The sequence below is a fragment of the Mobula birostris genome, chromosome 6, assembly GCF_030028105.1.
Source record: "Mobula birostris isolate sMobBir1 chromosome 6, sMobBir1.hap1, whole genome shotgun sequence".
Classification (NCBI taxonomy): Eukaryota; Metazoa; Chordata; class Chondrichthyes; order Myliobatiformes; family Myliobatidae; genus Mobula; species Mobula birostris.
This window is the reverse complement of record NC_092375.1, coordinates 43,952,420-44,024,508: the sequence shown is the minus strand read 5'-3', so window position 1 is coordinate 44,024,508 and position 72,089 is coordinate 43,952,420. Positions and strand designations below refer to the sequence as shown.

Below are 72,089 nucleotides of genomic sequence, written 5' to 3'. Positions count from 1 at the left end.
ACAGGTGGGATAGATAAGTGAATAGTTCTCCACAGTGCTTGCTCAAGAGAAGGGGAAAAAAGTGGAGATGTTTTGGAAAAAGTTCGTAATGCCAGGAAGGATGTATTTGCAGCCTTACAGCACATTAAGGTGAATAAGTCCCCAGGGCCTGACTGAGTATGTCCTTGGACTTTGTAAGAGGATAGAGAGAAAATTGCAGATGCCCTTGCAAAGATAATTGTTTCATTGTTAGTCATTGGTGATGTTCCAGAAGACTGGAGGGTGGCTAATGTTCCATTGTTCAAGAAGGGTGGAAAGGACAGGCCAGGGAACTACAGGCCAATCAGCCAGTTATCAGTATTGGGGGAGTAGATGGAGGGAATTCTGAGTGACAGAATCTATCAGCATTTGGGTAGACAGAGGCTGATTCGGAGGAGTTAGAATAGCTTTGAACATGGGAGGTTGTGCTAGTTGAATCTTTTAGAGCTCTTTGAAGAGGTAGCCAAAAGGGTAGATGAAGGCAAAGCAGTGGATATTGTCTATCTGGGCTTTAGCAAGGCCTTCAACAAGGTCCCACATGGTGGCCTGGTCTGCAGGGTTAATTCTCCTGGAATCCAGGGAGAGCTATTTAGAACATAGGACATAGAAATCTACAGCACATTACAGGCCCTTCGGACCAAACTGTTGTGCCGACCATGTAACCTACTCTAGAAACTGCTTAGAATTTCCCTAGGGCATAGCCCTCTATATTTCTAAGCTCCATGTACCTATCTAAGAGGCTCTTAAAAAACCCTATTGTATCCGCTTTCATCACCACCGCCTGCAGTGCATTCCATGCACCCACCACTCTCTGTGTGAAAAACGTCCCCCTGGCATCCCCTCAGTACCTATTTCCAAGCACATTAAAACTATGCTCCTCTTGTTAGTCATTTCAGCCCTGGGAAAAAAGCCTCTGGCTATCCACACGATCAATGCCCCTCATCATCTTATACACTATCTCTATCAGGACACCTCTCATCTTCCATTGCTCCAAGGAGGAAAGGCCAAGTTCACTCAACCTATCCTCATAAGGTACGCCCTCCAATCCAGGCAACATCCTCGTAAATCTCCTCTGCAAACTTACTATAGTATCCACATGCTTCCTGTAGTGAGGTGACCAGAAATGAACACAGTACTCCAAGTGTGGACTGACCAAGGTCTTATAGGTAGGTTGTTTTGTGGGTAGGAAGCAGAAGGGTGGTGGTTGAAGGTTGTTTCTCAGAATGGTGGCCAGTGACTACCAATGTGCCACAGGGGCAGGAGCAGTCACAGGGACACTCATACTGGACCTTCGTTATTCATTATTTATAGAAGGATGTTAATGCACAAGGCTTGATCAGCAAGTTTGTGGATGACACAAAATAAGGGAGGTGGTGTTGTTAGTGAAGGAGGTTATCATCGATTACAGTGGATCTTGATCAGTTAGGGAAGTGGGCCAAGGAATAGCAAATTCATTTCAATACAGATAAGTACGAGGTGATGCATTTTGGAAAGTCATATCAGTTTAGGACCTATACTATGAATGGTAGGGCAATAGAGAGTGTAGAGGAATTATGGGGTTAGTGGTGGTAAGAAGTGCAAGTGATTCGTTTATTAAAATCTGCAACACAGGTAGACAGGATGGTGAAAAAGGTCTTTAGCATGCTGCCATTCATCAGTCAGGGCAAGTATGTATAGAATCAAAATGAGGTTTATTTTCACTAACCTAGGTCATGAAATCTGATGTTTTGTGGCAGTGCAATACAGGACATAAAAGTTACTACAAATTACAAAATAAACAAATAGTGCAAAAGGCAAATAATGAGGTAGTGTTCATGTATTTGCAAACTGTGCAGAAATCTGATGGCAGAGTGAAGAAGCTCTTCTTAAAGTGTCGAGTGTAGGTCTTCAGGCTCCTCTGAAGGTGGTAATGCAAAGAGGGCATGTTCCAGATGGATGCCGGCTTCTTGAGCTGCTGCCACTTGAAGGTGTCCACGATGGTGGGAAGTATTGTGCCTGTGATGGAAATGGCTGAATCTCCAAACCTCTGCAGCCTCATGCAATTCTGCACATTGAAAGCTCTGGACCAGGCTGTGATGCAACCAGTCAGAACGTTCTCCATGGTAGGGATTTACAGGTGACCTTGGTGACATACCAAATCTCCTGGAGCTGTTGATGTCCCTTCTTTGTGATTGCATCATTGTGTTGGGCTCAGGATAGACTTACTGAGACATTGATGCCCAAGAACTTGAAGTTGCTCACCCTTTCTACCACTGAGCTGACAATGAGGAGTGGGGTAGATGTCCTGACTTTCCCTTTCTGAAATCCACAGACAAATACTCACACTTGCTGCTGTTGAGTGCAAAGTTGTTGTTATGACACCACTCAATCAACAGATCTATTTCACTCTTGTATGCCTCCTTGTCTCCTGGGTTGGTATTGGGATATAGTGTTGTTGTATAAGTTGTTCGAGAGGCTGTATTTGGAGTTTGTGTCACAAGGGTGGCGTTAATGGCGGACACAAGTGCAAGACACAGACACTGAAGTACTAGGAACAGGACTAGGTGAGTCAAGCAAGCAAGGGAAGTGGGGAAGAAACGGCGCTGGACAAGTCACAGGCCCTGCACGAGGCCAGGATACAGGGCCTGGGCTAGGACTATGATGATATGATTATGAAGACATGCAGTCCTCTTTTATTATCATTTAGTAATGCATGCATTAAGAAATGATACAATATTTCCTCCGGTGTGATATCACAAAACACAGGACAGACCAAGACTGAAAAAACTAACAAAACCACATAATTATAACATATAGTTACAACAGTGCAACAATACCATAACTTGATGAAGAAGTCCATGAGCACAGTAAAAAGTTCAAAGTCTCTCAAATGTCCCACATCTCACGCAGACGGGAGAAGGAAGAAAAACTCTTCCTGCCATGCCTGACCACAATCCGTCTCTGAGTCATCCGAAAACTTCGAGCCTCCGAATCAGCTCTCTGACACCGAGTACTGAGCGCCATCTCTGTCCAAACGATTCAACCTCAAACTCGGTCGCCAACAGCAGGCAAGGCCGGGGATTTTGAGGCCTTCCCTCCGGAAGATTCCTGACCGTACAGTAACAACAGCAGCGAATGACTAGGGAAGCGGGACCTGGATGAGGAACAAGGAACTTGGAACCTGGACAAGGACTCAGAGCCAGAGACTGGACAGGGACCCGGAACCTGGGTCTTGACTCGGGCTCAGACCCTGGATCTAGGTGAGGACAAGATGTGGCTACAGGATGAGTACTGGCAACAGGACTGGACATGAGACTCCAGGACAGGACAAGGGAACCCCAGCATCGGGCTGAGCGAGGTACTCCTGGGCTGGGCAAAGCACATGGACAGGACGAGAACACGAAACCTTGACTTGGTTGAGGGAGAACAGGAACGCAGAGCCTTGGTCGAGGGAGAACAGGAACATGGAACACAGAGCTGGGACACCTCCTTGGGAACAGGACTTGGGGCCGGGGCTCTACACAGAGTCAGAACCCCTCCTAGGGAGCAGGACATAGGGCTGGGACTCATACACAGAATACTGAGAGACAGATCTCCACTCAAGGTAGCGGCAAACGGCCAGACCTACCTAGCAAAGGCGTGGACACAGACACGGTTCCCAACACAAGGTAGTGGCAAATGGCCAGACCTACCTAACGAAGGCGAGGACACAAAGAGACAGTTCCAAACAACAAAAGGCAGTTCCATATCTAGACACAGCAAGGCCCCGATCTTGCCCTGGCGGTTGAACCTGACAACATTATAGGCAAGGACACTGGCGAAGGTAGCAGGCGAGGCTTCAGAAGGAAGAGAAGGGAACAATCCAGCAACTGAAGCTGAACCAAGGAGCTGTGTATGTAGCCAGCCCAAAATGAGAATCATGTGCCTCAATTAAGGCACACAATAGGACAAGGGAAAACTAGAAAATCTGGAATAAGGAACTATGGACCGGACCATGAACTGGAAAGTGGGCTTCACAGACCCGACCATGACAGTTTGGTGTACAGTTTAGGTCACTTTATTATAGAAAAACTGCAGTTAAATTGGAAAGAGTACAAAAATGAGGGTATTGCTGGGTCTAGAGGGTCTGAGTTATGAAAAAAGTCTGGTCACTCTGGATCCTTATTACTTAGAGTGTAAGAGAATGGTAGACAATCTTATAGAAGCATTTTAAATTATGGGAGGCATGGATAATGGGGAATGGAAGCAGTCTTTTCCCTGGGAAGGGAAACCCAAATCAGAGGACAATGTCACGGTCCGGTCCGTAAAATCCACATTCCGGTTCATGGTCCGGTCCATCGATCTGTACTCCAGGTTTTCCGGTTTTCCCTGGTCCTGTTGTGTGCCTTAATTGAAGCATATGAATCTGATTTTGGGCTGGCTACATAAATAGCTCCTGGGGTCAGCTTCACTTGCTGGACTGTTCCCTTCCCCTCCCCTTCCTCCCGTGGACTCTCTCATGGTGGTTCTGAAAAGAGGATGCTGTCTAAGTTGCAGGCCATCTTGGTCAATGTCTCCCATCCACTACATAATGTACTGGGTGGGCACAGGAGTACATTCAGCCAGAGACTCATTCCTCCAAGATGCAGCACAGAGTGTCATAGGAAGTCATTCCTGCCTGTGGCCATCAAACTTTACAACTCCGCCCTTGGAGGGTCAGACACCCTGTGCCGATAGGCTGGTTGCGGACTTATTTCATAATTTACTGGCATAATTTACATATTACTATTTAACTATTTATGGTTCTATTACTATTTATTATTTATGGTGCAACTGTAACGAAAACCAATTTCCCCCTGGGATTAATAAAGTATGACTATGACTAAGCCCTGCCTGAAGCCTTACCAAACCTCGCCTGAAGCCTTCCTTCACCTGTAACCCTCGCCTGCACCACTGTCAGATTCAACCACCAGAGCAAAATAAGGAACTGTCTATCGTTGTTTTGAACTGTCTCTGTGTCCACACCTTCGCTAGGTAGGTCTGGCCGTTTGCGGCTACCTAGTGTTGAGAAACATCTCGTCATGTTCTGCATTCTGTGTATGAGTCCTGGCCCTACGTCCTGTTCCCAAGGAGGGGTCCCGGCTCTGTGTTCCATGTTCCACTCTCCCTCGACCAAGGCTCTGCGTTCCTGTCTCTCCCTCGACCAAGGCTCTGCGTTCCTGTCTTTCCGTCGACCAAATCAAGGTTTCGTGTTCTCGCCCAGCCCGGTGCTGGAGTTCCTTCATCCTGTGCTGGAGTCTCTCGTCCTGTCCAAGAACCTCGTCTAGTCCTGGCCACGTCCAAGAACCTCGTCTAGTCCAAGTCCTGTCCAAGTCAGGCTTTGTGTTCTCGTCCTGTCCATGTGTGTCGTCCAGTCCTGTAGCCACGTCATCTCCTTGCTTGGATCCGGGGTCCGAACCCGAGTCAAGACTCAGGTTTCGCGTCCTTGTCCAGTCTCTGGCTCGGAGCCCTTGTCCAGTTTCCAAGTTCCTAGTTCCTCGTCCAGGTCCCGCTTTCCTAGTCAAGTCCTAGCCCAAGTCTGTGTTCTTGTCCCAGCTCCTAGTCTGCATCCAGTCCCGTCCCTAACTCTAGTCCGGTTCCTAGTACTTCAGTGTCTGTGTCTTGCATTTGGGTCCGCTCCCAGCGCCCCCCTTATGACAGGCATAAATTTAGGACGAGGGGGAAGATTTAAAAGGGATCCCAGGGACAACTTTTCCCACGCAGAGGGTGATGAGTATAGGGAACAAGCTGCCAGAAGAAGTAGTTGAGGAAGAACCAGTATCAGAATGAGAATCAGGTTTATTAATATTGAAATATGTCGCAGAATTTGTGGCAGCGGTACAGTGATAAGACATAAAATTTCTAAATAGTGCAAAATTCATGTGCAATAGTATTATGTAAGAACCACTTGAGGGAAGGGGCCTGGAGGAATATGGGCTGAATGCAGGAAATTGGAACTGGCTAGAGATGGATAACGTGGTCTGCGTGGGCTGATTGAACCGACGGCGCTGCGTTCGGGCCCTATTGTTCCGTGACTCTAAGACTCAGCCGGTATTTCTCGATACCAACCATTCACAGCGGACAAGTCCTCACCTCGCTTGAGTGATCGATCTCTTAAAGCAGGTGATCATTTGCTGAAATGAGAACTTAAGATGCCCCTCTCAGCAAGTCCGGCAGCGACATATTTTCTGCTTTTCTGTTTCATGTCTAAATGAAATGATAACTCAGTACCGATGCAGCGTCTCCATGCGAACTTCCCTCCCACAGATGCTGCTCATTCACCTTGTTCTTCCAGCACATCATTACCCCTGAGTCTCTTGAATCACACTTTCTCTCAGAAATGATAAAAATTTTTTCTCTTATTTTTTTTTCTCTGGATGCTCTCTGACCTGCTGAACGTTGCCAACATTTTTTCCTTTTTATTTAAGTGCATCTGCTAGCTTTTCAGAAAATATTTTCAGTGGTTATTTACAAATTCCAGCTTCTCGTTTGCCTATTTCATCAGTTGTCAGTGCAAGACGGCCAATGTTTGGAATGATTGAAGAGTTTTTAAATTATACTTTCCGCCAGTCTGCCACACGTGACGCACTGAAGTGAAACCGCCACAAATTCTGCAGCGATTTTACACATTATAAAATGACCATCAGAGCTGGGTGATTCCTGTCCCGACGCTTCCTTCACCATGCAAGGACATCCTTTCTTATATAAGAGGTCCAAAATAAGTTGAAGCCATTAATGGACAAAGATTCTTTCTTTTGGCTTTGACTGATTCCTATGGCTTTGCTTCCAGCTTGGGGAACTGAAAGGGAATTAGTCCTCTATCCAAAAATGCTGTTCTTATAAATATAATATAAAGTAATAAATGAAGGGGGTTCACATAAAGGAAAATATGAACTTGGGTCTATTGTGCATATGAATCCATGAGTCCACTGGAGTGCAGAGATGACTTATCATGGGATTAGAGGACTGTGTGTGTACGTGGATGAGTGGGGAGGTGAATAGGAGGGAGAAATTCCCAGAATCATCCTCGTGAACCTCCTCTGGACTCTCTCCAATGACAAAACTTCCTTTCTGAGATATGGGGCCCAGAACAGTTGACAATACTCCATGTGCTGCCTGACTAGTGTCTCATAAATCCTCAGCGTTATCTCCTCGCTTTTATATTCTATTTCCCTTGAAATAAATGCTAACATTGCATTTGCCTTCTTTACCACAGAGCCAAGCTATAAATTCACCTTCCGGGGTGCTTGCAAGAGGACTCCTAAGTCCCTTTGCACCTTTGATGTTTGAACCTTCTCCCCATTTAGATGATAGTCCGCACTATTGTTCCTTTTACCAAAATGCATTTTCATACATTTCCCAACACTGTATTCCACCTGCCTCTATTTTGCCCATTCTTCCAATTTGTCTGTCCTGCTGCAATCGCATTGCTTCCTCAGCACTACCTACTCCTCCAGCTATCATCAGAAAACTTTGCCACAAAATCATCAATTCCATTATCCAAATCATTAACAAACAATGTGAAAAGTAGCAGTCCCTATACTGACCCCTGAGGAACACCACTGTTTACTGGTAGACATTCAGAAAAGGCCTCTTTTATTCCCACTCGCTGCCTCCTGCCTGCCAGCTATTCCTCTACCCATGCCAGTATCTTTTCTGTAACACAACAGCATTTTATCTTGTTAAGCAGCCTCATGTGTGTAATGAAGAAGTGTTTATGAGGTCAATGTCCACTTAGAAATCAGATGGCAGGGAAGAAGCTGTTCCTGAATCGGTGCGTGTGCGCGCCTTCAGGCTTCCGTACAGTGGCGGCGCCAGAGATTCTTTCTTGCTGGTGCTACAGTGGGGCTCAGTTATTCAGTGATGGTGCTGAGGAATGTACTGTATGGTAATATGTATTCGCAAGGCCAGACGCGTGGCGTTCAAAAGTCAGTTTCAAGCATTATGTGCCTGCTATAAATGCCTCTGTTGATTCACAAGCAACAGCATTTGATAAATATAATATAGAAGTGAACTGTGACAGTGTCAACAGCATCAGAGACAACCCGGGCTACATAGAGCACAAACAAACAAACCAACAGAGCATCCGATTCACAGCGCACAACGTGAATCACACACCAATCCCGCAATCAGCGTCAAATGCATGCTTTTCAACTGAAAAACACAACACTCACCCACAATGTCCACTGCTATTCGCATTACATAGACTGACAATGCCAAAAGATACACTGTTATTAAAGGCAAACTGTCAAACAACAGATGCAAGGCTTTACCAGGAGTTGGAGAAATCATACTCTGACCATGCAACACCTCAACTAATTCATAGAACATAGAATAGTACAGCACAGTACAGGCCCTTCGGCCCACAATGTTGTGCCGACCCTCAAACCCTGCCTCCCATATAAGCCTCACCTTAAATTCCTCCATATACCTGTCTAGTAGTCTCTTAAACTTCAGTAGTGTATTTGCCTCCACCACTGACTCAGGCAGTGCATTCCACGCACCAACCACACTCTGAGTAAAAAACCTTCCTTTAATATCCCCCTAGAACTTCCCACCCCTTACCTTAAATAGTCATAGTCATACTTTATTAATCCCGGGGGAAATTGGTTTTCGTTACAGTTGCTCCATAAATAATAAATAGTAATAGAACCATATATAGTTAAATAGTAATAAGTAAATTATGCTAGTAAATTATGAAATAAGTCCAGGACCAGCCTATTGGCTCAGGATGTCTGACCCCCCAAGGGAGGAGTTGTAAAGTTTGATGGCCACAGGCAGTAATGACTTCCTATGACGCTCAGTGCTGCATCTCGGTGGAATGAGTCTCTGGCTGAATGTACTCCTGTGCCCAACCAGTACATTATGTAGTGGATGGGAGACATTGACCAAGATGGCATGCAACTTAGACAGCATCCTCTTTTCAGCCACCACCATGAGAGAGTCCAGTTCCATCCCCACAACATCACTGGCCTTACGAATGAGTTTGTTGGTTCTCTTGGTGTCTGCCACCCTCAGCCTGCTGCCCAAGCACACAACAGCAAACATGATAGCACTGGCCACCACAGACTCGTAGAACATCCTCAGCATCGTACAGCAGATGTTAAAGGACCTCAGTCTCCTCAGGAAATAGAGACGGCTCTGGCCCTTCTTGTAGACAGCCTCAGTGTTCTTTGACCAGTCCAGCTTATTGTCAATTCGTATCCCCAGGTATTTGTAAACCTCCACCATGTCCACACTGACCCCCTGGATGGAAACAGGGGTCACTGCTACCTTAGCTCTCCTCAGGTCTACCACCAGCTCCTCAGTCTTTTTCACGTTAAGCTGCAGATAATTCTGCTCACACCATGTGACAAAGTTTCCTACCATAGCCCTGTTCTCAGCCTCATCTCCCTTGCTGATGCATCGAACTATGGCAGAGTCATCCGAAAACTTCTGAAGACGACAAGACTCCGTGCAGTAGTTGAAGTCTGAGGTGTGAATGGTGAAGAGAAAGGGAGACAAGACAGTCCCCTGTGGAGCCCCAGTGCTGCTGATCACTCTGTCCGACACACAGCGTTGCAAGCACATGTACTGTGGTCTGCCAGTCAGGTAATCAAGAATCCATGATACTAGGGAAGTATCCACCTGCATCGCTGTCAGCTTCTCCCCCAGCAGAGCAGGGCGGATGGTGTTGAACGCACTGCAGAAGTCAAAAATGATCCCAATGATCCAAAAATCTAAAATCCTGCTCCCTGCACCAACTCCTCAGCCACGCATTCAACTGCCATCTCCTCCAATTCTTACCATCATTGTCACGTAGCCCTAGCAGCAATCCTGAGAACGCCACCCTTGAGGTCCTGTTCTTCAGCCTTCTGCCTATTTCCCGAAACTCACACTTCAGGACCTCATCCCTCTTCCTGCCTATGTCGTCGGTCCCAACATGTATCACGACTTCTGGTTGCTTTCCCTCTCGTACCAGGATGTCGTGCACCCAGTCAGAGACATCCCGGACCCTGGCACCTGGGATGCAACAAACCATGCAGGTGTCCTTCTCACGTCCACAAAATCTCCTGTCTGCTCCCCTGACTATAGAATCTCCAATGACAACAGCTGTCCTCTTCTCCATCCCACGCTTCTGCTCCACCAGCTCAGACTCTGTGCCGGAGGCCCTGCCACCGTGGCTCACACCTGGTTGGTCAACCCCACCAACAGTATCCAGAATGGTAAACTTATTATTCAGGGGAATGGCTACAGTGGTGCTCTGCACTACCTGTCTGCTCACCTTCGCTTTCCCCCCTCTGACTGTCACCCAACGACCTGCTTCCAACAGCCTAGGTGTGACTACCTCCCTGTAGCTCTCATCTATGACTGCCTCATTCTCCCTTATGAGTCGAAGGTCATCCAGGTGCTGCTCCAGATTCCTTACATGGTCTTCCAGATGGCCCAGCCATATGCACTTCTGGCAGATGTGACTCTGCGGGAGAGGGGAGTTCCCCCAAGACTGCCACATCCCACATGAGAAGCACATTACCGTCTCAGGAGACATTAAAGAATAACCGGGATCAAGCTTGTCCTCCGCCTCTTCTCGTGGAAGCCTCTCGTGTCAAAGCCTCAAAGCTCCACTCCTTCACTGGCCCACTCACTCACTGGCCGCTCCGCTTGATCTACCCCTCTATTTATCTGAGCTTTTCAAAATGCTTGGTCACCTGACTTCGATTGCCCAATCAGCTGCTTTCTGCTGAGTCTGAGCTATTCAAATCTTGATTGTCTAATGAACGGCTTTCTGCTGAACTATTCAAATCTTGATTGACTTGATTGCACAGACCAACTGCCAAAACTGCCAAATTCGGCTAATGAATTTAAAACAAAAATCAACAGAATCACTGCTTGGAAGTCTAAGCAAAACCAGTAGGCTTAATAGCAGTAAATGTAATAGTTTAGGATTTTCAGGAAACATAAAGACTATGGGATATCCACCACAAAATAATAATAATAATCAGCATTAGTCTTGGCCGAATTTTTAAAAAAAAATCAACTGCACTCACCATTGATGTTTTCAGAGAAGCACAATCTGTCTGTTGTGATTGGTGCTGAAAGCATCAATGATTTTCTGGATGTCAAGTGCTTTGGTCCTTTGCCTGTTTATGGCCAACAGGGCCAAGTTGCTGTTCTGAGTATCTTCACTGTTATTCCTTAGGTAGTTTTTGAGCGGTCTGAGGCAAGAGAAACTCCGTTTGCACGAGGCAGATGTCACAGGTAGAGTCAGTGACATGCAGATCAATTTGTATAAATCTATAAATGCATCGCGGTAGGGACTCATTGGAGCTAGAAATTCCACTGTGTCAATCAATGTCTGTCCTTGCTGGAGACTCAACCACAGCTCTCATATACTCACGATTTTCTTGGACAATCTTTGCATGTCCTTTGTCAAGCTTATGTCCCAATCTTGAACCGCTTGTTTTCTCAATCTGAATTCGGCCCGTGCCTCCATAGCAAACTTATGAGCTGCATTTACATGGTGGGTTTTGAAAGCTGTTCTAGCTTTCTGCCTGTTGCGGTAACCGGTGACAGTGAAGGTAGACTCAGAATAGAACCCATGTCCTCCAGACAGGTAATGCCTGCATGCGAAGCAAAACGTAGTACCTTTCGTGCTCGAATATTCCAGTCAGTCAAACCAGCCACGAATAAAACTCCCTTGCTGATTGCCAAACTGTTGCGAGCAGCGAATGGTGCTTCCCTCGGGATCAATAAAGTATGACTATGACTATTTTCAATGCTGGCCGACGGGGTCCTTCCTCAGGCTGCTGGCTAACATCGCTAACAGTATTCCCACCAGCAGTAAGAGCAGCTTCATCCACGTTCTCTTGTGAATCCCGCTCCATTTCTTGTTCCTCTGCTTCGCCCTCACACTCCTTCGACGAACTGCTGTCGTCTTCATCCCTACTTTCTGCATGTCACTTTCAATTAAGATATGCTCAGGCTGAGACACCACTGATTCCTCTGGAGGAGGTCGTTTTCTCACTAAAAGTTGATCCATTTTTCACGCCGGCCAAAATAATACACGTGCGAGGTTGACGCTCGCTTGCAAAAGCACTGTGTGTGTGGGGGGGTGGCGGGGGTGGGGGGGGGATCCGTTAGTTCGCGAGACCACGGATCTGCGACTGGATGTATACTATCAACGCGTGAGTGAGAGTGAGTGACATCACCACCTTAAGTGATCTTAGATCAGCCTAACTGATCTGAGCGCAGCAACGGCGAGACATTGACAAGGAACAAATAAGCAGAAGTGTAGAGTGGATCTGATAGAGTTTATAATTTTATTGCTGCGTGGGTGCTATGGTAATTGGGGGCGCCGTTTCACTTGATCAACTGGAGAAACAAGCTGTATTCAAAACTATACAGAGAAATAAATGCAGCTGCAATTTGTATGTGAAATTTCAGTTAATTTCTTGGTGGTGCTACGCTGGTGCTATTGCAATTTCTGCTGGGGCTATAGCCCCAGCTAGCACCACCTCAGTGCCGCCCCTGCTTCCGTACCTCCTTCCCGATAATAACAATGAGAAGAGGGTATGTCCTGGGTGACGGGGTCCCTAATGATGGATGCCACCATTGTGAGGCACCGCTCCTCGAAGATGTATTGGAGACTATGGAGGCTAGTGCCCATGATGAAGCTGTCTAATTTTACAACCCTCTGCAGCTTACTTCGATCCTGTGCAGTAGCCGCCCCCCACCCCCATACCGGACGGTGATGCATCCAGTCTGAATGCTCTCCGAGATACATCTGTAGAAGTTTTCGAGTGCTTTAGGTGACCAAAGGTAATAAACCAAATCGCAAACTCCTGAAGAAACATAGCCGCTGTTTTGCTTTCTTTATAGCTGCATCAGTATGTTGTGACCAGATATAGAGTTCCTGGTTATTTCTCTTCAGAAGCTGCGTCCTTTTTCACTCCATCTCTCCCTCCTTTCAGCATCTTCCTTTTTTGTCATCCCTCACCTGGCTTTGTCTGCTAACTCCATCCTATTTTCTCTATATTTGGCTTAATCTTTTATCCTTTATCCTTCCCCCGTCCACCACTCTCATCTGCCTGGCTCGCCACTCCCTTGTTCTTCTTTATACCGACTACCTTGGCTCTGTATACTGATACAGGGGTTCCACCAGAAGCACCAACAGCTTCCACCCCACAGGTGAAGCTGGACTCCCCAAGGTTGTCCTGCAATTCATTTGTTGCTCCATAATGCCCTGTAGGATGTGCAGACTCTGTCACGGGCTGGATTGTTGCGCTCCCCGTCAGTGACTTGTGCATGGCACCTAAGAGCATGGTCTGTCCCGGAAACCGGTTGCTGTGACGATGAACTAGAGATAAAACATAGAACATAGAATAGTACAGTACGGTACAGGCCCTTCGGCCCACAATGTTGTGCCGACCCTTAAACCCTGCCTCCCATATAAGCCCCCACCTTAAATTCCTCCGTATACCTGTCTAGTAGTCTCTTAAACTTCACTAGTGTATCTGCCTCCACCACTGACTCAGGCCGTGCATTCCACACACCAACCACACTCTGAGTGAAAAACCTTCCTCTAATATCCCCCTTGAACTTCCCACCGCTTACCTTAAAGCCATGTCCTCATGTATTGAGAAAAATCGATTTTACTACATAATTCAAATTATCCAAGTCAGAGAAGATGATGACCAGTCACATTGCTTTAAAAAGGAAATGATGAAACGAGAACTGACAATAGAAGCGAATTGTTTGGAACAGTTATTCTTGAGCTTCAGCCTTTCGAAGAAAAATTATGATCACCATTCTGGTCCTGGTAGCAATCTGTAAGTATAATAGATTCAAAGCGACACACAATTGTTCACACTTAATGTGTAATTATTATGTTTGCTGTTTGCTACTTGCAACTTTAACGAGCTGTATTGTGATAGGTGCTGCCACCGGACTGGATTTGCAGCAAACTCCCCGATCGCTCCGGCTGCTGGTAGGGGATTCTGCCTCCTTCAGCTGTACTTTACAAGACAAGGGAGAGTTGGTAAATGGTAGCTTTTATTGGCATTTTACTAAAGAGATCTCTGGTGATTTGTACGCGAGAAACATCAGCACCAAGAGTGGAGATGGTCGCATCAGTGTGTTTGGAACTAATTCTTCAAGTTTCAATAGCACCTTGACGATTAATAAATAACCTTGAGTTTGCAGACAGCGGGACATATTATTGCAACGCTATCACTTCGTTCTCCAAGAATATTCAGGGCTTCGGAACTCAGCTGATTGTTGCGGTTGCAGGTAGGGTAGAATGGCGACTAAAAGCCCCATATAATTTTTGTAAATCACATATCAGACTAGTATTTTATTACCTTCAAGCACGAGAGGGCACATTGTAAACTAGGCATGACCTCCTTTCTTTCTAGATATCACCGCTGCCAGTGTCCTAATTTCTATCGTTCCCGGGTTCCCGACCCTCGTGATACTTGCTTATAACCAAGAGTCTATGATCAGCACATAAATGCCTCCATCCTTTGCAGTCCCGATGCAGCGTCTCGGCGCGAAGAGTTGACCGTTCATTCCTTTCCATAGATCCCGCCTGACTTAGGACCATAAAAACATAGAGGCAGAATTAACGCCATCGAGTCTGTTCCGCCATTACATCGTGGCTGATTTATTATCCCTCTCAACCCCATTCATCCTGTCTTTTCCCCGTTACTTTTGACGCCCTGACTAATCAAGAACTTCTTTAAATATAATCTTGACTTGGACTTCACAGATTCACCACCCACTGGCTAAAGAAATTCCTCCTCATCTCCGTTCTAAATGGACGTCCCTCTCTTTTGAGGCTGTGGCCTTTGGTCCTACACACACCCACCTTAGGAAACCTCCATTCCACATCCACTCTGTCCAAATCTTTCGATATTCATTACGTTTCAATGAGATCCCCATCGCACCCCCGCCCCTCTTCTAAACTCCGGCAAGTACAGGGCCAGAGCCATCAAACGCTCCTCATAAGTTAACCCTCATCTGCAGATGCCGGAAACCCGAGCAACAGATACAAAAAGCTGGAGGAACTCAGCTGGCCAGGCAGTATCTATGGAAAAAAGTACAGTGGACATTTTGGGCCAACATCCTTCGGCTGTGCCCTCTATTGGTCACATTTTCTGATTTTGCTTCCATGTTATAGGGCAACTCACCCACTGACTGTAATTTTGCCCTATCATTTGCCTGTCCTTCCTCGCATTCTTATTACACACTGCATCGACTTGTATACCAACTGCCCCATTTTCATCCCGATCCCTCCGGTTCTCGTTACCCCTGCCAAATGAGTTTAAATCCTCCCCAACAGCTCTGGCAAACTTGAATTTGCCAAATTCCTCCCTTAATTTCTGTGCTGTTGATCAATATTTCCAGCATCTGCAGAATCTTTTCTGGCTGGTAAGTTTATGAAATAGTTTCAAATCTAATAGCTTAATAGAACGGGTGCCAGAGTAGGAGAGCTTTGGCTCAACCGGGCTTCGGGGATAACGGGTCGAGGCGAGGTAAGTTACTTGTGTAGTACAGAAACGGGAAGTATGTCTGCGAGGCCGGTGTTCTGTTCTCGGTGTCGAATGTGAGATGCCCGGGAGACTCCCAGCCTCCCGGATGGCCACATCTGCCCCAGGTGTGTTGAGCTGCAGCTCCTTAGGGACCGGGTTAGGGAACTGGAGATGCAGTTTGATGACTTTCATCTGAGTGAGGAGGTGATAGAGAGGAGCTACAGGCAAGTAGTCACACGGGGGACTCGGGAGACATAAGTGGGTAACAGTTGGGAGAGGGAAGGGTAAGAGTCAGGTACTATAGAGTACCCCTGTGGCTGCACCCCCTTGACAATAAGTACCTCTGTCTGAGTACAGTTGGGGGGGGGACCTACCTGGGGGAAGCAATAGTGGCTGCGCCTCTGGCACAGAGTCTGGCCCTGTGGCTCAGAAGGGCAGAGAAAGGAAGAGAATGGCAGCAGCGACAGGGGACTGTATAGTTAGGGGGTCAGACAGACGATTCTGTGGACGCAGGCGAGAAACATGGATGGTAATTTGCCTCTCAGGTGCTGAGGGATTGGAGCAAGGGGCAGGGATTCGGATTTCTGTAGCTTTGGGACCTCTTTTGGGACAGGCATGATCTGCACAATAAGGATGGGTTACACTTGAATCCGAGGGGGACTAATATCCAAGCAGGGAGGTTTGCTAAGGCTATTGGGGAGAGTTTAAAATAGATTTGCTGGAGGGTGGGAACCGAACTGAAAAGACCGAGGAAGGGGTGGTTGGTTCACAAATAGAGAAAGCTTGTAGGCAGTGTGAGAGGGAGGATAGGCAGGTGATAGAGAAGGGATGCACTCAGACTGATGGTTTGAGATGTGTATTTTAATGCAAGGAGTATCATGAACAGAGCAGATGAACTTACAGCGTGGATCAGTATTTGGAGCTATAATGTTGAGGCCATTACAGAGACTTGGATGACTCAGAGGCAGGAATGGCTACTTAGGGGGCCAGACTTTAGATGTTTCAAAAGAACGGGGGGGGGGAGGCAAAAGAGGTGGGGGCGTTGCACTGTTGATCAGAGATAGTGTTACAGCTGCAGAAAAGGAGGAAGTCATGAAGGGACTGTCTACTGATCCACTGTGGGTGGAAGTTAGAAACAGGAAAGAGTCAATAACTCTACTGGGTGTTTTCTTATAGACCACCCAATAGTAACAGGGACATCGAGGAGCAGATAGGGAAGCAGATTCTGGAAAGGTGTAATAATAACAAGGTTGTTGTGGTGGGAAATTTCAATTTCCCAAATATTGATTGACATCTCCCTAGAGCAAGGGGTTTAGATGGGGTGGAGTTCGTTAGGTGTCTTTAGGAAGGTTTCCTGATACAATATGTAGATAAGCCTACAAGAGGAGAGGCTGTACTTGATCTGTTATTGGGAAATGAACCTGGTCAGGTGTCAGGTCTCTCAGTGGGAGAGCATTTCGGATATAGTGATTACAATTCTCTGTTTTACCATAACATTGGAGAGGGATAGGAGCAGACAAGTTAGGACAACATTTAATTGGAGTAGATGGAAATATGAAGCTCTCAGGCAGGAACTTGGAAGCATAAATTGGGAACAGATATTATTAGGGAAATGTACGGCAGAAATGTGGCAAATGTTCAGTGGATATTTGCATGGCATTCTGCATAGGTACGTTCCAATGAGACAGGGTAAAAATGGTAGGGTATAGGACCCATAGTGTACAAAGGCTGTAGAAAATCTAGTCAAGAAGAAAGGAAAAGCTTATGGAAGGTTCAAAAAACTAGGTAATGATAGAGATCTAGACAATTATAAGGCTGTCATGATGGTGCTTAAGAATGAAATTAGGAGAGCCAGAAGGGTCCATGAGAAGGCCTTGGCGGGCAGGATTAAGGAAAACCCCAAGGCATCCTACAAGTATGTAAAGAGCAAGAGGATAAGATGTTAAAGAATAGGACCAATCAAATGTGACAGTGAAAAAGTGTGTATAGAACCGGAGGAGGTAACGGAGGTATTTTTGCTTCAGTATTCACTATGGAAAAAGACATTGGCAATTGTAGGGATGACTTAGAGTGAACTGAAAAGATTGAGCATATAGATAGTAAGAAAGAGGATGTGCTGGAGCTTTTGGAAAGCATCAGGTTGGCTAAGTCACTGGGACCGGATGAGATATACCCTAGGTTATTGTGGGAGGCGAGGGAGGAGATTGCAATGATCTTTGCATCATCATGGGGATGGGAGAGGTTCTGGAGGATTGGATGGTTGCAGAGCTTGTTCCCTTATTCAAGAAAGGGAGTAGAGATAGCCCTGGAAGTTATAGACCAGTGAGTCTTACTTCAGTAGTTGGTAAGTTGATGGAGGAGATCCTGAGAGGCAGGATTTATGAACATTTGGAGGGGCAGAATATGATTAGGAATAGTCAGCATGGCTTTGTCAAAGGTAGGTCATGCCTTACAAGTCTTTTTGAATTTTGTGAGGATGTGACTAAACACATTGATGAAGGTAGAACAGTAGATGTAGTGTATATGGATTTCAGCAGGGCATTTGATAAGTTACCCCATTCAAGGCTTATGGAGAAAGGAAGGAGGTATGGGATCCAAAGGAACCTTGCTTTGTGGATCCAGAACTGGCTTGCCCACAGAAGGCAAAGAGTGGTTGTAGATGGATCATATTCTGCATGGAGGCTGGTGACCAGTGGTGTGCCTCAGGGATCTGTTCTGGGACCCCTTCTCTTTGTGATTTTTGTAAATGACCTGGATGAGGAAGTGGAGGGATGGGTTAGTAAATTTGCAGATGACACAAAGGTTGGGGGTGCTGTGGACAGTGTGGACAGCTGTCAAGAGTTTACAATGGGACATCGATAGGATGCAAAACTGGGCTGAGAAGTAGCAGATGGAACTCAACCCAGATAATTGTGAGGTGGTTAATTTTGGTAGGTCAAATCTGATGGCAGAATATAGTATTAACAGTAAAACTCTTGGCTGTGTGGAGGATTAGAGGGATCTTGGGTTCCCAGTCCATAGGGCACTCAAAGCTGTTGCACAGGTTGTCTTTGTGGTTACGAAGACATACGGTGTATAGGCCTTCATCTACCGTGGGATTAAGTTCAAGATCCGAGAGGTAATGCTACAGCTATATAGGACCCTGCTCAGATCCCACTTGGAGTACTGCACTCAATTCTGGTCACCTCACTACAGGAAGGATGTGGAAACTATAGAAAGGGTGCAGAGGAGATTTACAAGGATATTGCCTGGACTGGGGAGCATGCCTTATGAGAATAGGTTGAGTGAATTTACCTTTTCTCCTTGGAACGACGGAGGATGAGAGGTGTCCTGATAGAGGTGTATAAGATGATGAGAGGCATTGATCGTGTGGATAGTCAGAGGCTTTTTTCCTGGGCTGAAAATACTAATAGAGAAGGGACAATTTTAAGGTGCTTGGAAGTACGTACAGAAGGGATGTCAGTGGTAAGTTTTTTACGCAGATTGTGGTGAGTGCATGGAATGGGTACTTGGCGACTGTGGTGGAGGCAGATACAATAGGGTCTTTTAAGAGACTCCTGGATGGGTACATGGAGCTTAGAAAAATAGAGGGCTATGGGTAACCCTAGGTAATTTCTAAAGTAAGTACATGTTCGGCACAGCACTGTGAGCTGAAGGACCTGTACTGTGCTGTAGGTTTTCTATGTTTCTAATCTGATCTTTCGGTGTTGTTTATCAAAATCAGGATATGGGTTTCCAGAAAGATCGGCAATGGTTACCCGTCCTTTAAGTGCTCATGAGAAGGTTATGTCCAGGCAGTCTGAACCTTCTCGTGAAGGGACTCCGATTGTGCAGTTAGTGGGGATTTTCACCTAGTGGCAATCGAATTTACAAATTCAATTGAGTATGACCTAAGTGGTAGAGATACTTCTGAGCTGCATTATTATCCAGCTGAAACTGCATTTGTTCTTTCTTCAAAACTATAGTTTGTCTTGTGTCCAATATCAATTATCTAGCTTGTAGTTTTATTTTTGTTTGAAAGATCAGCTTAAGACTGTTAGTGTGAACATGCAGTATCAAACTCTCCTGCATTTACCACAATAATGAAATCCACGTAGTAACAGAAAATGCCGGAAATGCTCAGTAGGCCAGATTGGATTCTGCAGAGAGAACCAGAGAAGTTGGAAGACAAGTATGTTTTAAATCTGAGAGTAGGGGTGGGTAGAGAGAACATCCGTGAAATAGTAGAGACCAAGGGTATGCAAGTCATTCAATGCTTTCTGAGTGGTTTAATAATGGGAGAACGATGGAAAATAAGGAGAGAAAGAATAGGAAACAAATACTGTGCTGGGTCTTTTGGAGGCAAAGGACATCTTGTGTGGAAATCTGCATCGTTAAAAGACCCAGCAGACCAAGCTGCATCTGCTGAGAGATATAAGTGGAGTTGAAGCAGATGTCTGCACATCAGAATCGGCCAGTTCTAACACAAGGAGTAAAAGCTGGTGAATTCAGTGCTGAAATGAAAATCCTGGCAATGATCAAGCCTGTCAAATACTTATTACTGTAAGTTTATTTCTAAATAATTAATGATTCTATTTCTTTTTTTTTAACAGACTTTATTCCAGAGGATGAAGTTCTCAATGGTATATTTTTACATTTTACCATTTTGGCTCACTCCACTGCCCAAATATCCCCACAAAAAACATTAGATGACTGGGAACTTGCAGGAATATTTGTGATATGGAAAGAAGAAATAGAACTCACAGGCTTTGAAAGAAAATATCTCCAAACTCAAGACAATGAGGGAAATACCCTCAACGTAGCCTGAAAATTGTGTTTTCGTATTTACTATGTGAGATTTTGGTCCAATTAAACAATAATGACTCATGATATAGACAATAGGTGTAGGAGTAGGCCATTCAGCCCTTCAAGCCAGCACCACCATTCACTGTGATCATGGCTGATCATCCACAATCAGTACACTTTTCCTGCCTTCTCCCCATATCCCTTGACTCCACTATCTTTAAGAGCTCTATCTAACTCTTTCTGGAAAGAATCCAGAGAATTGGCCTCCACTGCCTTCTGAGGCAGAGCATTCCACAGAACCACAACCCTCTGTGTGAAGAAGTTTTTCCTCAACTCCGTTCTAAATGGTCTACCCCTTACTCTTAAACTGTGGCCTCTGGTTCTGGACTCCCCCAACATTGGGAACATGTTTCCTGCCTCTAGTGTGTCCAATCCCTTAATAGTCTTATATGTTTCAATCAGATACCCTCTCATCCTTCTAAATTCCCGTGTATACAAACGCAGTCGCCCCAATCTTTCAACATATGACAGTCCCAACATCCTGGGAATTAACCTCGTGAACCTACGCTGCACTCCCTCAATAGCTAGAATGTCCTTCTTCAAATTGGAGACCAAAACTGTACACAATACTCCAGGTGTGGCCTCATGAGGGCCCTGTACAACTGCAGAAGGACCTCTTTGCTCCTATAGTCAACTCCCTTTCTTATGAAGGCCAACATGCCATTAGCTTTCTTCACTGCCTGCTGTATCTGCATGCTTACTTTCAGTGACTGATGAAGAAGGACCCCTAGATCTCGTTGTACTTCCCCTTTTCCGAACTTGACACCATTCAGATAGTAATCTACTTTCCTGTTCTTGCCACCAAAGTGGAAAACCTCACATTTATGCACATTAAACTGCATCTGCCCCCTCACCCAACCTGTCCAAGTCACCCTGCATTCTCATAACATCCTCCTCACATTTCACACTGCCACCCAGCTTTGTGTCATCTGCAAATTTGCTAATGTTGCTTTTAATTCCTTCATCTAAATCATTAATGTATATTGTAAATAGCTGCCGTCCCAGCACCAAGCCTTGCAGTACCCCACTAGTCACTGCTTGCCGTTCTGAAAAGGACCCATTAATCCCTACTCTTTGTTTCATAGACAGATAGATAAACAAATAGACATACTTTATTGATCCCGAGGGAAATTGGATTTCGTTACAGTTGCACCAACCAAGAGTAGAGTATAAATATAGCAATATAAAACCATAAATAATTAAATAATAATATGTAAATTATGCCAGATGGAAATAAGTCCAGGACCAGACTATTGGCTCAGGGTGTCTGACCTCCAAGGAAGGAGTTGTATAGTTTGATAGCCACAGGCAGGAATGACTTCCTATGATGCTCAGTGTTGCATCTCGGTGGAATGAGTCTCTGGCTGAATGTACTCCTGTGCCCAACCAGTACATTATGTAGAGGATGGGAGACATTGACCAAGATGGCAGGCAACTTGGACAACATCCTCTTTTCAGACACCACCGTCAGAGAGTCCAGTTCCATCCCCACAACATCACTGGCCTTACAAATGAGTTTGTTGATTCTGTTGGTGTCTGCTACCCTCAGCCTGCTGCCCCAGCACACAACTGCAAACCTGATAGCACTGGCCACCACAGACCCGTAGAACATCCTCAGCATCATCTGACAGATGGTAAAGGACCTCAGTCTCCTCAGGAAATAGAGACGGCTCTGACCCTTCTTGTAGACTGCCTCAGGGTTCTTTGACCAGTCCAGTTTATTGTCAATTCTTATTCCCAGGCATTTGTAATCCTCCACCATGTCCACACTGACCCCTTGGATGGAAACAGGGCTCACTGGTGCCTTAGCCCTCCTCAGGTCCACCACCAGCTCCTTAGTCTTTTTCACATTAAGCTGCAGATAATTCTGCTCACACCATGTGACACAAGTTTCCCACCGTAGCCTTGTACTCAGCCTCATCTCCCTTGCTGATTCATCCAACTATGGCAGAGTCATCAGAAAACTTCTGAAGATGGCAAGACTCTGTGTAGTAGTTGAAGTCTGAGGTGTAAATGGTGAAGAGAAAGGGAGAGAAGACAGTCTCCTGTGGAGCCCCAGTGCTGCTGACCACTCTGTCTGACACACAGTGTTGCAAGCACACGTACTGTGGTCTGCCAGTCAGGTAATCAAGAATCCATGATACCAGGGAAGCATCCACATGCATCGCTGTCAGCTTCTCCCCCAGCAGAGCAGGGCGGATGGTGTTGAACGCACTGGAGAAGTCAAAAAACATGACCCTCACAGTGCTCGCTGGCTTGTCCAGGTGGACATAGACAGGATTCAGCAGGAAGACGATGGCATCCTCAACTCCTAGTCGGGGCTGGTAGGCGAACTGGAGGGGATCTAAGTGTGGTCTAACCACAGGCCAGAGCTGCTCTAGAACAAGCCTCTCCGGGGTCTTCATGATGTGGGAGGTCAATGCTACCGGTCTGTAGTCATTGAAGCCACTGGGACGCAGCGTCTTCGGCACAGGGACGAGCCAGGACGTCTTCCACAGCACAGGAACCCTCTGGAGACTCAGGCTCAGGTTGAAGACATGGTGGAGTACTCCACATAGCTGGGGAGCACAGGCTTTGAGCACCCCGGTGCTGACACCATCCAGGCCTGTAGCCTTGCTTGGATGGATACGTTTCAATTGTCTTCTCACCTGTTCAGCTGTGAAGCCCACCGTGGTGGTTTCATGTGGGGAAGGGGTGTAGTCATGAGAGCAGGGTGGGGGGCTGTGAGGAGGGTAGGAGGGGAGAGTAGAGTTATGTATTGGTTGGGGGCCTGTCTGCCAACCAATTTTCTATCCATGTCAGTACGTATACTTATGACCCTCTTCCAATTAGGATATGATCAAGGCTGACTGTACACTCAGTGGTCACATCATTATGTACCTCTTGTACCTAATAAAGTAGTCACTGAGTTTATGTTCCTGGTCTCCTCCACCTCAAGGTTTGACATGTTGTGTATTCAGGGATGCTCTCCTGCACCCCACTGTTATAACGTGTGGTTATCTGAATTACTGTCACCACCCCGTCAGCTTGAACCAGTCTAGCCATCCTCCTCTGAACTCTCTCATTAAGAAGGCATTTTTACTCACAGAACTGCCACTCGCTGGATTCTCCTTTTCACCATTCTTTGTAAACTCTAGAGACTTGTGTGTGAAAATCCCAGCAGACCAGCAGTTTCTGAAATACCCAAACTACCCCGTCTCGCATCAACAGGGTCAAAGTCACATTTCTTTCCCCTTCTGATGTTTAGTCTGAACAACAACTGAATCTCTTGGCCATGTATGTCTGCTTTTATTCATTGAGTTGCTGCCACACGATTGGCTGATTAGATACTTGCATTAATGTGCAAGTGTACGTGCACCTAATGGAGTGGCTTCTGAGTGTAGGTTGTAACAACATGGAATGTCAAAATACTAAACATGCTGACTGATCATTTATCTATTGTATTCCAGAAATAGGAACCAATTTGCATTACTTATTGACAATCCTCCGCTACAGTTTATTTGTCCTGCTCTTGTGTTATTTCATTTGTGTTGAGAAATTCTTCTAAACCCAAAACAGAGGTATGTCTTGCAAGGTTTTGAAATTTGTGCTTGTATATTGCGAAGTTTTCACTCCTAAAAGTTACATTTTTTTATATCAAATACAAAGGCTCCCCAAATACTTCTGAAAAGTAGACTAACTAGCCTTTCAAATAGTAGACTAACCAATCAAGGATTGAGCTTCAACTTTATTCTCCATATACGTTTACATGTATTAGGAATTTATAAATACAAAAGATTCTGCAGATCCTGGAAATCTGGAGCAACACCCACAAAATGCTGGAGAAACACAGCAGGTCAGGTAGCTTCAATGGAAATGAATAAACAGTCAACATTTCGGGCTGAGACTCTATTGCAGGACTGGATGTGGGGGGGAAGATTATCAGAATAAGAAAGTGGGGGGGAAGGTAAGGAGGATTGGCTAGAATGTGCTAGGTGAACTTTGGATAATATAGATGACCTCAACAGATTCACGGGTGAAGTGTTGCCTCGCCCAAAGGAACTGCTTGGGGACCTGAATAGAGGTATGGGATGAGGTGAATGGACAGGTGTAACATTTGTCATTTGCAGGGACATGTGCTAAGAGGGAACTTAGTGGAGAGGGACGAAAGGATGCTCCCTGTGAAGAGTGGAGAATGAGGAGAGATAAAGATCTGTTTTGGTTTGCTGGTTGAAGATGGTGGAATATGTGGAGAATGACGTCTTGGATGCGGAGTCTCATGGGATGAAGACAAGAGTAACTCTTGAGATGTTCTCTTTTTCAAAGAGCAAGGTTTCCCTTCTTCCACCATTGATGCTACCTTCACCTACATCTCCATTTCCTGTACATCCACACTCGCTCCATCTTCCCACCACCTTAACAGGGATTAAGTGCCTCTTGTCCTCAACTACTACCTCATGAGCCTCCGTATTCAACACATCATTCTCCAAAATTTCCACCATCTTCAATAGGATCCTACCACCTAACATATCTGTATTGCTCCCTTCCTCCCCCATCCATCCTGCTGGGGTCATCTATTGTATACAGTGCTCCTGATGCGGCCTCCTCTACATTGCTGAAACCCGAGATAAATTGGGGGAACGCTTTGTCAAGCACCTCCACTCTATCTGCTAAAATTGGAATTTCCCGGTGGCCAACCATTTTAATTTCTATCCCTATTCCCATTCTGACATGTCAGTGCATGGCTTCCTCATTTTGCCATGATGAGACCACCCTCAGGGTGGAGGAGCACACCTCATATTCCATCTAGGATGGCATGACCATCAATTTCTCCTTACAGTAAAATTTCACCTCCCCCTTCCCTCTTCTCCTATTCCTTACTCTGGCCTCTTACCTCTTCTCCTCACCTGTATATCATCTCCCCCCGATGCCCCTCCTTTTTCTCTTTCTCCCATAGTCCATTCTCCTCTCCTGTCAGATTCCTTCTTCTCCAGCTCTTTATTGTTCCCATTCATTTGGCTTCACCTATACCTTCCAGCTTAATCCTTCTTCTCCCTCCCCCTACCATTTTATTCAGGCATCGCCCCCCCTTACTTTCCAGTCTGGAAGAAGATTCTCGGCCTGGAATACCTACTGTTTATTCATTTCCATAGTTGTTGCTTGACCATCTCCAGTATTTTGCATTAGGAATTTGTTGTGGTGTATTGGCATGACATGCAACAAAACACAAGAACATTCAACCATTACAGAAATAAAGAATTATAAAAAAATAAACATAGAGGTTACAGATATGGAATAAAATGTGCATAGATACACAATACCAGCATGTATTTACAAAGTAAACAGCTCTATAAAAGGTGGCTTAAAGTGTTTACAGTGCAATGACTGAGGTAATAAATAGAGGGGGCATGGGGTGGCTAAATAGAATAGCTTAACAGATTGAATTCTTGGTGGAAAAACTTTTAAAATGTGTTTTTTCTCAAAAAAATTGAGCTAAAGAGCTCTGTGGAAGGGAGTTTTGGAAAAGGCATTTTGTGGGTGGGTAGTGTCTGCAATAATTTTTCTTATCTACTTCCTTGCTTTGGCCACATACAAGTCCTGCAGTGATCGTAGACAATCACTGACCTTTTCAGCTGACCTGACAGTTCGCTGTAGTTTTCATATATTGTGAGAGAATGATGAACCAACCAGAAATTTATAGCTGACGTGAGGATATTCTCTGTTGTGACAGTGCAGAATGTTGTACTTTATACTTTATTGTGAAGGTGTAGTTTTATCATCTTTTGCAAGAAGTACATCCTCTGCTGAGCCTTTTTGTTCATGAAAGCCTCTCATCACTTCAAAGTAAACTGCTTCTTATTTTTCCTATCAAAGTGGATATTTCTGTATTTCTCCACACTTAGCTGCACTTAAAAAGATGAAGGACAATGGCCTGAAATGTTAACTGTGTTGGACTGTTCGGTGATTTTGGCTAACTACTTCTGGCACTTTGATGTTACCTCCTTACTTAATTAATCAATACCACTTACAGCATCTGCATCCTCAGAGTTAATTTTCCATTTAACTTTCTTTCACCAGTAAACTTATAAATATCACCTGCCCTCATTTAATCTGCTAGTAAATAGTTGAAGCTGTTTTTTTCTATGAAGTCAAGGACAAATCCTTGCTGCAACCTATTGGTAATGTAAACCCAAACAGCGATTCTGCATTCTGTCAAGCAATTGTTCCACAATTCATGCTTAAATTATTCTTGCCTATGCTATCCACCCCCCACACACACTACAACCAATGAGTGCTAACTGCTTAACAAGCAGCTTATCAAATTTCTTATGAAACTTTACATTGCTGTGTAACACACACAAAACGCTGGAGGAATTCAACTGGTCAGGCAGCATCTATGGGGAGGAATAAAGAGTTGAAGCTGTGAGCTGAAACCCTTCATCGGGCCTGGAAAGGAAGGGGGAAGAAGGTGGGGCGAGGAGAAGGAGTACAAGATGGAAGGGGCAAAGAGTTAGAGAGCAGCACAGATAAAGGGGGAGCAGTGAGAGAGGGTCTCACCAAATTCCTGTCGAAGAGAAGATTTAAATTCCTTCAGGGGAAGCATACCCCGAAGAGACTTCGCAATGAAACAGCAAATCAAACATAGAAGAGATTCTGTGGATGCTGGAAATCCAGAGTAACAGACAAGCATACAAAATGCTAGAAGAACTCAGCAGGCCAGGCTTCCTTGACTTTTGTTTCCAATCCAACAACACGCAAGAAACTCAGACAAAGCAGCCCATTTGATAGGCACTCTTTTTGATCCCATGTATTCATTCCCTCCTCATTCTTACACAATGTATACCAGTCCACATATCTAACTTGCAGCTCTCACAACAGCTCCCAAACCAATGACCTCTGCTACCAAGAAGAACAAGAACAGTAGATGCATACCATGTCCATGATCTGCATAGAAAAATGACATACTGTCCTATCTTGAAAATATATCGCTGGTACTTTATCAATGCTAGGTATATATCCCCATACAATAGCACTCGCAGAAAACCTTTACTAAAACCACTGCACAAGTTCAAGGAGGTAGGCTACTATAGTTTTCCCCAGAGTAACTGGGCATGACACCAAAAACTGCGAGATCCCGATCCAGAAAATTAATTTTAAAAGATGTTTTGTGTTTTATTTTCTCAGTCTTGTCCATCATGGTTAACAGAGCATATTTATCTCACCCAGACTCCTGCTTTCCAGACCTACAATACAGTTAGTTTTGTCCTCACTTTCCATTTTATCAGTCTTCTATGGATCATCTACTAGTTCTTTCCAGTAATTCCAAAATTGTTACCAAAAGCTATACTTTTTTATCCTCTACTTTATCATTATCAAGAGTTTTTTTCCTATCTAAGAAGCTCTGCTTTACTCTTTCATTTTCAGCAATTACTAAAACAACTGCAGGCACTACAACACCTACCATCTCAAGCTTCAGACATACCATACATACTTTTTCCAGGTGAGGCAGCGACTTGCTTGCATTTTCAATTTAAAAATTCAATATTTGCTCATGATTCAGCCCTCTCTAATATTGAGAAGGCCAACTTCTGATTTTGTAGCTGCTTTAAACAACACCCCATTCACCCTGCATACACAATCCCAAAATCCCAGTCTGTCATCCTAATTTTCCATTCCATTCCTACTTGGACACCTATGCCCTTGTGTACTGTACTGTTAATTGAATCTCAAAGCAAGGTCAAGAAAGAGAACCTCATCCTCCAATTGCTATATATTCCTTCCAGTTTTAATCTGATTTAATAATTTCTGGGACTGAGTGTTTCCAGCACCTTCCATTTTCAGAGTTCCAGCATCAACAATTGTGTCCCCTGGAATATCATACCTGTTACCTTGTACCTCCTCGTTTCTTCATTTCTTTCAGCATGTACTCCTCTCCCGCCTTCTAACATATCACAATAGCTTTCTTCCCTTTCCTCTTTTGCATACTTCTTTAAGAAACAGAACAAACTTTTCCCAATTTCAAAGATGATGCCTGTTCTGAACATTTCTAACACTTTTTTATATTTTGATTTTTTTTTTCAGCATCTGCAGTATTTTGCTCTTTTGATTGCTGGGAATCTGAAGCTGGGGACTTCTATTAAAACAAAATCAGTTGTAGAGAAATAGGGCATATGATGGCTTTTACTACACAGGTGAATTTGATTTGGGACAAAGAATGACAAAACATCAGAATATCTGGGCTCTGTGCTTCGTTATCACTGCATCGGTGGTATCGGCATAGGGAGCAGAGAGATCCTGTACCTATAAGGATACAAGAAACCATTAACTAAGACAAAAACATGTACAAGACATGGGCAAAGATCACATAATGGAATGTCAAGTAATTAGTACTTTCATGAGTGTTCCATTTAAAACTCCAGAACATAGGAACAAGCAATGTGCTAATTGTGATGCCAATATGGATCGTCTGCACATGGTCTGCATCTTTAAATGACCTGCCTGTTCATGTACCTGTCAAGGCACCTTATAACTCTTCCACCATTTACCCACAGTGCATGCACCTAACTGTATAAAAGACTTGCCTTGTAAATATCCTTTAAACTTGCCCCTCTCACCTTAGAGCTATTATTAGGTAGTTATCTTATGGGGAGGAACTGGGAAAGGAAGAGAAGTGGATTGGTGGGTAAACATGCTGAATATTCAGAGTTGTTTTAAACAGAATAGGCAACCAATGATATCTCTTTTCACCACTGAGAGACTGGAACCAAACCTTGCAATTTCCATTGCTTTTTCTTCAAGGATTTAGGAACTGTAAAATTAACTGTAGTTGAAAAAAAACAATTTTAAAAACTTGTAATGTGGTTGTACTTGTGGAGAAAATGTTAATTGATATTATAAATAATGATTTTCCTTTCACCTTCAGTTCCAGAAGGCAAATTTGCTGGAAACCATGGTACCCGTATCATTTAACTAACCTGGAACCACATGGAGCTGATCTTCTGTGATGGTTTTTTTCTGGAACATTCTCAGCAAGAGAAAGGCTGCTTTTAAAGCTGTTGTACATATATCATGCTTAATAGAAATTATTCTTGCTTTCAGATTATTAGTAATTAAAGGAAATGCAGAGTCTTATATATTCAATAAACGTTTAAATGATATTCCAAAATTGTCGAATTCCTTAGTTAGACACCAATTTTTAAATGCACTTATGATAGTGTGACAAAAGAAAAAAATACATTTAATTACATTAATATACATACAAATTTCATCAGTTCTTCTTTTGGATTATACTACTGATTATTGTGACAAAATGTGTGAAGCCTGAGTTTTTCTTGTATTTATTAAACATATGTCCCAGGAGATTGAAACAAAATTGGTAAAAGATGTTTAACAACCACATTTCAATAGGTCAATAAACATTTAGCTTTCTGTTTCAAGATTTGATAGTGAACAAGGTCTACGACATGTGTGCCTGACTGTTTGCACTCTGCAGCTATAGAATGCATTGCAGCTATTTGTTAAGCTTTCTTCAGCAGTATCGCATATGCTTACAGTTTCTATTCGAAACACAAGGGCAACAAAGATATACTGTAAGAAGCACAACTCTTGCAAATTTTTCTTTAAGTCATGTCATTCTGACTTTGATGTCCATTCTTTTTCATTTGCCTGGTCAACATCTTTGAAATCCTGACTGATAGAAGAGCTAAGTGTAGTGAATGGAGAGGAAAGATGATTGCAGGAAAGGCTGAAGAAGGATATGGATGGAAGGAAAGAAGAGAGTGAAAAAGTTTAAAGAAAGTAAAAGAAAGGTCTGCAAACTTCACTGACATCAAATTCTGAGCAGAACATCTTTGACAACTGGCTAAACCAACCTAACTTTTGACATCTGTTGATACAGGATTAGAGGAATGTGAAGGCACATGGGAGAAAGAAAAGAGGGGTTGGGAGGAGGGAGAGAGTTTTAGTAGATTTTTCAGCAGCAAATAGTGGGAGCAAAGGGAAGAGGGTGGTCGAGGTGAAGGGAGAAGGTGATGGTGATGGAGATGGAGAGCAGAAAGGGAGAAACAGGAGGGTGTACAGGAGAAGGTGAAACAGAAGGAGGAGGTGAGAGGATATGGGCTTAAGAAGGCAGAGATAACACAGCAATGGAGAAAGGTGGGAGGAGGGAAGTAGGAACAAAGCCTCTATACCAGGCGTTGATGCAACCAGTCAGAATGCACTCCAATGTACGTTTGCAGAAACTTGCTCACATTACATACCAAATCTCCCCAAACTCCCAATGAAGAATAGCCACTCATGATTTCCTTCTTCATGATTGCATCAATGTGTTGGGTCAAGGACAGATGCTCTGAGATGTTGATGCCCAGGAAACTGAAGCTGCTCTTCATTTCCATTGCTGACCCCTCAATGAGGACTGATGTGTATTCCCCCAACTTACCCTTCTTGAAGTCCACAAGCAATTCCTTGGTCTTGCTGGTGTAGGGTGATTTCACCACTAAACCAGCCAATCTATCTTGCTCCTGTACACCTCCTGAGCTTCATCTGAGGTTCTGCCAACAGCAATGGTGTTGCCAACAGTGATGTTATTGGTAGTCTCTTCAAATAGATCAGTGAAAAGGGGAGAAAGATGTTTGCCAATAACAGTGTATTGATAAGTTTTCCAAATTGCCTATGGCTATTGCTGATAGAGGAGAGGAGAAATGAAATGGTGGAGAGGGAGAGAGGTTAGAGTGAGGTAGAGATTGAGAGGTGGAAGGAGTAAAGGGAAGAAATTGGGAAAGTAAGGTAAGATGGAGGATGGAAGTGGGTGGTAGAATGAGGGTGGAGTGGATGAAGGAGGATGAGGGAGGGAGGAGGATAAAGGCAGAAGGGAGGATAAACATGAATGAGCAAGGAATATGTATAAAAAGGGAGGAATGAACAGTTAAAAGAAAGAAAAGACAAAAGAGAATAAAAAAGATAGGTTACCAATTGCCTCTTATTGGACCATTGGCCCTATTTTTAAATATGGTTATCATGTACAATGCTAGTACAGGCTGTCCAACAGCTGACATAATGTTCCCAATATTGGCAGCTGAGCTGCAGCAATTGAACTCCAGGCATTGTGCCTAATCACTATGCAAGTATTTTGGAACTACCCCAGCAGAGATCCTTCCTGAGGGACTGTGGGGAATCTCTCAGTACAAGCACAAAAAGCCACAGCCACACGTGTTCATGCTTTTCGAACACAAATATTATTAATCCTGTTTCCTCTTCTATTCCTTTCTTTGCACCTTGCTTTATCTTTCAACTTTTTTCCTGGTTCTGATAAAATTAATTGCCCTGAAACATTAACTGTTTCTTCCTACAGCTGCTACCAGACATTTTTTCCTCCGAGTGTATTTTTAATATATCTACAGCCACACAGAATAATGCCATTCAGCCCATCAATTCTATTCTGGTTCTGAGAGCATTTCCATCAGTGCCATCCCCCCTCTTATTTTCCCATTATCTATTTACAGCTATTGCCTGTGTCTTGATTCTCCTGCCACTCACCTATATACTGTGGCCTGTTAACCTACCATGGATGTGGGACGAAACCGAAATACTCACAAGGGAGAATGTGCAGACAACACCCCTGGTCACTGAGGCGGCGAAGCAGTCACTATGCTGTCGAAAACGGCCATCTGCACACTTTTAAGTTCCCGTATACTCTTCAATACGAGCGCGCAACAGAAATACAAAACATAACTGCGGACGATAATGATCATACCATAGGAGGGTCGCTGATCGGGCTGTTGGGGGTGAAGCGGGGATTGTTTTCAAAATTTCCACTCACTCACTTTCAGTTTCGTTTCTCCGTTTATACGCAGTTCCTATTACTCGGAATTGGTCCGTTTATGGCCACTGATCTTCGATGACTCGTTCTAAATTATTTTGAAATAAATTCCGAAGAACAATTCGGATATTCAAATTAATATTGTGGCGTCCATCATTAAGGACCCCACCACTCTGAACGTGCCCGCTTCTCATTGTTAACCTTCAGGAAGGAGATACACACAGTTCCTGAAGGCGCACACACAGCGATTCGGGAACAGCTTCGTCCTCTCTGCCATTGAGCCCTCGAACGCTACCGCACTACTTTTCTATTTCTGTTTTTGCACTACCTATTTAACACTATTCACGGTTTTTTTCTATATTTATCATGTTTTGCAATGTACTGCTGCCGCAAAGTTCAGTTTCATTAGCTAAGTATTTTGATTAATGTACTACATTACAAAACATTAATATTTGAGTATTCAAATAATTGCGGGGCTTTGCATATCGTCTTCATGATGTCGGTACCTGAAAACAAAGGCAGATTCGCGACTGGGTTTATATCGGCGGAAGGTATGAAGGACGAGCATCGCTGCGAGCGCAACCTGTTCAGTTCCTTTCTGACCAACAACTTCTGACGAAACGTTTGGCGCGGCGTTTTATTGGTGCTCAGCTCAGATCCTTCCTCTCTACTAGTTTTTTTTCTTGTTTGTGTTCAGAGGTTAGACGCTTTACCGCAAAAGGGGTTTTGAGAAGATCGTAGGACCGGGACTAAACCGGGTTTTCTGCTAAGGTACATGTAAATTCTACGTTTTTGAGGATATTTTGCAGGTTATTATTCTAGCTGAAAGCATGTTTGATCTATTTAATATTACGAGGTCTACTAAGATTATTGATCGTGATAATGCGATATATTGTTCGTGCTTTATTGGGAATAGGTACTAACAAGGCGTTGAGAGATTATAGAAGAGCAGAAATGTCCGCAGATACCGGAGATGTAACAAATCGGAAAAATATTGGAAACACGCAGCAGATCAGGTCGCATCCATGGAGAGAGAAGCAGAGTTAACGAAGGGTCTCGGCCCGAAACGTCGACTGTACCTCTTCCTAGAGATGCTGCCTGGCCTGCTGCGTTCACCAGCAACTTTGATGTGTGTAGCAGAGTTAATATTTCAGGTTGCCGACCAGAAATGTGCCCTAATTTTCTCTTTCCACGATGACCTTCTGAGTGTTTATAACATCTACTTTTATGTGAGAGATTTTAAAAGGTTTGAACATTGATTTTGGCGGTGGAAAGTATGGAAGTACATTATGGCGGAGGCCCTTGGCCCAACCCCCCATCTTAGTTAGGGAGGATGACGATCTTGAATATTTGATGGCTTGATATTTATAGTCAATTATTTTTAGATAACTCTTAATCTTAAAAATATTTTTGAGGCTTTCGTTAAGTTGGTATACAGTTTTTGTAGTAATGGCCTTTCCTCAGTGTGAAACCAAATCGCCCTGGTACTGTATAATTAAGTTTTTGAACATTTTCTTTACTGTCTGGATGTTTTCATGTGGTCCCCAGAACAGTTCTCCCACGTGTGGTAAAAGCAACGTTTTCCACATAAAGTTAACATAATGTCTCCGTTTTGAATTTTTTTTTGGTAAAGGAGTTTGAGAGCTTCACATATTTTATAAACACAATAGCAGCAATTTATGTTAATCTTTCTAGCCAGATTTTCTGCACTTGGTACTTAGATAAAGAATATGATTATGCACTTCGGGTTATTCGATGTACGGAGTCAAAGGTTGAAATCTCATGTTGTGGACAATTGAGAGCATCTAATGCCAATTGCAGCAAAGACATTTTGTTTAGAAGCAATTTCTTCTAATAGTTTTTTGGCCTCCTTAATACCCATGTGTAGAATTCCTAAACGCTTAGTATACAGGATGTAAGATTTAAAAGTGAAAATGTGTTGGAATCACTTTTAGTGTTTCTTATGTTCAACTCAGTTTTCAATCATTGTTTTGCTCTGGCTTTCATAAGGAACACTTACTATTAGACATAAGAGTCCATGGTATTACAAGAAAGATACTAGCATGAATAGATGATTGGCTGACTGGCAGGAGGCAAAGAGTTGGCAGAAAGGAGGCCTGCTCTGGTTGGCAGCTGGTGACTAGCGATGCTCTGCAGGGGTCGGTATCGGGACTGCTTCTTTTTATGTTATTGCAATGATTTGGATGATGAAATTGATGGCTTTGTGGCGAAGACTGCGGATGATACGAAGATTAGTGCAAGGGCAGATAGTGTTGAGGAAGTAGGGAGTCTACAGAAGGACAGACAGTTTGGGACAATGAGCAAAAAAGTGGCAGATGGAATATAGCAACACACATAAAAGTTGCTAGAATAGATGGAATATAGTGTACGGTCATGCACATTGGTAGAAGGAATAAAAGCGTAGACTATTTTGTAAATGGGGAGAAAATTCAAAAATCAGAGGTGCAGTGGGACTTGGGAGTGCTGCAGGATTCCCTCAAGGTTAACTTGCAGGGTGAGTTGGTGATAAGGAAGGCGAATACAATGTTTGCATTCATCTGGAGAGGACTAGAATATAAGAGAAAAGATGTGATCCTGAGGCTTTATAAAGCATTGGTCAGACTGGTCTTTGAGTATTGTGAGCAGTTTTGGGCCCCTTATCCAAGAAAAGATGTGCTCCTCCAGAGGAGGTTCATGGGAATGATTCTGGGAATGAAAGGGTTAACATATGAGGAGCATGTACTTGCTGGACTTTAGAAGATTGAGGGGGAGATCTCATTGAAAGCTATTAAATATTGAAAGGCTTAGAGTGGAATTGGAGAGGATGTTTCCTTTCGTGAGTGAGCCTAGGACTAGAGGTCCCAGCCTCAGAATAAAGGGACGTCCATTTAGAACAGAGATGTAGAGAAATTTCTTTAGCCAGAGGGAAAATGAATCTGTGGAATCTATTGCCACAGGTGGCTATGGAGGCCAAGTCATTATGTTTAAAATGGAGATGGGTTGAGTCAAGGTGTCAGATGTTATGAGGAGAAGGCATGGGAATGTGATTGAGAGGGATAATAAATTAGTCATGATGAAATGGCAGAGCAGACTTAATTGGTTGAATGTCCGACTTCTGCTTCTATGTATGGTCAAACTGCCGGATCACAGTGGATCAGGTAGTATTTGTGCAGGGAAATGGACAGTCGATGTTTCGAGTCAAGACCATTCATTGGATTGAAGGATCCAGATAACAAGTGTTGACCTGAAATATCAACTGTCCATCTCCTTCCAGAGATCAAAGTCAAAGTGAAGTTATCAAAGTACCTATATGTTACCCTAGCAACACTCACTAAGTGCTGGAGGAACTTAGCAGGTCAGGCGGCATCTGTGGAAGAGAGTAAACAATTGATGTTTTGGGCCGAGACCCTTCTTCAGGACTGATACATACTATATGTTACCAAATACTACCTTGAGATTACTTTTTCTTAAAGGTGTTTACAGGGGAAAAAAGACGTACCAAACAAAAACAAAACAGCTGATCGTGGATTACAAGAGGAATGGAGATACCAATGGGACTGTGGTTGAGAGGGTGAGTAGTTTCAAGTTCCTCAGTATTCACATCACCAATGATCTCATCTGGAATGTACACACTGGCTGTGTGCCAACAACAGCACAGCAGCGTCTCTTCCACCTCAGGCGACTGAAAAAGTTCGGCATGAGCCCCCAAATCCTCAAGACCTTCTACAGGGGCCCCATTGAGAGCATTCTGTCTGGCTCCACCACCGCCTGGTATGGGAACTGCACCACCCTTGATCGCTGGGTACTGCATGCAGAGTGGTACGGACAGCCTAGTGCATCTGTGGATGTGAACTTCCCTCCATTGAGGACATTTATAACAGTAGGTGCATAAAGAAGGCTTGGAAGATAATCGGAGACACCACTCACCCCCAGCCATAAACTGTTTCAGCTGCTTCTGTCTGGTAAATGGTACCGCAACATTGAAGCCAGGACCAACAGGCTACGGAACAGCTTCTTTCTACAAGCCATTAGACATTGTGACGGAAGATTTTTACTCCCTTGTGTTGCGGGACGGATGTATCATTTAAATAATTCAAATCAATTCAAAGTAGAATTTTATGAAAAATTATTCATGAGTAGACAAAGTGACAAACAACTGACAGCTAATGTGCAAATGATGAATTGTGCACATAAAAATGAGTTGTAAAGGATCCTTGAAAGTGAGTCTGTAAGTCATAGAATCAGTTCAGAGTCGGGGTGATTGAAATTATCCTTTCTGGAACAGGAGTCTGATGGTAGTAGGGTAATAACTGTCCCTGGGAGCCTAAGCTTCTGTACCTCCTGCCCAGCGGTAGTATAGAAAAGAGACTGGCCCATTTGGTGGGGGTCTTTAATGATGGATGCTATTTTCTTGTCGCAGCATTCCATGTAAATATCCTCAATGGTGGGAAGGGCTTTGACTGTGATGGACTGGGCTGTATCCACTACTTTCTGTAACCTTCACCATTCCCGGGGACAACTTTCCATGCTGAGCCATGATGCAACTAGTTTGGATACTTTATACTGTGCATCTGTAGAAGATTGTCGGAATTCTTTGTGACATGCCAGGAATGCATAAACTTCTAAGAAAGTAAGGGCACTGTTGTGCCTTCTTTGTGATAACACTTAGTTGCTGGTTCCAGGAAATATTCTCTGATATATCAGCGCCAAGAAATTTAAAGCTACTGCCTTCTCCACTTCCATTCCCGGAATGAGCTTCATCCTCCTGCAGATGATAATCAGCTCTTAGGTTTTGCTGACGCTGAGTGAGGGACTAGTGTTTTGGCATCACTTAACTGGATTTTCTCTTTCTATATTTTAATTAATATTATATAAATTGCATAAATACAAATACAAAATTCATTAGGATACAAATAAGTAATATAAATTGCATTACATTTAAAACACAGTATCCCATATTCCAAATCAATCGTAGAAAAAAAATTGAATTATGAAATGAAATAAGGTAAAATAATTGTATTTTATTAACAAAAATCTACCCCCACCACCAAAATGTGCTGGTTGGTTAAAAAAAAAGAGAAGGAAAAAAAGAGATACCTTTACAATTAATATTATAATAATAATATAATGGCTCAGATCCATACTTTAATAACAGTTCAAAGATTATGAAAATAACTCAGAAAGGGTCCCCATAACATTAGAAAATCACGTTTTGAACCAGAAATCGAACAATGAATCTTCTCTATATCAAGGCATAACATAACATCAGATAACCATTGAGCATGAGTGGGCGGGGCAGTCTCCTTCCACTTGAGCAAGATCACCCTCCTGGCCATAAGAGACATAAAGGCCAATACCCGCAAATTAGATGGCTTCAGTTTTGTCGCGCTATCCTTGACAATACCAAACATGGCAGTCAAAGGATTGGGCTTAAAAGTAACATTGAAGAGTACAGAAAAAGTTTGAAATACATCTTTCCAAAATTTTTCAAGGCTCAGACATGTCCAAAACGTATGAATTAGTGTGGCCATTCCATTAGTACATCTGTCACAGTAAGGGGAAATATTTGCGTAGAAACGAGAGAGCTTGTCTTTAGACATATGAACTCTATGTACCACTTTGCATTGTAATAGAAAATGACGAGCACATAATGATGAAAAATTAATCAATTTTAAAATAATCTTCAGCTCTCTTCAGATTTGAAAATCTGTAAATCCTTTTCCCAGTCTCCTTTAATTTTGTCTAAATAGGCCTTTTTCAGTCCCAATAGCAGACCATAAATGTAAGATATTGAACCGTTGTCAAAGGGTTTCAGATTAAAAATTGTATCTATTATCCTTATCTGGACTTGTAGGAAATGTATATAATTGAGATCTTTAAAAATCTCTAAGCTGTAAATATTGAAAAAAGTGGGTATTGCGAAGGTTAAATTTCGTTGAAAGTTGCAAAAAAGAAGAGATTCTCTCCATCAAACAAATGCTAAAATCGTTTAATACCCTATCTATCCCATTCTTTGAAAGATAAGTCAATTAAAGATGGTTTAAAAAACAATTAGAAAAGATGAGGCTCGAGAGGGAGAATCTCAATAAACCAAAATGTTTTCTGAACTGTAACCAAATCCTCAAAGTATGTTTGACCACCAGATTGTCAGTTAGCTTATTTAAAGATAAAGGAAGTGAGGATCCAAGTAAAGAAATAATGGAAAATTTCGTAATAGACTTGACTTCCAAAGAAACCCATATAGGGCAATTCTCATGGTTAATGTAATATATCTAGAACGTAATATTTTGTATATTAATTGCCCAATAATATAAGCTAAAGTTGGGTAAGGCAAAGCCACCATTCTGTTTGTTTTTTTTTGAAGGTGAGCTTTATTTATAAGAGGTTTGGTATTCTTCCATTTATAAGAAGAAAGAATTGAATCCAAAGAGTCAAAAAAAGTTTTAGGAATAAAAACAGGCACAGCTTGAAAAGAGGTATATAAATTTAGGTAAGATATTCATTTTAATAGAATTAATTTGGCCAATCAATGATAGATAGAGAGGCGACCAACTAGAAAGTGCTTTTTTAACTTAATTCAATAAAGTTAAAAAATTTTCCTTTAATAAGTCTTTATATTTCTTAGTAATTGTTACTCCTAAATACATAAATTGTTTTTGTTAAATTTTAAAAGGAAGGTTAATATTAGTTGGTATTAAATTGTTTAAAGGAAACAGTTTACTTTTATGTAAATTTAGTTTATGTCCTGAGAACTGACTAAAATTAGTCAGTAAACGAAACACAAATGGTAAGGAGGTTATAACATTAGATAGAAAAAGCAATAAGTCATCAGCATAGAGCGACACTTTATGGATAGTACCTCTCCTTAAAATACCAGTAATCTCTTTAGACACTTGAAAAGCAATTGCTAAGGGTTCTAATACCAAATCAGAAAGCAGAGGGCTCAAAGGACAACTTTGTCTAGTTCCACAGTGGAGTTTAAGGGGTTTAGAATTCTGAAGATTAGTAAGGACCCGAGCGGAGGGAGATAAATAAAGTAATTTAATCCAATGAATAAAATTAGGTCCAAAATTACTTTTTTCTAAGGATGTAAATTCTATTCAACTCTGTCAAAGGCCATCTCTGCATCCAAAGATATCACACATTCCGATATTTCCTTAGATGGAGAATGCATAACATTTAACAAAGGCCATATATTAAAATTGGAATATCGCTTTTTAATAAATCTTGTCTGATCATCCGAAACTATAGAAGATAAAATATTTTCAAGTCTGCGATCCAACACTAGATAAAATTTTAGTTATCAAAACTGAGTAAAGAGATAGGTCTATACGAAGAACATTCAGTAGGATTCTTATTCTTTTTGAGAAGAAGCGAAATGGAAGCTTTGTAAAAAGGACTGCGGTAATCTTCCTACCTTAAAGGAATCTGTAAGGGTAGAACATAAATGTGGTATAAGGGAGGAAAAAGCCTTATAAAACTCTGCAGAGAATCCATCGGATCCTGGGGATTTCCCAGAATGCAATTCTCGAATAGCCTGAGCAATTTCCTCCTGGGAAATGGGTTAATCCAATTGCCTACGATCATCTATTGAAAGATTAGGAATATTCACTTGATCTAAAAAATTATTCATTGCAATATTATCCTTAACAGAGTCAGAACTATACATTTTGAAATAAAATTCCCTCAAAGTGTCATTAATTTCAAAGTGGTCAGTTGTCGTATAACCATATAACAATTACAGCATGGAAACAGGCCATCTCGGCCCTTCTAGTCCGTGCTGAACTCTTACTCTCACTAATGTCCCCATTAATTTTAGGTATTTCTTTAATTTGCCACTTGGCTAAAAATGGCTTCAATTGATTAACCGGTAGCTTACCAGTTTTATCTCCGTGAATATAAAATTGACTTCTATCTTTTATAAGCTGGCTTTCAATAGGATGGGTTAAAAGAAGATCATATTTAGTTTTGGTTTCAATACGTCTCTTATATGTTTCAGGGTCGGGTATCGAAGCATATTTATGGTCCAGTTTTAACTGAATAGCTAGTTCGTTTCTCTCTTTGTTAGCTTTTATAATGATATTTGCAGTATAAGACATAATTTGACCCTGGATATATGCTTTAAAAGTATCCCATATAATAAGACAAGACGTCTCTTCCAAAGTATTTTCTTCAAAAAAAAAGAGTAATTTGATTTTCCATAAGTTTTAAAAAGTCCTCATTGGATAGCAGAGTTAAATTAAATCGCCAAAATCTACTCATAGGGATAGAACCAGGGAGATTTAAAGATAGAAGTACAGGAGAGTGGTCAGAAATAGCAATCTCTTTATTTTCGATCGATTGAACCAATGGAATCATTTGACTGTCAATAAAAAAATAATCAATCCTGGTATAAGAATGATGGGCATGAGAGAAAAAAGAATACTCCCTGTCCGTCGGATGAAGAAAATGCCAAACATCAACTATACCACATTTAGTTAGAAAGGGTTGGATAAACAAAGCTGATTTATTAAGTGTGGCTGGTTTGACAGATGAGTGATCTAATACTGGATCTAACCAGCAGGTAAAATCTCCTCCCATCACAAGACAGTAAGTACACAAATCTGGCAAACAATCAATTTACTGTCTAAACTCCCTGATACAATAACAAATCGACCATTAGGATCCAAAACAACTGTATGCTGAACAAAGGAAGCTATTATCTACAAAAATCAAAACTTCACGTGATTTTCCATCAAACGAAGAGTGGAACTGCATACCCTTCCACCGAGTAAACAAATGTAAGCTATCACAGTTGCGTATGTGTGTTTTTTGTAAGAAAATAATGGGTGCTTTTAATTTTTTAATATAAGCAAACACTTTGTTCTGTTTAATGGGATGATTCAGCCCTTTCATATTCAAACTAAATAAGTTAGTATTTTGAACCATTTTAAATAGAAATCATTATGTAATTAAAATATCTGGCCATAAGTTATAAAAACTAGAAAGCAAACCGTAAGGTAAGGTAGTCAAAGAGGCAGTCATATAACCGACCCAACACAGCTCCCAGAGAGAAATAGGCCCTACTCCCTCCCCCACCCAAAGCAAGAAAGCTGACCAATAGACAATCAGCGAGCTAACAACTAAGTTCCCTCCCCAAAAAATCCTGTTGACAGAAACTCCGATCCTACAAGGTCAAATATGTCCCTACCAAGACACAACATACAAAGAAAAATAACTCAGAATTCAGAAATATAAAAGGATTAGTTTAAACAAATTCAAAGAAAGCTGTATTAAAATAAAGCCTCAAAAAGGGATATAATAAAAAAGTATTAAAAAAATGCAACAAAAAACAATATACGAACAACCAAAACATAGGCTTATTGAAACCTTATTTCAAATTCATATTAACAGAGGAGAAAATTGATCAAATAAGAAATATAACAGTTTTAGGCTTCATCCTTCAGAAACTCCTTTGCGTTTTCAACCAACTTTATTCTTTTTCGCAATCTGTTTTCTTCAAATCAATACTCAGATGGGTGGGAAACAGAAGGGATGGTTTAGATTAGATTAGATTATGAGGACACTCAGTCCTCGTTTATTGTCATTTAGAAATGCATGCATTAAAAAATGATACAATGTTGCTCCAGAGAGATATCACAGAAACACAGGACAAACCAAAACTAACATAATTATAACATATAGTTACAACAGTGCAAAGCAATACCGTAATTTGATGAAGAGCAGACCATGGGCATGGTAAAAAAAAATGGCTCAAGTCCCGATAGCCCCATCATCTCATGCTGAGGGTAGAAGGGAGAAACTCTCCCTGCCTCCAAGCGCTGCAAACTTGCTGATGCGTTGGAAGCACCGGACTGCAGCCAATTCTGAGTCCGTCCAAAAACTTCGAGCCTCCAACCAGCCTTCCGACACCGAGCACCATCTCTGCCGAGTGCTTCAACCCCGCCCTGGCCGCCGAGCAACAAGCAAATCCGAGGACTCGGGGCCTTCCCCTCTGGGGATTCTGGATCACACGGTAGCAGCGAACAGCAGTGAAACAGGCATTTCAGTAGTTTCACCGGATGTTCCTCGGTGCTGTCACGTCTGTCTCCATCAAATCAGGATTGTGCACAGATATCATTCACCGGAGTGGCTGCTGCGAGCTGCGTCGCGCCTCCACCTTCTCCTCCTTCATAAGGTGCAAATCCTTTATTATAAAATTCCGACATAACTTCTTTACATTTCATATGATCAGCCGTAACTTCAGGCGAATAATCTTCCACAAATCTGACCTTGTAACCATGGAAGTCAATCATTCCTTGTCGACGGGTATGGCGAATTAAAAGGTCTTTATTATGAAATTCATGAAAACTTAGAGTGACCGACCTGGGTCTCGCAGCCGACGACAATGGCTTCGAAGTCGGCGAGTGAAAAGCTTGATCAAGCTTCAACTCAGAAGTCAGTAGAACAGGGAGTAGCTTTTTCAGAAAGTTTGCAAAGAACTTTGTAGGGTCAGTGCCTTCAATTGATTGAAGACCTAGAATTCGCAAGTTATTTCTCCTGTTTCTATTTTCTAGACTGATAATCCTTTTCATAATTTTTTCATTGGTTAAGGATAACTCTTCGCAGAGGTTAGATGTATCTTCAACATCCTCTTCAAATGTCACCAGTTTTGCAGTATTTTCCTGAATTTGGTTCTCGTGCTCAGTTAAAGTTTGTTGGATTGTATCCAATTTGCCATTAAGCTGTTGAAACTCCTTGGAGAATTCAGATTTTTGCCGTTTAAGGAAGTCACTGATTGATTCCAAAGTGACTGGGGATTCGTCTTCTGTTTCTCTTTCTTTTGCAGAAGCTTTTGCTCTTTTCCCAGCCATAGTAAAGCAGTATTAAAGTATTATAATAAGGTTTCAAAAAAAACACTGGTAGGAGACAATAAGGTAAAAAGGGTAGGAGTAATCTAAAATGTTGATACTCCATCAGCTGCCAGCAGGGCTCTCGTGACTCAACCAGATTTTCAGTCTCTCTAAAATTCATCAGAATCTTTGATTTGGCCAACAATAGTGGTGGAGAAGTTATAAAGTATGTGTTGAGTATTTAATATTTCAGTAATATTTGAGTAACATGTTGATAAATCATTCTTTGCTTAAGTAATTTATTTCCAGTTGTATGTAAAGGTATGTAACTAGTATACGTCATCATGCCACCATGTGATATGTGCATGCTTCACTTAAAGTAAACACAAAGATACACTTCAGGTACATTATTTTGGATTCCCTTGTTTCAATTAGTTTTTATGTTTTAGAGTTATAAAACATAACAGTACATGTTTCCCCCGCCATCCAAAGGTAGAGTGTTCCTATGAGACGGTTCATAAGCTGGAATGTTGTAAAGTGAAGAAGCAATTACCATTTATTTATATGGGAAAAATTTGTGAGCGTTTGCAGACCCAGAAAATAACCTACCTAATCATGCCAAATAACACATGAAACCTAAAATAACAGTAACATATAGTAAAAGCAGGAATGATATGGTAGATACACAGCCTATATAAGGTAGAAATACTTTTCTACAATCATTGCCGCACTGTTCTCCATAGCGAAAATCTCATGCAAGTGCTCTCGGCAGAAACATGGTGCAAGCGCTCTTGGCAGAAACACTCTCTCCAGTAACCCTTAAGCTATGAAGCTGCCAAATCATACCAAATAACACTTAAAAAATACACAGCCTATATAAAGTAGAAATAATGTATGTACAGTGCAGTATCACTTACCGGAATCGAGAAGACAGCGCCGAGCACACTGATGATTGTGTGTTAGGCTGAGTCGTCGGAGGTTGGGGTGGTGCAGTGATCCCCAACCTCCGGGCAGCGAACTGATACCGATCCGCAGAGAATGCAGCTGTAGCTGGGACGCACCAGCACATCTTTAAGAAAAAAGCCGAAATAAACAAGCTAATTAATTAGGTGCTGCCCGGCACGTAAATGTCAGCCCAGATCAGAGGCAGCGTAATTGACAATGGCCTCTGATCTGGGCCGACACTTACGTGCCGGGCAGCACCTAAAGCTTGTTTATTTCGGTCTTTTTCTTAAAGATGTGCTGGGTGCGTCCCGGCTACCGCTGCATTCCCTGCGGCAATGTATCGGTCCACGGCCTGGTGGTTGGGGTGGTGGGATACTGGGTTGACAGCTCATCGTTGTCTGTTTCCATCAGGGCAGGCAGGTCCTCTTCTACTATGTCTGCTTGCCTCGATGTCGAAGTTTGAGGTTCATCGTCTGCTGTGGCTGATGTGGAAGGCTTGAAAAACGATGGCATGCTTGACTGCTTAGCCTCATGCATTTTACTATCATACAGTTCTTTGTAAGCACTCAAAACCGTCCTGCAAATATGCCCTAAACCGACATACCCTTTCAAAATTAAAGTTGTACTATTCTGCAATCATTTTGGCGAAAATCTCATGCGGTTGCTCACATTCAGTTCCTGGACAACTTCACTTTCGGTCCATTCGCTACTGCATGTGGTTTCGATTATTTTCCTTTCCTCTTCCAATTGCATCGGCTCTTCATCTATCTGTTTTTGCTCATGGGATGCCAAACCTCTTTATCATCATCTTCGTCAACTTCCACAAGCCAAACTCACTTTGTTCTTACTTTTTTCACCACGATCGAAACGCTTAATTATGTCTAGTTTTACGCTAAGTGTAACACCCTTACAAGCTCTTTTAGGCTTTTCCGATACCTTAGAACTCATCTTGCTAATGGCTGCTCAGAGGCACGTGTTTAAGCAAAGCCGGCTAGAATGCAGTTCCGGGAGAGGAGCTTTGCTGTTCGGGGCGCGCGCTGCCTTTCTTCGTAACAGTGAAAACACCTTCTGTTAGCGAAAACAGGTAACTGATAAAGGTCTTTCGTAACAGCGAGGTTTCGTAAAGCGAACGTTCGAAAAGCAGCGGACACCTGTATGCATTTTAAGTTGTTGTGAAGGGAGTGGGGTATGGAGTGCAGATCATTTTAACCATAACATTTCATTACTGCTTTATCTATTACATCTTTTCGTGAGTTAGATGAGTTTTGCTTTATTTTAAAATGTTTTAGTGAATTTTACAATTCAATTCTCTTAATTTTTTAGTTTCAAATCATGGTAATATAAAGCAAGGCAAATAAGTCTCCAAACTGACTGAGTAACCAGCTAGAGTTAGTTGAGTGAAGCCGGGTATATATATTGGTACAGTACAGATATTATGGACTTTAAATCTCTGAACTTAATGAAAAGCACTGTGTATATTTGCATTGGGTTTTTTCGGTAAGCTACTAGTGACGATAGATTTAAAATATTTAGGGTAATGAATATATGTAAGAGGTGACATGTTGCAGCTGTAGTATACTAAGACTACATCTGCCTGCGTTTACACGAATTTTGGTTTGGAGATGATGAGCTGGAATCAGAGATTCTGATCCTATGGTGCACTTGAGAATGAGAGCATTCCTGGTAACAGTGCACACTCCTTTAGTTAATTACTGTATACTTTATCAGTCAAGGGGATAAGAAAGTATGCCTCTGAGTTGGGACAGCTGTGAGGATCCAGGAGTTAGTGTTTGAAGAGTTGCAGTCCCTACACTTGCCCAATGGATACAAGCTTCATTCCAGTCTATGCAGATAGAGCAGAACTTGTAGATGGATGAGCCAACTGCCCCCAGAGTTCATTCTTATGCCTTTGCCCCATCTTTTGAATATTTTCTTGCGGCATGTCAGAAATATTTCAGAAATATTTACATTGCATTTTATTTTGATGTCATGTTGACCTCTGCAAACTTAGAAACAAATCCGTAATATATAATAATGTGGACAAAAATATACATGGTCTGAGAGGGATCTTGGGTGCGAATTCATGGCTTCCTGAAAGTAAATGGGGTAGAAGAGAAGTTACCTGGGATACTTGCCTTCATCTGTTGGGGTGTTGAGTATAAAAGTTGGGAAGTCATATTGCAGTTGTCTGAAACTATGGTTGGGCCACAGGAGAGGTTAAACAAATTTTGATAGTTTTCTTTGGAGCATCAGGGCTGAGGGGCAACCTGATAGAAATCTATAAGGTTATGAAAGGCGTGTATAGATAGATAATGAAAATCCTTGACCCAGGGTTGAAGTTACAAATAACAGAGGGCGTAGCTTTAAGGTGCAAGGTGGAAAGCTTAAAGGAGATTTACAAGGAAAATATTTTACACAAGAGAGTGGTAGATGCCTGGAACATGCTGCCAAGTAAAGTGGTGGAAGCAGATACAATAACATTTGTGAGGCATTCAGGTAGGCACGTGAACAGGCAGGAAATGAGAGATGCAGAACATGTGCAGGTAGATGGGATTAGTTTGGGTGAGTATTATGGTCAGCATAGACATCGTGAACCAAGGGGCTTATTCCTGTATTGTACCTTTCTGTGTTCCATGTTCTATACATCTGATAGTCTTATATCTAAATAATTTTTGTATATGAATGTGCAGAAGCAAATATTAGAATTTTACACTTGAACATTATTATTTTACTCTGACCATTTGGTAGATGCTTTAAATGCTCAGTTTACTCTCTTCTAACCAATTGTTAATTTCTTTTCAGGATGATGTATATCTCAGCTGTGGTGTGTTCCTTGTTGCTTGTTCCTGTTGGTAAGTTATTCTCTGGATGAGGTTGATGTTAGATGCTTCAGTAGCCTCCTCACATTGCTGCATTGCTACTCAAGACTATATTTCCTCAACATGGAGCACAGGACAAAGAACAGTACAGGCCCATTAGCCCATGATGATGTGCTGACGTTTTAACCTATTCCAAGATTAATCTGTCCTTTCTCACCCACATTGTCCTTCATTTTTCTTTTATCTATATGCCTATCTAAAATATACCTAATGTATCTGCTCCTACCGGGCAGTGCGTTCCATGCACTTAAAATTCTCTTGTGTTTAATTAAAAACCACCTCAGACATACCCTTAGACTTTCCTCTAATCACTTCTTAAACTCAGTCCCTTGACTAACAAAGGCCAACACATCATAGACCTCCTCAGCTATCCTATCAACTTGTGTGGCAACTTTGAAGGATCTATGGATATGGATCACAAGATCTATCTATTCCTCCACACGATCAAGAATCCTGCCATTAACCTTATACTTTGCTTTCAAGTTCAGTCTTCCAAAGTTGAACTTCATCCGCCTCTTCTCAGCCCAGCTTTGCATTGTATCAATTTCCCATTGTAACCTGTGACAGCCTTCTACACCATGCACAATACCACCAACTTATTAACATGCTGTTCCAATTCCACATCTAAGTCATTTTTATAAATATTGAAGAGCAGAGGTCCCAGATCAGATCCCTGTGGAACACCATTAGTCACAGACCTACAGGCAGGATACACTCTATGTACAATCTTCTGCCTTCTGTGGACAAGCCAATTCCAAATCCATGCAGCCAAGATTCCCTGAATCCCATGCTCCTGACTTTTTGAATGAACTTACCATGGGAAATCTTGTTGAATTCCGTACTAAAATCCATATACACTGCATCCACTGCTCTAACTTCAACAATTAGCTTTGTTGCTGACTCAAACAAGTCAATCAAGCTCATATAGCATGACCTGTTCCTCACAAAACCATGCTAATTATCTCTAATTAGGCTGTGTTTCTCCAAGTGCTTATAAATCCTCTCCAAAAGTTTGCCCATCACTGATGTAAAATCACTGCTCTGTAATTCCCAGGGTCATCCCTATGACTTTCTCCTTGAACAAAGGAATAACATTTGTCATACTCCAATCTCCTGGCATTACTCCTGTGGCCAGTGAGGATGTAAAATCATCACATACAGTAATATTGAAGATCATTTCTAAGACCTTTAATTTTTGCCAAAGAGGCAAATAAGTAAGTGACAACATAATTCTGCCAAAGCTGGTATTGAAAGGCCCAGGGCAAGCATTCAAATTTTGTTAATGTGTGAAAATTTCAGTTGGAGTTTTAAGAGATCTGTGCTTTTATTTCTACCTAATAGACTGTTAAGTTTGTAATCATAATACCACATTACCTTAAACAGTTTATTTTCCATATTGTCAGCTTATGGAATCAACTGGGTCAATTTATATTGAGGCTGTGGTAGAGATCCTTGTTGTTAAGCTTAGCAGTTTAACATGACAATTATTAGTTTTATTGCTAAATATCTAAAAATTCAGTGATCAGGATTTTAACAGTGGTCAATTGTCATTCCAACCTGATAGGACAACAGGTTATGTTCTTAGACTGCATATTTTTCAACCCTTTCTGAATCCAACTCTCAAACCCATAGGGAATGTTACTATACCTCAAGAAATCTGGCCATGACTCAAAACAAATTGCAAAATATAACAACAATGCAAAGCCATGTTATTAACAAACTGAAAATACAGAATATTGCCCTGTTTGATTTTTATTATAGCCTGTGACAGAAATGAAACGAAAGGATGTGGACAGCCAAGTGAATTGAAACTGTGGATTTGTGGTCCCTTTTCAGACAAACTGATTGGGTGAAGTTTTAAATTGTCAGCACAAAGACATAGGCTCAAAGTCAGTAGAGTCCTAGAATTTCCAGATCAGACTCCAATCATGCCATGAGGTTTTGTAGTAATTCTTATCCAACTTTTGTTCAAGCAGAGTGATGATTTTGTGCAAGTTAGATCTGCTGGGAGCAGTGTTCTTCTGTAGCATAGAAAACATCCTGTAAATTATAAATGTGAGTGCAACAGTGTAATGTTAAAACCCAGCAAAGTACAGACTAATATTTAGACAAGAAGGTGTTGGATGGATACAATTAACTTTTTAAAGATAAATGGAATCAATCAAATTGGAGAAACTGGAAAATTCTGCAGATCATCCTCGTCCATTGCCCAAGTTCTTAAAGTGAGATGAATATCAGGCAAGGAATTTTCTGAAAGCAATTTGTAAGTGGAAAAATATACCTTTTTCAGACCTGTGTTAACAATAGAAAAGCTGGTCAGCTGAAACGTAAGTGAACATTTGAAATTTTTTTTCGAGAAGGTTTTGTTTATAACTACATTATTTCTATCCTTTATTCAGGTGCATTCAGAGTTGAGTGTGAGCAGAAACCAGCTGCAGAAATTGGAGGATCTGTCACCTTCGAGTGTTCATTTGATTGCAATGGCCAATGTACTCCAGCAGTGAAATGGGAGAAGAATCCTGGCTCTGAAATTTTATATGAGTACAAAGAAAGTAAAAGTGATTTCAGCAACCAGCATGCCAACTACTCAAAAAGAATTCAAGTTGATGAAAATTCAATCAATAACGGCAAAGCATTTCTTACATTGAAGAATGTTAATCTTTGGGATGAAGGAGATTACATGTTGTTTGTTAGCACTGATGGTGGATATGGAAAAGCAGTTGTTCATCTGCCTGTTTGGGGTATGCCACATATCTTGCTCTGCTCTCAGTGAGGGTGAAATACACTTTAGTTTCATTTTTTTAAATTGTAATGACAATAGTGGCAAGAAATAAAAGGGTATGTTTTACTGATTAACACTACCTTTTACAGAAGACAGCAGCCTAAAAATATTAAAGCATTGTGTTGCATTAAAGCTCATTGTAACCAAGTCTCTGAATTTGAAATAGGGTGACTTGGCCAGAATTATCAGTTGAAGGTCAGCGTGGTTTTTCCTGGAAATAGTACCAAATGCAATTTACTCCTTGTTAAATCAATTTTCAATTGCACAGTGTTGGAAAAAGTAGCAGCACTCTGCTGTTAGGCTCTGGCAATTAAAAAAAACATCACTTGTAGCAGTAAAACACATTTTTCCTGAGTTTATCAATGCCATCATTGGGTATAGTCAAGGTAGAGGTTGATAGATTAGTCAGGGCATGAAGGGATACTGGGAAATGGATGTGCTATGATGGAATGGCGGAGCTGACTTGATGTCCTATTTCTGCTCCTATATCTTACGGGTCTTATCATCTAGACTGATGCAGTGGCATCATAGCTGACAGAGCTAATCAAGTCCTGACAGACATAGTTACTAGATCTTTTGCAGGTCAAGTGAGCAACCCACCTGACCTTCCTCTAACCAGTCTATTTGTTGCTGATACAGTTTATAAGCTGTTGGTGACAAAGCCCTGTGTTCAGATTGAGGATACAATTATGTTGCATGTTCCGTAGTTCTATAACATTAAATTGGGCAGCCTTAGTACAGTTCAAGCAACACACACAAAATGCTGGTGAAACCCAGCAGGCCAGGCAGCACCTAGTCGACGTTTTGGGGCCAGACCCTTCAATCCTGATGAAGGTCCTGGGCCCAAAGTGTCAACTGTACTCTTTTTTTTCTCTTTCCCATAGATGCTGCCTGGCCTGCTGAGTTCCTCCAGCATTGTGTGTGCGATGCTTGGATTTCCAGCATGTGCAGATTGTCTCTTGTTTGTGTTACCACAGTTCAAATCTGCCCAGTTGTAAGCACTGCCAGCTTTCAGAGTGCTAGGATTATGTTCCATCAGAATCAGTAACATTGTATTTTAACCTAAGGACCAACCTATGTTCAGTGAGTGATGTATATGGACATCCCAGAATATTATTAGGTAGAGCTCAAAAGGAAACATCCATCAGGTGAAAATACAATATAGGAATGTGGGCTAGGTCATATGCTACAGACAGTATTAAGTTATCACTTGATAGAACACAGTTATATCTCTTCAGAAACAGTTGGACAGGTGCACAGATTGGAAAGGTTTAGAAGTTTATGGACCAAAGACAAAACTGGTTTAGCTTGGAGGGAGCATATTGGTCAGCATGGACCAGTGGGGCTGAATGGCCTGTTTCTGAGATAAGTGAAAGTCTTTGTAGTTTTACATCATACATCATGAATATCACCATCCTTGATGAGAAGGCAACTGTGAAGACCAAAGACAATACTGAACCATCTACGGTCATCTTCTGAAATAGCACGTGTATGATTCTTCTCTGCCTCCTCTTGAGGTCTTTACCATCTGTAAACTAGTCTTCAGTTATTTTCATTCATTTCTTCATTCAATTAAGTTGATGGGCAATGATGGTAAATATGCCAAATCCCAGGCTCTCTACCGCAGCTGAGGGCAAAGTGGAGAGACCTTTGCAGAAATTACACCCTATCATCTTTAGGTAATAAAGTGACAAACATTTCCCCATAGACTGAACGGTATAAGAACAATCACATAATTCTGTAAAGCTTATGACTCTTCCCTGATACCTTGGCATTAGTAGCATTTCTACAAGAAAAACACACTTAGAAATAGTTTTATGAGTAAAAATAGAACTATATTTTGGTTTGATGGCAATGGATGGAAAACCAAAACTGTTAAACAATATACGAATAGCTAAGGCTTCTAGCTAAAGGTGTGAAAATGCAGTATTTAATATTATAGCAGTACCAGATCAGATATGAAGTGACGACAAAGATGGAGTTCTGCCCAGTAGCTATTAAATTTATTTATAACACCATTACATAACAGCCTTTTATAGAACAACTATTGCTAGTCTCTAGTCCCGAAGGAATGGTGATTGCAGAATTCACTGTTTGGTTTGACTGGAACCCACATGGCACCAACTATTCCCTGGCACTGCATCTAGTGACTATTACTGATTTGTATATTGTATAACTTCCATTTCTATTTGAACTGGCTATTTAGTATGGCTACTTGACGAGGAGTCTTAAAAAAAAAATTGATGAAATGTTCCTTGAACATCTTGTGAGTGATCCTGGCTCAAATACATCGAACACTCTTCTGATAACTCATGCAACACACATCAAAGTTGCTGGTGAACGCAGCAGGCCAGGCAGCATCTCTAGGAAGAGGTGCAGTCGACGTTTCAGGCCGAGACCCTTCGTCAGGACGTCCTGACGTCTTCCTAGAGATGCTGCCTGGCCTGCTGCGTTCACCAGCAACTTTGATGTGTGTTGCTTGAATTTCCAGCATCTGCAGAATTCCTGTTGTTTTCTGATAACTCATGGTCAGTTTCTTCAGTAGGACCTGACAAGTGAATCTTCCAAGTTGGCCCAGGTGAATGTTGAAAGCTCAATTTCATTCATTTAAACTATTACAAGGGATGAAGTATAGCTTAATGTTATTCTAAACTGGTATCTGCATACTTACTTGGCAAGATTATTATTTTCCTGTGTGTGCTGAATGCATCGGATCACTTCAGCACAGCACAGAAGAAAAGAGTTTGGAGGATTATTCACCAATGAAGGTGCTTGCTCAGTCTTTGCTTCATTTGTTATAAGAAGGAAGCTAAGATGTGCAGGTTATTTTCAATTGCAGCCCAGTTTATTTAAACTTAATTCCTCTATCAAGAAAATCTGCCTGAGAATGCATGTGGAATCAATGTAGAAAAAGTGCCATCTTATTTATTTATAAACTTTATGTACCTACGATGCTCACGGAACAATGTGTTTATGAAAACAAAGTAAGCCAATGGAAAGGAGTCAGACCATTGTCTTATTTTGTTGCACATTTTGGGTAACTTTCAACTCATTCCAATAGATATTTATTTTCTCCAGAATATACAGATCTTGATTATCAGCAAAGTATAGGGAATATCTTAAATATATAATTTTGCAGAGGGTTATTGCTTTTCTAAAAACTGTAACATTTTGTATTGAAGCATTTCTGTGTGATTTGTGTTCTTGTTGACTAGCTGTAATTTGTGTTACTTTTATCTTGGTAGCTAGTACAGATGGCATCCATGTTTTCTGGGATTCCGATTCAGATGTGCTGTCATGCCGGTCTTCAGGGTGGTACCCTGCTCCAGAAGTTACGTGGAGGGACCAGCTTGGGAATGCATTGGCAGTGCATAATGAAATAAAATTGAGGGAAAGTGATGGATATTTCAACGTGACAAATGATTTGAAAGTAATTGATAAGATGAATCACTATATCTGCTCCATGACTCATCAATGGATGGTCAAGCCTACGCAGACTCGAGTGATATTCTCAGGTAGGTTTATTTCTAAAATTGTTACTTTTGAAAGTGTTAAATGAACATAATAAGCAGTAAGTATATCAGTACATCTTATAAAATTATACAGTGGATTCTAGTTAATTGGGCTTTCAGTTAACTAGGGCAGCTGTTTATTTAGGACAACTATTAAGAGCAAAAACTAATTGAGAAAATAGCCAGGTACCCTTTGTTTATTTGTGACACCATGCCCCTTAATTAGGACAGGAGACTTGCTGAACAGGTTCTAACTAGCACTTGTGTGGTTGTTAGACGCTACATCATGCTTAAGGGTGAACTGTTTTTAAATAGCATCAGTTTTGTGTGTTTGTGTTCAAAAATCAGTGATTTTTGTCACTGATAGTTGTCAAGAAATAAGCAGTCAGGCAATTCAGAACTATTTTGATCAGTGAGGTGTCAAGCAAGAAATGGTGGGAGTGAAAAATGAAATTATTTCATTACTTCAACAAGTTAGGAACTACTGAGAATTTGAAGGTATGGGCAGTCATCTTGAATGTTACAATGCAAATGAAGATTTGGAGTATCCATTCAGCAAAAACATTGTATGAAGGCAGTTCATCATCTGCAGTAGGTGTCCGCACTGATTTTGTTCATTGCATACACTGAATGAATTCCTCTGTTGATAACTATTAAGAACCAATACAGAGTTTTATAGTACTGTAGTAGCATTGGTAGTCTTCCAATTTGTTCCATATTTCAGTTAAATACATAATTTGTTACTCAGTTTGTGTTTTTTACACCTTTTTAATGATTTCCATGAAACCTCGGCTAATTGGGGCAGCAGGTTAATTGGGCTAAAATGTACTGATCGTGATGTGCCCCAATTAATGGAACCCATTGTACAAGGAGAAACAAAGGAAGAACAAAAGTGTAGAAACTGAGCAAGGCTGAAAATAGAGGAAATCTGGAAATATTTTAAGTAATGTTGTGTTATTTAATCATAACCTTTTAGTACAATCACTAGAAATTGCATTCCATAGATTTTTAAATCAGAAATTAAAGCCCAGCTTGAAATGTTAAGAAAAGGGCAAATTAAATAATGCTTATTAAGAATTAAGTGATAGTTTTGGGAGAATTCTTGACAATTTCACAAGTAACTGGATTAATGTTTAATTACAATAGTTATTTAAAGTCAGTGCAGAGCTGGCTTAAGTTCAAGTAAATCATTAGAAAAACAGCACAGTGTTATTGAACATAGATTTAATTTTGTGCTGAGTATATTAGTGATTGTTTCCAGGTTACATTGCATTGCATTACATCAGGAATTTGTAACCAGACTTTCTGTTGGAATTTGCACTTGTAGGTTAATATTGCAATGTCATTTTCCAGTGTTGTAACTTGATTTGTCCGAAATGACCATCCTCATTCATTCACAGGTATTCCAGCTTTTACCATTGCTGAACATGCCTCTGTTACACACTCAGTTTTTGTTCTTTTCCAGTTTCCCACATAGCAGTCTGGACGCTGCCTTCCATTTCTGGCGGGTGAACATGATTGACAGAAGCACACTTTGTAAATTTAACTATGGTTCAGGCTTTATGAAGCTCTTAGCGTGACCTAAAGAGAAAACATTTTTTAGGACATCATTCTTGTGAATCATGAGGGTATGCTAGCGCAATAAGTGCAGCTTCAATGAGCATCACTACAAGTTCACAATTAGATAATCATAGGAATTTGGTTATAATGCTGCTATTGAAGGTGTTCTGTTACCCAGTATTGGTTGGAACAAAAACAAAGAAAATGGCATAAAAGCTACAATATGGGAGCCGTTGGAATGTGAGAACACAAAGGAGATGCCATCCAATAGAACAAGCCTAGGTCAGGCTTATGGACAGACAAAAGAAAATGAACCAATATCCCAGAGCCACCTGGCCTGATTTTACATGGATAAAGTGTGTTACCCAAAGTGGTAGGATTCAATTTTGAGTCGGCACATGCCCAGATAGAAGATGAAGTGTTGCTCCCTAATCATGCATTGGGTTATTTTGAGCAGAAGACTTTGTTATCTCTTCCTAACTGCACCCATTGAATCATCTTACCCTGGGCTCCTCTTACCCTATATACTCCCTTTGTTCTGTTCATCCCTCTGTCACTTATCCCATACCTTGACACCAAACTGTGTTCTCCCCTTCTCCAGTTCCAACAAAGGGTCTTCACAATTATATATTAATCCTTTTTCCACTTTTCTGATCTGCAGCACATTTCTGGCACTTGCTCTTTTTATTTTGTATTGAGTTAGAAAGCTTATTTGTTATTTCTAATTATAATTTAAAAACTAGATTTTTTTGCATGCTGAGATTAAACTGTTGCACGCTCTAACAGTTTTGGAGGAGGAACATCAAGAAACAAGAAGTACATTCAGATTCAGATTAATTTATTTATCACATGTACATCGAAGCATACAATGAAATTTGTCGTTTGTGTTAACAACCAACACGACCCAAGGTTGTGTTGGGGCAGCCCACAAGTGTTGCCACACATTCCGGCACCAATATAGTATGTTCACTATGATCAGCAGAACAACCCAAGCAACAACACCAACAACAAAGCAAAAAAACACAGCAAGAGAAGTCCCTTTCTCACCTATCAATACACACACACACACACACACCCCCCTCCAACCCCAGGACTGGCCACCTCTGAGCCTTTGACCCCAGTCCTTGGCCTCGAACACTCAGCAGGCATAGACATTGTGCCTCTAACCCTAGTCCCTAGCCTAGACTCACGAATGTTGAGCCAGCAACTTCCGAACACACTGATCAAGGGGCTTCAAATTTCAGGGCTTCAACCTTCACGCCCCAATTTTTGAACTCGCTGATTTTGCTCTTTGACCTTTGGTGTTGACCCCAGGGTTGACCAATCACATGGGATGTTCAACTCTGAGCATAGACCTCCAGACTCGCATGGACTTCCGAACCCAGGGCTTGGCGGCCTGGGAGGGTCACCAACCCTACATCTTTGGGACCAGCCAACCACAGTCCTTGACCATGGGGATAGCTGATCTTCATCCTCAGTGCTTCAGCCTGGACTATGACCACCAACTCCTGCCCTCACTCTTCATTTACAGGCCCTAACCTTTATCTCCCCGGCATCTATGCCCCGAAACCCAAACCTGACCTGTAATTGCTCAATGTCCCCAAAACCATTCCTTAGCCTCAAAGGAATAAGTCTGAGCCACAACTTGACAGACATCATTGCTTGGCACCATTTTGACTTGGTACATTAAATTAAGCATATATAGAACTTTGAGTAAATACAAATGAACCTATTTTGGGAAAATAATTCCACTTGAATACAGTACTGCAGAGATGGATTGACTAAATTTGGCACAATTATCTGGTTGTAGATCATGAGAAACTTTAGAAATTGTTAGTAATGCAGAATGACTGACAACTGTTTTCTGGTTTTCACTAACCAAGTGGTTTCCATCACTGAGAATTTTCAGGTAAGGTAACGATTTTGTTGGTAGGAATGCAGAAAACTGAGGAAGTGCACAGTGTAAAATTGAGTGCAATTGTTGTACTGTGTTTTAGAATGATCAATGCTTATTTTAAACCTGAATATGAAATAATCTAAGGCTAAATAAAAGATACAGAATTACAATCAATTTAAGATTATTTCATTATGATAGCCCTGCTGATGTATACACAGTATTAGCAGAATAAATGTTGACTTTTGTTCCCATTTGTATTTTCAGATGGAAAACACCTTATCCGTGTGGATAATGGAGAGAAGCCATCAGATTTATAATTGAAAAGATGTGTTTCTCGAAACAGTCATACGCTCGCAGCAAAACTTCCAAAGTTTATTGCTTCTTAACTATAATAAATCCTTTCGGTGGTTGGATGTATCTAAGGCTGAATTTGGGGGAAATGTAACAAGGGAGAAATGTAACAAGGAATGTCCATCTTTTACCTAAACTTGATTCAGAGTACATTCGGCCCTCCGTATCCACAGGTTCCGCATACGCGGACTCAACCAACCGTGGATTGAAAATACTCGAAAAAAATTCCAGGAAGTTCCAAAAAGCAAAATTTGAATTTGCTGCGCACCGAGCATTATGCGAATCCACGTGAATGAAGTGATATGTGGGCATACCCTGCTGTAGCCTCCTGCCATTTCACAGATCCTCAGTCTCTGTCCAGCACTCAGTTGTGCACTGTTTACTCTGTGTCTAGTTTGTTTTGCTACTTGTGTAGTGAGTGAGAGGAAGGAGTTTAAGGCTAGTAAGGGATGGCTAGCTGGGGTGGGGGGGGGGGGTAGTGTGGTCCTGGAACCAGTCCCCTGCGGATACTGAGGGATGACTGTAAACTCTTCATACTCTGGAGCTTGTCCGTTTTAATGATGCTTGAATTTCAGACAGGCAAAGAGCAACATGCAGAGAACTTGTGGTCTACAGATCATAAGTTGAATTTCTCCCACCAGTTACTACTTCTTTTGATACATTAAAGGAAGAGATTTTAACCCTGGCCAACCTTACTTACCCTTTCTCTCTGCAGCTGGGATCTTACTGATTCAACTTACTTCCTTTTTGTCTCCAACAGCCCTTTTTAAAAAGTTAGTTGTTACGTGAGCAACTTTTGTCTCCAACCTACCATGGACATTCCACTCCACCCTGCCTGCCCCTCCCTCCTCTCCACCCTGCCTGTCCCTCCCTTCTCTCCACCCTGCCTGCCCCTCCCTTTCTCTCCACCCTGCCTGCCCCTCCCTCCTCTCCACCCTGCCTGCCCCTTCCTTCTCTCCACCCTGTCTGCCCCTCCCTTCTCTCCACTCTCTGCTTAGTTTGTTATTTTTTCCGGTTTTGGAACCTTAATAGGGATGGCTGGATATGCCTCTCTGCTCAGTGATATTATTTGACTTACTGTTTTCTTATTTCTGGTTTTTTGGTTTAAAAACATTTGCAGCTTTGTTAATCAAAATGGCTAATCCAATATATGTTAAGGTTGAACTAAAACTAGTTTTCTTGCTGGATTTTATGGTCACATAGTAAGACCCTTAGAGGTGTTGTTGCAGCATTGGAGTAAGGGATTAAGGAATTACCACTGCTAGTGGAATTGGTAGATGTAGGTTTGGTTTCAATATTTAGGTGAATTTTGTATATGTGTATAGATGGGAGGTGCACGGAGGGCCATGGCACATTGATGGGACTAGACAGAATAAATTGGTCTGGTCTAGATAGGCTGAAGGACATGTCTCTGTGCTGTAGTGTTCCTACTATAAGTGACTGTAATTAACCAAAATTAGAGCAATGTGATTTTATATCTCTGGTAGATGAAAACAAAACTGGAAGAGGTGATAGATTTTCAGGAAGACCACTCATTTGAATCATGGTCAGTGAGTGGTCTCTAAAGTGGGGTAAATTTTTCGGGTTGGAACCAACTCTGTGAAGCAAGTATTGTGATTTGTGTATATCTGAAGACTGTTAGGTCTTCAAGTAAAAATACTGCTTGGTGGTATGTACAAGTGTACATAGCCATAGCTATATGCTGTATACTGTTTCTACGATTATTACTGAAGAAAGTTCAGTCTACAATTATTTGCAAAGATGCAAACATGAGGCATTTTATTTTACTTCATTTTAATTCCTTTCCTCTTTTCCTGTATTTAAGTGATTAATAAAAATAATTGAATTAATTAATTGAATAGGATTGTGAAATGATTAATACAAGGATCAGGTGTTATTTTGATTAATGTCTTCAATTACATGAAAATCTCCAGGTCCAAATGCAAAACCCTCATGTATTAAGAGAGGGAATTTTGAAAAGGCAGGTTGCACACCACCCTGATGATTTAATTCCTCCTGTATTATCATTGCAAAGTCTAGTTTCTGGAATGTTCAATATCTGAAGCAGGCACTGAGATTTTCTTGCTTTAGAGAGCAGTACATAAGTACATCCTTAATGTTGTAGACTGAGCATGTATACACAAATGCCCATAAATCCATTGTGCAGTTTTCTGGATGATGATCTTGCCTACAATCTCTTTTTACCAGCATAAACCCTAACTAGAAGAGTACCTTTTCAAAAGTAGTTAGTGTTGCAGTAAACGTTGATCTTTGTCACTAATGCCTTCATCATATAAATGAATAAAGAAAAATACATCAGAATCTGATCATCATCTCCATTATTTGATAGTTACAATAAGCCACTTTGAAATGGAATCACATATGTTCCTCACGGGAGAAGCAGCTTAGTGAACACTTAGAACCAGGGAACAATGTTAAGTAGGCACTGAATACTGTAACTGGAGCTAAAACAAAATGTCAAAGAACACCAATGCAGGAAAGATACAGTGAACTTACTTTGCAAACCATATTTCATATCACTGAGATTGACATTCAGGCTGTGAAAGACAGGTTGAAAAAATCCAAGGACATTGAGAGAACCAGCCATTGGTTTCTATGAAAACAGCCCTGAAGAAAAGGACTGCAGCTGTGTTCTTGTATCTGTAATTCAACTCCTGAAGACTCTCAAGCAATGCTCAAGTTCATTCTGAATATATTGCCATCGAATTTCGTCCCATGGATGAGCCTGAACTACTGCTGCTGTCCATAATTGACACCATGGATACATGGAGCCGGTTGTTAAATGAATGACAGGATCATGAAATGTTTTCACCATCACAAGGGAAATCCCTGACCTAGAATCTGCTCAAGTATAAACTCAATCTGGCCTGTTTACAGCCAAGCTATCTGGCTTTTATAGAATACTTAAAGAATTTTCTACACACAACCAACAGGATGCAGAGAGAGTAAAATAGAAGGAAAATACCTATGTAATAATAGATTTTGTTACTGATCAAAGTGGATGAACTTGACTCGTGAACTCTTAGGTCACGATATAAATTCGAGCTGAATAGACTCCCAGGTCACAGTGCATTTTATAAATCACAAGGAATTCTGGACTTCCAGCATATCCCAGGTGAGTAACCAGCAATGTATTATTTTACATATTACAGAAAGCTCCCATTACATTTTAAAGAATGTCAGCATTCTAGCTTGTTTTAGGAAGAAGGAAATAATCCAGCTGTCTCCTTAGTAACAAGGGATATCCCTTTGGGTACTGGTCATCACTGCAGAATATTACTCAGATTAAAATTTTCCGATTCACACCCCAAAGGGGAAAAATGACCCAGGCTGGGAACTTTGCAATTATTTGGCATGCTGCATGGAAAACAAACAGTGAACGCTGCTTTCTCCAACCAATAAATAAAAGGGTTTAATTACCTTTTATCTCTTAGATCGTATCTAATCACTTACAAAGTCAACCTGGTTCTTGATGATTCCATCTTCCTCAATTCAAGAAAATCACATTTTAGCAAGACTCAGCTGTAGAATAATATAAAATCTAAACATTGGTCTTTGAAGTTGAAAGTAAATTTGTTAATGAAGTACATTTACAACCCTGAGATTCATTTTCTTGCAGGCATACCCAGAATATCCATTGAATAATAACCATAATAGAAACAAGACTGCGCCAAATTGGCCTTTCAACCAATGTGCAAAAGACAATGAACTGTGCAAATGTAGGTAGAGAGAAATAATAATGATAATTTAAAAATGATCAAAAAGCAATAAATATCGGGAATGTGAGATGAAAAGTCGTGAAAGTGTGGCATTGGTTGTGGGAACGTTTCAATGATGGGGCAAGTGAAGTTATTCCCTTTGGGTCAAGGGGTGGTTGTGGAGTAATACCTGTTCCTGAACCTGGTGATGTGAGTCCTGAGGTACTTTCTTCCTGAAGGCAGCAGCGTGAAGACAGCATGTCCTGTGTGGTAGGTAAATCAAGCAATTTTACATCAGAATTTATAGTAAGTATAACTTCTTTCAACTGTGCATTCATTGATTCAACTCTCAGCTGTTTTTAAATTTAACCCAGGGTTCTACTTTGGCCACGCAAACCAGTGTTCTCCTGCCTCCTCCTGTTTAATAAGATGTTGTCTGATGAAAGGTGACCAAGCTTACCACTCTGTCAGTAAAGATGAAGACAGACACATTTCAAGACGTTCTTTATACATTGGTTTATTAGATGTGGTCCAAGGCATTCACAACTGCAGATACAAAATTACTTTTTTAGAAACATAGAAAATAGGTGCAGGAGTAGGCCATTCGGCCCTTTGAGGCTGCACCGCCATTCAGTATGATCATGGCTGATCGTCCTACTCGGAACCCTGTACCTGCCTCCTCTCCGTACACCCTGATCCCTTTAGCCACAAGGGCCATATCTAACTCCCTCTTAAATATAGCCAATGAACTGGCCTCAACTGTTTCCTGTGGCAGAGAATTCCACAGATTCACCACTCTCTGTGTGAAGAAGTTTTTCCTCATCTCGATCCTAAAAGGCTTCCCCTTTATCCTCAAACTGTGACCCCTCGTTCTGGACTTCCCCAACATCGGGAATAATCTCCCTGCATCTAGCCTGTCCAATCCCTTTAGAATTTTATACATTTCAATCAGATCCCCCCTCTTAAATTCCAGAGAGTATAAGCCTAGTCGATCCAGTCTTTCATCATATGAAAGTCCTGCCATCCCAGGAATCAATCTGGTGAACCTTCTTTGTACTCCCTCTATGGCAAGAATGTCTTTCCTCAGATTAGGGGACCAAAACTGCACACAATACTCCAGGTGTGGTCTCACCAAGGCCTTGTACAACTGCAGTAGAACCTCCCTGCTCCTGTACTCTAATCCTCTTGCTATGAATGCCAGCATACGATTCGCCTTTTTCACTGCCTGCTGTACCTGCATGCCCACTTTCAATGACTGGTGTACAATGACACCCAGGTCTCGTTGCACCTCCCCTTTTCCTAATCGGCCACCATTCAGATAATAATCTGTTTTCCTGTTCTTGCCACCAAAGTAGATAACCTCACATTTATCCACAGTAAATTGCATCTGCCATGAATTTGCCCACTCACCTAACCTATCCAAGTCACCCTGCATCCTCCTCACAGCTAACACTGCTGCCCAGCTTTGTGTCATCCGCAAACTTGGAGATGCTGCATTTAATTCCCTCGTCTAAGTCATTAATATATATTGTAAACAACTGGGGTCCCAGCACTGAGCCTTGCGGTACCCCACTAGTCACTGCCTGCCATTCTGAAAAGGTCCCGTTTATTCCCACTCTTTGCTTCCCGTCTGCCAACCAATTCTCTATCCACATCAATACCATACCCCCAATACCGTGTGCTTTAAGTTTGCACACTAATCTCCTGTGTGGGACCTTGTCAAAAGCCTATCGAAAATCCAAATATATACCACATCCACTGGTTCTCCCCTATCCACTCTACTAGTTACATCCTCAAAAAATTCTGAGATTCGTCAACATGATTTTCCTTTCACAAATCCATGCTGACTTTGTCCGATGATTTCACCGCTTTCCAAATGTGCTGTTGTCACATCTCTGATAACTGACTCTAGCATTTTCCCCACCACCGATGTTAGGCTAACTGGTCTATAATTCCCTGGTTTCTCTCTCCTTTTTTAAAAAGTGGGGTTACATTAGCCACCCTCCAATCCTCAGGAACTAGTCCAGAATCTAAAGAGTTTTGAAAAATTATCACTAATGCATCCACTATTTCTTGGGCTACTTCCTGAAGCACTGTGGGATGCAGACCATTTTGTAGACTATGAGAAATTGTATACTTATCAGAGCAAAAGATGATAATAGAAACAAATTAGATTGGAAACCTCTCTATCAGAATGTATGGATGCAAATTTCTTGTCTCTGTTTGTCTTGCCGCTTACTCTCAGTGGCCAGTTTGTTAGGTACACCAGTACACCTGCTCATTAATGTCAATTGTGGCAGCCACTCAGTGCATAAAAGCATGCAGACGAGGTCAAGGTGTTCAGTTGTTGCTCAGACCAACATCAGAATGGGGAATTAATATGATCTAAGTGATTTTGTCCATAGAATGATTGTTCATGCCAGGTGAGATACTTTGAACATCTCAGAAACTGCTGATCTCCTGGGATTTTCATGCACATCATTATACACCAGTCATTGAAAGTGGGCATGCAGGTACAGCAGGTGGTGAAAAAGGCGAATGGTATGCTGGCATTTATAGTGAGAGGATTCGAGTACAGGAGCAGGGAGGTACTACTGCAGTTGTACAAGGCCTTGGTGAGACCACACCTGGAGTATTGTGTGCAGTTTTGGTCCCCTAATCTGAGGAAAGACATCCTTGCCATAGAGGGAGTACAAAGAAAGTTCACCAGATTGATTCCTGGGATGGCAGGACTTTCATATGAAGAAAGACTGGATGAACTGGGCTTGTACTCGTTGGAATTTAGAAGATTGAGGGGGGATCTGATTGAAACGTATAAAATCCTAAAGGGATTGGACAGGCTAGATGCAGGAAGATTGTTCCCGATGTTGGGGAAGTCCAGAACAAGGGGTCACAGTTTGAGGATAAAGGGGAAGCCTTTTAGGACCGAGATTAGGGAAAACTTCTTCACACAGAGAGTGGTGAATCTGTGGAATTCTCTGCCACAGGAAACAGTTGAGGCCAGTTCATTGGCTATATTTCAGAGGGAGTTAGATATGGCCCTTGTGGCTACGGGGATCAGAGGGTATGGAGGGAAGGCTGGGGCGGGGTTCTGAGTTGGATGATCAGCCATGATCATAATAAATGGCGGTGCAGGCTCGAAGGGCCGAATGGCCTACTCCTGCACCTATTTTCTATGTTTCTATACACAGGCTCTTAGAGTTTAAGAGTTCAAAGTTTACAGAGAATGGTGCAAAAAAGAAACAAATATTTTTTTAAAAAAAACATCCAGTGAAGGGAGATCTGTAGGCAAAAATGCCTTGCTAGTGATGGAGGTCAGAGGAGAATGGCCAGACTGGTTCAAATTGATGGGAAGGTGACAGTAACTCAAATAACTCAAAAGTGGTGTGCAGAAGAGCATTTCTGAACACACAGCAAGTCAAACTTCGAAGTGGATGGGCTATAGCAACAGAAGACCATGGACATTCAATCAGTGGCCACTTTAGTAGGCACCTCCTGTACCAATAAAGTGACCACTGAGTATATATCTGTATCATAGTGTCTTCGCCATGCCTGAATCCCCTGCGCATCAAACACCCATTTACACTATTTCTGTGTTTATGCAAAGTTTTATCGTGCTCACATCCCTGTTAACTCTCCTGAGATTCTACAACTCACCTGTACACCAGGAGCAGGTACACAGAAGTCATTTAACCTAACCAGCAACTCGTCTGGGATATGGGAGAAATCCAGAGTAAACATGCACAGTCACGGGGAGAACATGCAACCTCCATGTAGGCAGTACTAGAAGTCAGGAATAAACCTAGTTAGTTAAATTGTAAGGCAACAGCTCCATTATCTGCACCACTGCTGATCTTGCACCACAACACATGGCGTGTGAGTGCACAACTCTGCAGTGTATGATTCTTTGACAGACTTCCAACCATAAATTCAAAGATTCAAGATTCAAGGTACATTTATTATCAAAGAATGTGTGCAATATACAACCCTGAGATTTGTCTTCCTACAGGTAACCACAAAACAAAGAATAACCATGGATCCACACAAAGAAAAACATCAAACTCCCAACATGCAAAAAAAAGAACACATCAAACAAACAGCAAAAAAGAAAACAAGTGAAAACACAGAATATAAAACACCAAACTACAAATCATCCAACCAGTCCAGACATATTCAGTTCAGCTCAGTTCAGTTCAATCCAGCTCTGTGTTGCCCGTTAACTTCAGGTTGCAGAGCTGGTCCACTCCAATCAAAATAGCAACAAAAAAAGTGCGACCAGAAACCAGGAACACATCGTAACGTGATCTACAGAGTCCAATTCACAAAACGCATCAGTTAAACCTTGCCCAAGACCAGGATGCCAGCACCATCTCCCAGCAGCTTTGAGGGAGAGGGAGAGCGACACCATTCGAATGCAGGGACCTCCCTCTGGGAGCAGCGGATGAGAGGGTGAGAGAGAGACCATTCGAATGCAGGGACCTCCCTCTGGGAGCAGCGGATGAGAGGGTGAGAGCGAGACCATTCGAATGCAGGGACCTCCCTCTGGGAGCAGCGGATGAGAGGGTGAGAGAGAGACCATTTGAATGCCAGGACCTCCCTCTGGGAGCAGCAGATGAGAGGGTGAGAGAAAGAGACCATTCGAATGCAGGGACCTCCCTCTGGGAGCAGCGGATGAGAGGGTGAGAGCGAGACCATTCGAATGCAGGGACCTCCCTCTGGGAGCAGCGGATGAGAGGGTGAGAGAGAGACCATTTGAATGCCAGGACCTCCCTCTGGGAGCAGCAGATGAGAGGGTGAGAGAAAGAGACCATTCGAATGCAGGGACCTCCCTCTGGGAGCAGCGGATGAGAGGGTGAGAGCGAGACCATTCGAATGCAGGGACCTCCCTCTGGGAGCAGCGGATGAGAGGGTGAGAGAGAAACCATTTGAATGCCAGGACCTCCCTCTGGGAGCAGCGGATGAGAGGGTGAGAGAGAGACCATTTGAATGCCGGGACCTCCCTCTGGGAGCAGCGGATGAGAGGGTGAGAGAGAGAATTGTCACATGCAGACACCTTGCTCTGGCAGCACCAAGCAAGAAGCTGGTAGATGGAGCTGAACCTGCTCACTTTCCACTCTCGCCTAGATAATTTCATTTTTCCTCGATGAGATTGGTGAGAAGCAGTGTGAATCGTGGGCTCACACCCTGTCTCCAGGACTTTTGGCCTTCAGACCGCACAGTTTGCATGAAACCTCATGGAACCCCCTTGGAGACAGCAAAGCACCAGATTGCGGACTTGGCCCGAAAACACACCACTGCAATGTAGATCACAGGGTCCAACAGTAGCCGAACCACATTTGAGAGGAAAAAAAAGTGAAAGAAGTAGTTTTGTGGACTGTCTGAAAGACGTTGGCTTTGGTCATATTGTTTGCTGGCGCCACCTTCACTTCTCAACAACCCTGCACTTCATGCCACATCTAATGCTGAATCTTCATAGGATGCCTAATGTATTTTTCTGCAATGGTGTATATTAAAGCTTAAACAATGGAATAAATGGTAACTGGGTTGGCTAGGAACTCCTTGTCCATCTACCTCTTCCATTATTGTATTCAGCATTTCTTCTTGGACAACTTCAGTTTGCACTACTATACTTTGCACCGTTCCTTTGGTTTGCACCTGTTGTTATATTTATTATTGTTACCATGTGCACTGTTTACTCTGTGATCTTCACATGGACAAGGAGTTTTATTGCACTCCGGTGTGTATGACAATGAATAATCTGAAAATGAAACCTTTCACAGAAAAATGAGCATACCATGCAATGACATAATGGTCAGGTAAAATATCAAACATGAAGAGAAGAACCCAATCTGTGTGGGCATGTTGCAATCTTTTGGATTCCATTCTGAATGTTATAGCCTTAGGTAATGTGATTTCTTGGTCTGTGTCAGTTGCCCATCTGTAATATTAGCACAGATTTCCTCCTTCCCTATTTCTTTTCTTTGGAAGTGGTGGACATGACCAGTCTCCCCCATTCTTTGTCTATGTTATCACCCTCTTACTGCTCCCATTTAATCACTGACCAGATAACTTTGATTGTTAGCCTAACTCCATGGTTACCCTCATTTTATCCTATCAGAAGCATTCCCCTTTCTTCCCATCCTCCACCCTACCTCTTTACGAGTGTCTTTGGTCTCCTTCCCAGTCCTGACTAAAACTCTTCAACCAGAAATGTTACCTCTGTTTCCCTTCCCACAAATGCTACTTAACCTACTGAATATTCTCTGTTTTATTTTGAACTCCTTCACTCTACCGTCTATGAAATCAACCATTCCCACAGATGAAATCATACATTGTACTAAAGGCCAAAGTAGTTCTTTTTAACACACAAACATCTCAGTAATATGAAAACAAAGCATCTAGCACCAGCGGGGCATAAAATGCCCCAGTTGCACTTGTTAAGATAAAGAAGAAAGTGAACAATGCTTTTAAGAAGTCGAGGAGATGTAAGTCTCTCGATGGCCATAAAAAGATTAAGAATACAGTAACGATGGAAATCAGGAGGGCAAAGAGAATATAAGAGATGGATTTGGCACTTAAGATTAAGCACAATTCTCAGAGGATGTCCAACTACATAAAGAATAAAAAGGTGTCTAGAGAGAGTAGGTCCTCTCAGATACCAGCAGGGTCGTAAATGTCTCAAGCCACAGGAAACAGGTGGGATAGATAAGTGAATAGTTCTCCACAGTGCTTGCTCAAGAGAAGGGGAAAAAAGTGGAGATGTTTTGGAAAAAGTTCGTAATGCCAGGAAGGATGTATTTGCAGCCTTACAGCACATTAAGGTGAATAAGTCCCCAGGGCCTGACTGAGTATGTCCTTGGACTTTGTAAGAGGATAGAGAGAAAATTGCAGATGCCCTTGCAAAGATATTTGTTTCATTGTTAGTCATTGGTGATGTTCCAGAAGACTGGAGGGTGGCTAATGTTCCATTGTTCAAGAAGGGTGGAAAGGACAGGCCAGGGAACTACAGGCCAATCAGCCAGTTATCAGTATTGGGGGAGTAGATGGAGGGAATTCTGAGTGACAGAATCTATCAGCATTTGGGTAGACAGAGGCTGATTCGGAGGAGTTAGAATAGCTTTGAACATGGGAGGTTGTGCTAGTTGAATCTTTTAGAGCTCTTTGAAGAGGTAGCCAAAAGGGTAGATGAAGGCAAAGCAGTGGATATTGTCTATCTGGGCTTTAGCAAGGCCTTCAACAAGGTCCCACATGGTGGCCTGGTCTGCAGGGTTAATTCTCCTGGAATCCAGGGAGAGCTATTTAGAACATAGGACATAGAAATCTACAGCACATTACAGGCCCTTCGGACCAAACTGTTGTGCCGACCATGTAACCTACTCTAGAAACTGCTTAGAATTTCCCTAGGGCATAGCCCTCTATATTTCTAAGCTCCATGTACCTATCTAAGAGGCTCTTAAAAAACCCTATTGTATCCGCTTTCATCACCACCGCCTGCAGTGCATTCCATGCACCCACCACTCTCTGTGTGAAAAACGTCCCCCTGGCATCCCCTCAGTACCTATTTCCAAGCACATTAAAACTATGCTCCTCTTGTTAGTCATTTCAGCCCTGGGAAAAAAGCCTCTGGCTATCCACACGATCAATGCCCCTCATCATCTTATACACTATCTCTATCAGGACACCTCTCATCTTCCATTGCTCCAAGGAGGAAAGGCCAAGTTCACTCAACCTATCCTCATAAGGTACGCCCTCCAATCCAGGCAACATCCTCGTAAATCTCCTCTGCACACTTACTATAGTATCCACATGCTTCCTGTAGTGAGGTGACCAGAAATGAACACAGTACTCCAAGTGTGGACTGACCAAGGTCTTATAGGTAAGTTGTTTTGTGGGTAGGAAGCAGAAGGGTGGTGGTTGAAGGTTGTTTCTCAGAATGGTGGCCAGTGACTACCAATGTGCCACAGGGGCAGGAGCAGTCACAGGGACACTCATACTGGACCTTCGTTATTCATTATTTATAGAAGGATGTTAATGCACAAGGCTTGATCAGCAAGTTTGTGGATGACACAAAATAAGGGAGGTGGTGTTGTTAGTGAAGGAGGTTATCATCGATTACAGTGGATCTTGATCAGTTAGGGAAGTGGGCCAAGGAATAGCAAATTCATTTCAATACAGATAAGTACGAGGTGATGCATTTTGGAAAGTCATATCAGTTTAGGACCTATACTATGAATGGTAGGGCAATAGAGAGTGTAGAGGAATTATGGGGTTAGTGGTGGTAAGAAGTGCAAGTGATTCGTTTATTAAAATCTGCAACACAGGTAGACAGGATGGTGAAAAAGGTCTTTAGCATGCTGCCATTCATCAGTCAGGGCAAGTATGTATAGAATCAAAATGAGGTTTATTTTCACTAACCTAGGTCATGAAATCTGATGTTTTGTGGCAGTGCAATACAGGACATAAAAGTTACTACAAATTACAAAATAAACAAATAGTGCAAAAGGCAAATAATGAGGTAGTGTTCATGTATTTGCAAACTGTGCAGAAATCTGATGGCAGAGTGAAGAAGCTCTTCTTAAAGTGTTGAGTGTAGGTCTTCAGGCTCCTCTGAAGGTGGTAATGCAAAGAGGGCATGTTCCAGATGGATGCCGGCTTCTTGAGCTGCTGCCACTTGAAGGTGTCCACGATGGTGGGAAGTAATGTGCCTGTGATGGAAATGGCTGAATCTCCAAACCTCTGCAGCCTCATGCAATTCTGCACATTGAAAGCTCTGGACCAGGCTGTGATGCAACCAGTCAGAACGTTCTCCATGGTAGGGATTTGCAGGTGACCTTGGTGACATACCAAATCTCCTGGAGCTGTTGATGTCCCTTCTTTGTGATTGCATCATTGTGTTGGGCTCAGGATAGACTTACTGAGACATTGATGCCCAAGAACTTGAAGTTGCTCACCCTTTCTACCACTGAGCTGACAATGAGGAGTGGGGTAGATGTCCTGACTTTCCCTTTCTGAAATCCACAGACAAATACTCACACTTGCTGCTGTTGAGTGCAAAGTTGTTGTTATGACACCACTCAATCAACAGATCTATTTCACTCTTGTATGCCTCCTTGTCTCCTGGGTTGGTATTGGGATATAGTGTTGTTGTATAAGTTGTTCGAGAGGCTGTATTTGGAGTTTGTGTCACAAGGGTGGCGTTAATGGCGGACACAAGTGCAAGACACAGACACTGAAGTACTAGGAACAGGACTAGGTGAGTCAAGCAAGCAAGGGAAGTGGGGAAGAAACGGCGCTGGACAAGTCACAGGCCCTGCACGAGGCCAGGATACAGGGCCTGGGCTAGGACTATGATGATATGATTATGAAGACATGCAGTCCTCTTTTATTATCATTTAGTAATGCATGCATTAAGAAATGATACAATATTTCCTCCGGTGTGATATCACAAAACACAGGACAGACCAAGACTGAAAAAACTAACAAAACCACATAATTATAACATATAGTTACAACAGTGCAACAATACCATAACTTGATGAAGAAGTCCATGAGCACAGTAAAAAGTTCAAAGTCTCTCAAATGTCCCACATCTCACGCAGACGGGAGAAGGAAGAAAAACTCTTCCTGCCATGCCTGACCACAATCCGTCTCTGAGTCATCCGAAAACTTCGAGCCTCCGAATCAGCTCTCTGACATCGAGTACTGAGCGCCATCTCTGTCCAAACGATTCAACCTCAAACTCGGTCGCCAACAGCAGGCAAGGCCGGGGATTTTGAGGCCTTCCCTCCGGAAGATTCCTGACCGTACAGTAACGACAGCAGCGAATGACTAGGGAAGCGGGACCTGGATGAGGAACAAGGAACTTGGAACCTGGACAAGGACTCAGAGCCAGAGACTGAACAGGGACCCGGAACCTGGGTCTTGACTCGGGCTCAGACCCTGGATCTAGGTGAGGACAAGATGTGGCTACAGGATGAGTACTGGCAACAGGACTGGACATGAGACTCCAGGACAGGACAAGGGAACCCCAGCATCGGGCTGAGCGAGGTACTCCTGGGCTGGGCAAAGCACATGGACAGGACGAGAACACGAAACCTTGACTTGGTTGAGGGAGAACAGGAACGCAGAGCCTTGGTCGAGGGAGAACAGGAACATGGAACACAGAGCTGGGACACCTCCTTGGGAACAGGACTTGGGGCCGGGGCTCTACACAGAGTCAGAACCCCTCCTAGGGAGCAGGACATAGGGCTGGGACTCATACACAGAATACTGAGAGACAGATCTCCACTCAAGGTAGCGGCAAACGGCCAGACCTACCTAGCAAAGGCGTGGACGCAGACACGGTTCCCAACACAAGGTAGTGGCAAATGGCCAGACCTACCTAACGAAGGCGAGGACACAAAGAGACAGTTCCAAACAACAAAAGGCAGTTCCATATCTAGACACAGCAAGGCCCCGATCTTGCCCTGGCGGTTGAACCTGACAGCATTATAGGCAAGGACACTGGCGAAGGTAGCAGGCGAGGCTTCAGAAGGAAGAGGAGGGAACAATCCAGCAACTGAAGCTGAACCAAGGAGCTGTTTATGTAGCCAGCCCAAAATGAGAATCATGTGCCTCAATTAAGGCACACAATAGGACAAGGGAAAACTAGAAAATCTGGAATAAGGAACAATGGACCGGACCATGAACTGGAAAGTGGACTTCACGGACCCGACCATGACAGTTTGGTGTACAGTTTAGGTCACTTTATTATAGAAAAACTGCAGTTAAATTGGAAAGAGTACAAAAATGAGGGTATTGCTGGGTCTAGAGGGTCTGAGTTATGAAAAAAGTCTGGTCACTCTGGATCCTTATTACTTAGAGTGTAAGAGAATGGTGGACAATCTTATAGAAGCATTTTAAATTATGGGAGGCATGGATAATGGGGAATGGAAGCAGTCTTTTCCCTGGGAAGGGAAACCCAAATCAGAGGACAATGTCACGGTCCGGTCCGTAAAATCCACATTCCGGTTCACGGTCCGGTCCATCGATCTGTACTCCAGGTTTTCCGGTTTTCCCTGGTCCTGTTGTGTGCCTTAATTGAAGCATATGAATCTGATTTTGGGCTGGCTACATAAATAGCTCCTGGGGTCAGCTTCATTTGCTGGACTGTTCCCTTCCCCTCCCCTTCCTCCCGTGGACTCTCTCACGGTGGTTCTGAAAAGAGGATGCTGTCTAAGTTGCAGGCCATCTTGGTCAATGTCTCCCATCCACTACATAATGTACTGGGTGGGCACAGGAGTACATTCAGCCAGAGACTCATTCCTCCAAGATGCAGCACAGAGTGTCATAGGAAGTCATTCCTGCCTGTGGCCATCAAACTTTACAACTCCGCCCTTGGAGGGTTAGACACCCTGTGCCGATAGGCTGGTCGTGGACTTATTTCATAATTTACTGGCATAATTTA

The 72,089-nt window shown here is 42.3% G+C and overlaps 1 protein-coding gene across 2 annotated transcripts; it reads left to right on the top strand.

Moving 5' to 3' along the window:
* Positions 1–32,837: 32,837 nt before the first annotated feature.
* Positions 32,838–59,246, top strand: LOC140198999 (V-set domain-containing T-cell activation inhibitor 1-like). Of its 2 annotated transcripts, XM_072260367.1 has the most exons (6): positions 32,838–32,937; positions 35,640–35,737; positions 46,746–46,795; positions 49,222–49,563; positions 52,850–53,119; positions 56,838–59,246. In XM_072260367.1, the coding sequence occupies exons 2-6, from the start codon at positions 35,706–35,708 to the stop codon at positions 56,888–56,890; spliced, it is 747 nt and encodes a 248-aa protein (XP_072116468.1). In that variant the 5' UTR covers positions 32,838–32,937; positions 35,640–35,705; the 3' UTR covers positions 56,891–59,246. The 2 variants fall into 2 exon arrangements, with proteins under 2 accessions (XP_072116468.1, XP_072116469.1); XM_072260368.1 differs by lacking the exon at positions 35,640–35,737 and having other exon boundaries at positions 32,842–32,937.
* The last annotated feature ends 12,843 nt before the right edge of the window (positions 59,247–72,089 follow it).

Coding starts and splice junctions, on each gene's coding strand:
- LOC140198999 (XM_072260367.1), top strand. CDS start 35,706: ATGGAGATACCAATGGGACTGTGGTTGAGAGG. Junction 35,738..46,745: donor ATGGGACTGTGGTTGAGAGG/GTGAGTAGTTTC, acceptor ATTTCTTTTCAG/GATGATGTATATCTCAGCTG. Junction 53,120..56,837: donor GACTCGAGTGATATTCTCAG/GTAGGTTTATTT, acceptor TTGTATTTTCAG/ATGGAAAACACCTTATCCGT.